The 68,117-nt window shown below is 43.9% G+C and overlaps 7 protein-coding genes and 1 long non-coding RNA gene across 9 annotated transcripts; 6 read left to right on the top strand and 2 right to left on the bottom strand.

Annotated features, from left to right (window-relative positions):
- Positions 1-18,711: 18,711 nt before the first annotated feature.
- LOC104583257 (histidine-containing phosphotransfer protein 2) lies at positions 18,712-22,458 on the top strand. The gene is made up of 6 exons (XM_010235086.3): positions 18,712-18,849; positions 20,129-20,262; positions 20,363-20,431; positions 21,442-21,513; positions 21,644-21,716; positions 22,354-22,458. The coding sequence occupies exons 1-6, from the start codon at positions 18,796-18,798 to the stop codon at positions 22,390-22,392; spliced, it is 441 nt and encodes a 146-aa protein (XP_010233388.1). The 5' UTR covers positions 18,712-18,795; the 3' UTR covers positions 22,393-22,458.
- Positions 22,459-25,550: 3,092 nt separating this feature from the next.
- On the top strand, positions 25,551-27,070 carry LOC100833566 (histidine-containing phosphotransfer protein 1). Its single transcript, XM_003566634.1, has 5 exons — positions 25,551-25,601; positions 25,705-25,835; positions 25,943-26,011; positions 26,769-26,840; positions 26,977-27,070. The coding sequence occupies exons 1-5, from the start codon at positions 25,551-25,553 to the stop codon at positions 27,068-27,070; spliced, it is 417 nt and encodes a 138-aa protein (XP_003566682.1).
- Positions 27,071-33,521: 6,451 nt separating this feature from the next.
- Positions 33,522-37,187, top strand: LOC100843968 (shaggy-related protein kinase alpha). The gene is made up of 13 exons (XM_003569030.4): positions 33,522-33,677; positions 34,437-34,619; positions 34,706-34,798; positions 34,888-34,947; positions 35,065-35,337; positions 35,432-35,506; positions 35,612-35,668; positions 35,743-35,883; positions 35,967-36,017; positions 36,093-36,188; positions 36,261-36,344; positions 36,509-36,611; positions 36,707-37,187. Exons 2-13 carry the CDS (start codon positions 34,500-34,502, stop codon positions 36,787-36,789), a joined length of 1,236 nt encoding a protein of 411 aa, XP_003569078.1. The 5' UTR covers positions 33,522-33,677; positions 34,437-34,499; the 3' UTR covers positions 36,790-37,187.
- Positions 37,188-37,817: 630 nt separating this feature from the next.
- Positions 37,818-51,947, bottom strand: LOC100843659 (probable inactive DNA (cytosine-5)-methyltransferase DRM3). Of its 2 annotated transcripts, none has more exons than XM_003569029.3 (11): positions 51,814-51,947; positions 50,214-50,249; positions 50,012-50,128; positions 47,906-47,996; positions 47,726-47,772; positions 46,721-46,837; positions 46,540-46,633; positions 46,211-46,308; positions 40,554-40,653; positions 39,755-39,831; positions 37,818-39,228 (listed from the first exon to the last, which is right to left on the bottom strand). In XM_003569029.3, the coding sequence occupies exons 2-11, from the start codon at positions 50,214-50,216 to the stop codon at positions 37,990-37,992; spliced, it is 1,983 nt and encodes a 660-aa protein (XP_003569077.1). In that variant the 5' UTR covers positions 50,217-50,249; positions 51,814-51,947; the 3' UTR covers positions 37,818-37,989. The 2 variants fall into 2 exon arrangements, with proteins under 2 accessions (XP_003569077.1, XP_010231829.1); XM_010233527.2 differs by having other exon boundaries at positions 40,572-40,653; positions 51,814-51,942.
- On the bottom strand, positions 49,109-50,005 carry LOC112270678. Its single transcript, XR_002963078.1, has 2 exons — positions 49,648-50,005; positions 49,109-49,365 (listed from the first exon to the last, which is right to left on the bottom strand). It is a non-coding gene; the product is annotated as an uncharacterized LOC112270678 (long non-coding RNA).
- A 3,319-nt stretch (positions 51,948-55,266) lies between the features above and the next one.
- On the top strand, positions 55,267-56,778 carry LOC100833257 (GDSL esterase/lipase At1g09390). Its single transcript, XM_003566633.3, has one exon. The coding sequence runs from the start codon at positions 55,559-55,561 to the stop codon at positions 56,681-56,683; it is 1,125 nt and encodes a 374-aa protein (XP_003566681.1). The 5' UTR covers positions 55,267-55,558; the 3' UTR covers positions 56,684-56,778.
- Positions 56,779-56,845: 67 nt separating this feature from the next.
- On the top strand, positions 56,846-59,914 carry LOC100832945 (nitrogen regulatory protein P-II homolog). The gene is made up of 7 exons (XM_003566632.4): positions 56,846-57,131; positions 57,241-57,286; positions 57,377-57,404; positions 57,485-57,572; positions 58,848-58,915; positions 59,123-59,192; positions 59,580-59,914. The coding sequence occupies exons 1-7, from the start codon at positions 56,936-56,938 to the stop codon at positions 59,690-59,692; spliced, it is 609 nt and encodes a 202-aa protein (XP_003566680.1). The 5' UTR covers positions 56,846-56,935; the 3' UTR covers positions 59,693-59,914.
- A 5,162-nt stretch (positions 59,915-65,076) lies between these two features.
- On the top strand, positions 65,077-66,911 carry LOC100843053 (transcription factor JAMYB). The gene is made up of 2 exons (XM_003569027.4): positions 65,077-65,835; positions 66,073-66,911. Exons 1-2 carry the CDS (start codon positions 65,619-65,621, stop codon positions 66,834-66,836), a joined length of 981 nt encoding a protein of 326 aa, XP_003569075.1. The 5' UTR covers positions 65,077-65,618; the 3' UTR covers positions 66,837-66,911.
- Positions 66,912-68,117: the final 1,206 nt, after the last annotated feature.

The following is a 68,117-nucleotide window of genomic DNA, read 5'->3' as shown; positions in this document are numbered from 1 at the left end:
TGTTTGGGCCCGAACGATACAACGGGGTGCTGAAGCGATATGTTCGTAACAAAAGGCGTCCCAAAGAAAGCATCATGGAAGGCTATCATGCAGAAGAGTGCATTGAGTTCTGCACTGATTGGTTGGCGGACCGCAAACCCATAGGGGTCCCCGAATCACGACATAATGGGAAGCTAGAAGGTGAAGGTGGGCTTGGCCGGAAGGAGCTTGATGTGCATGCCCGCCAAAGAATGGACGACTTTATAAGAGCACACACAATGGTGCTGCAACTCACGCCAGAGGTCGAGCCGTTCATCGACATGCACATCGAAGAACTTCAAAACCTCAACCCTAACAGGAATGATGATTGGATCCAGCGAAAACACAATTCTACATTCGCCATGTGGTTGAAGGATCTTTGGTATCCGAGGACTGCGGCGAATGAAGATGAGAAGATTTTCCAGAAGTTGTCACGGCTTTCCGACCGCAACGTCGTGACATACCAGTCGTACGCAATGAATGGGTATACGTACTACACCAAGGCTCAAGACCGTAAGAGTACGTACCAAAACAGCGGTATAGTGCTCGTAGCTGAGACGGGGACCAACAGCGAAGGCCAGACTGAAGCGTACTACGGCGTGGTCAAAGAGATCTGGGAGCTTGACTACACCTTCACCACCATCGCCATGTTTCGCATCAGATGGGCACGCGATGTCGGGCATGAAGATCATAGGTTCACAATAATGATTCTGCCAAAAGAGATTCCCCGTCATCAGGTGAACGTCAAAAGAATCTCGGCACTGCATGAACCATGGCAGTTTGCTTCCAAATGCAAACAAGTCTTCTTCGTAGAAGACCCGATAGCGAAAAACCGCGTAGTCGTGAGGAGAGGTAAAAGGAGCATTGTTGGGGTCGACGGAGTAACTTCACAACAAGACTATGAAGGTTTCCCCGATCCCACGACCAGGCAAGAAGAAGAGGTGGCATCACAGACGATCTAGACAAGAAAGAAGTCAAAATTACCCACACAAGACGGGGCCTACGCCAGAAGCAGCCACGATGAGGTCCAAACGTATAAGAGGAAAGAGAAGACAACAAAGAAGAAAGACAAGATTGTCTAATAGTTCACTATTTGTGTAATTTTCAATGTAATTTGAATTCTAACGAGGTTCGAATCTTAACTTGTTAAAATTTGAAAACAAATGCCGTAAATTTGTTCGCTATTCTCGTTGATGATTTTCAATGTAATTTGAATTCTAACGAGGTTCGAATCTTAACTTGTTCAAATTTGAAAACAAATTTAAAAAAAGTTTTGAAGCTCGCCCGGGTCAACTAGGGTGTTCGGGTTCGGGCCCAGCCAGGCTAACCCGGGAGCAGCCTACTACCTATTAGGCCAGAGCGGACACGGGCCCACGGGGCAGTTATCCGAGCCCACAAGGAACAGTACAGGCACCGGGCCCACGGGCCAGGCGAGGAGCATAGGAGACAGGCGAGACGATTAATAGGAAGCTGATGGGAGAAGGGAGGAAAGCCTTATATGGTGGTCGAACCGCATGTAAACTAGCGAGGTGGGACTAAACTCCCACCTCGCCTCGCGCGGAGCCCACAGAAAGACACCAGTGGCGGTTATTACAAGGAAAACCGCCACTAGAAGGAACATCAGTGGCGGTGATTTCCGTGAAACCCACCACTGTTGCGTGCTACCAGAAAAGGAGGCAAAAAAGTTTTTTAGCCCGCCCGGTCAACTACGCTGTTTCTGGTTCGGGCCCAACCAGGTGAACCCGGGAGCTGCCTACTACCTACTAGGCCAGAAGAGCACGGGCCCACAGGCTATAATCCGAGCCCACCAGTGCACACAGAGGGTACCGGGCCCACAGGCCAGGCGAACGGGAGTAGAGGAGAGAGCGGCATTTGTTTTTATTCGGAATCTGCAAAGGTAAGGGGAGGAAGCTATTTATGCTAGTCGCACCGCTCGTAAACTAGCGAGGTGGGACTAAACTCCCACCTCGCCTCGCGCGGCAGCCCGCAGAAGGGGAACTAGTGGCGGTGATTACAGGCAAACCCGCCACCGGAAGCATCCACCAGTGGCGGTGATTTTGCTGAAAACCGCCACTTGTGTGTTATAGGCCTTGGGATTTCCAAAAGCTTCTCAACCTCACCAGTGGCGGTGATTTTCCTAAAACCCGCCACTGATAATTATTTCAGAATGCACTATTAGAAGGTATCAGAGATATCTAACTAGATGATCCCAATATGTTATTCTTATGGGCTTCATTTGGAATTTTGACACCAAACTTCATATACAGGCATATTGTTGTGTGAGCAGCCTCCATGCCAAATATCAGATCATTCTGAGCAATTTTGTAATTTATAACAATTTTTAACCATAGTACACACTACAAAAGCATAAATATTTGAATTTCAGCAATGTATTTAGCATTGAAATATTTGGTGAGACAAGAAATAATTATTATACACTTGAAAGTACAAGTGGCATAATTTTCAGAGATACACAGAATATGATAAGAATATAATACTAGAGCTAAAATAATAACCAGTGGCGGGTATATGCAACACAACCGCCACTAGTGCATCGAACAGGGATGTGGTTCAACTCACTCCTGTTCCAATTACCAATGGCGGGGTTTTCACACACCCGCCACTGGTGTGTCTCCAATGGCGGGTTTCCAGAAATACCCGCCACTGGAGCTCTCCTGCACCTGTAACCCTAGGAAGGGTCTCCAGTGGCGGGTATCCGCGAAATACCCGCCACTCGAAACCCTCCCCATATATATTACAGGGGGAGACTTCGCCAAAATTTCATATTCCAGACGCGCGTCTTTCCCAGACTAGCAGCGCTCACGGCCGGAACCCTAGGCGAAGCCCTGCCGGATTCGAGCGCCGCCGCCGCCGCCGCAGCCCTCCCTCGACGAAACCCTAGCCGCCGCCACCACCATGTCGGAGTCGCAGAAGGGCACGAGCGGGGAGTCGCAACGGATGACAAAGAGCGGGAAGCCCCTCGCAACGCAGGCCCCCCTGCCGGCCGCCGGATCCGGCAGACCTGCCTTGCCGCCGCCCGGCCCGCATCGCCGGGGGCGCAGCCGGGCCGCCTCGACGCCGCCGCCTCCACCGGCCGCCTCCGCGGAAGCCGCCGACCTCGCACCCGCCGCGGCCCCGGCCGTCTCCGCCGCCGATCCCGTAGCCGCTGCCCCCGCCACCGCCATGGCCGCCTCCACCCCGGCCGCCTCCGCCACGGCCGCCCCAACCCCGTCCGCGACCCCGACCGTCTCCGTCGCCGCGACCTCTGCTCCCGCCGACCCCACGGCCGCCGACCCCGCCACGACCGACGCCGCCACCACCATGCCCGCTGCCCCGACTCCTCCGCCGGCTGACGAAGCCCCTGTCCCGGTGAGTCAAATTAGTTCTATAGTTAATTAGGGTTGAATCTTGCTGTTTTCTTAATTAGGGTTGAATCCTATTGTTTATGTTTAGTTAGGATTTAAATATTGTTATTTATGTTTAGTTCTATAGTTAGTTAGGGTTGAATCTTGCTGTTTTTTTTAATTAGGGTTGCTGTTTATGTTTAGTAGCCGTTTAAATATTGTTGTTTATGGTTAAGTATTGATGTTATTGCTGTTTATGGTTAATGATACGTGCATGTGATCCCGACCATCGTGTCGCTTGATATGAGGAATGTGGGCCCGGCCATCGTGCCGGGTCGTTGAGAAGGGTCCGGCCATCGTGTTGAGGGGGTATATGTGGGTGGGAGTTTTTTTTTATGCAGGTATAACATTTGGGTAGACTCATTTGTTGTTTTACAGCAATGGTCATGCCGAAATTTTCTTGTTTTACAGCATAGGTCATGCCGAATTTTTCCGTTTTTTTAAATTACTTTTGTAAGTGTTGGATAGGAAACTCAGGCTCGCGTTGAAGCGGGGGCATCTTCCTCGGGTTCGAAAATTGCCATGAGCGAGGAGCAGCTGTTCCTTGAAGGAGCCGAGGAGCAGCTGCTCCTTGAAGGAGCAGCTAACAAGGAAGAAGCCCAGGGTGCGACGTCTTAGGCTACGGAGGCGACTACTCAGTCGAAGTCCAAGCAGGGGGCGAACAAGGTGCCGAGGGAGTCGTGGGTCGTCACCAAGCTGAGCAAAGAAAACTACCCGGAGGAACCGGTGGAGGCCGCAGAAAAATTCTCCAACACATGCAATGCCATCGTACAAGGAGGAGTACTGGGAGAGGTTCAAGGAGTGGGTCGGCTCAGATGAATTCAAGGCCTGCCAAAAATGGTACAAGGAGCTTCGTGAGAAAAGGCTCTTCGACCACCGCCTCGGCAGTCGTGGACGCCCCAAAAAGGAGAAGGTGTGGGCGAAGGAGGACGCCGCATTGGACCAAGCCGGTATACAGCCGAGGGTCCCAAATTTGCTTCGCGGTGAGCGCTCCAGCAAATGGATGCAGTCGCCCATGACCGCAAATCAGTGGGCGGGCCTGGAGCCTGTGTCAGAGAAGCAAGAGGCTGCACTCGTAAGGCCTCGTTCTGACATCTTCTTTTATCGGTTGGGCTTCTTATACTCACATATAGCATTAACACCGAGCATGTTGTTTTTTGTATAGGGTGCAATGGCAGAGTGGGAGTCGGATGGCTCACACTCGTCTATCAACCAACAGTGGGATGATGCCATCAGCTACGCTCTGCAACGAAATGAGCACGGGGGCCATATGCGAGGTGTCGGTTCCGGGCCCTTTCGCAGCCAGATGGCGAAAGAGCAAGGTTCCCGCAAACGCAGAAGGGCGTCCAGCAAAGAACAGAGCTCAAAGGACCTAGATGAGAAGATCCGGGTGTTGGTGAGGGAGGAGCTCAGGAAGCTGATGCGGCTTGCAAGGGACCAGCGTGACGTCGACAACTTCATCGATCACGGTGTTTTCCCGGAGGTCATCCAACCAACCCCACCCGCATCGGATCCGTCCCCGCGAGGGAATAAGAGCACCTCATGCTCCGGCACCGAGTGCCAGCTTGACCCGCTTGGGCCACCCGACGAGAACCTCACAGTAAGCGTCTTCGCCTGCTACGAAAAATTGAGAAATACCACTATCATGCTCCAATCCATTAATGATGTAGCCATGTTTGTCATGCCTCGGAAGGGTGTTAAATGCCGGCTACACATGCCGACGGTGGGGAACCCTTTGGGCGCGCGTGGGTTGCTGATGCCGCGTACGGCCATGGTGCACCACGTGACCCTGCGAGACGACATGGTCAGGGTGCAGGTGGACTTCGTGCTCAGGGGCTTCGAGGGCGAACCGGTCCCTTATCCTCCGCACGAAGAGGTGACGACCCTAAGGGATTGCGTCAACTCCTACCTCATCTGTCCTAGGAGGTTGGTGGTCCTCGCTACGGAGCCGTCTCCATCTCCGTCCCCCCGCCTCGGTCCGTCTCCACCCGCCCGGCGCATGACGTCTCCGTCACCGCTTGGCGCCTCACCCGGTCCTTTTGACTACGAGCCCACGGAACGAGACTTCTCACCTGCGGCGGAGTGCAGCGACGACAATGCAGGCGAAAATCCTCCGTCGCCGCCCAAACCCGAAGTCCCGAAGCCATTTGCACCAAGACCCGTCCCTTGAAGAGCCGCAGCACAATCGGCCCTGTTGGAGAGCCGTCCAAGTGCCCCTGCTGGGATGCAGGTCCCCCAGAAACCGAACAGTTCCGATTTCCTGAGACGCAAGAAAAACAAAACGGGGACAGGCGGCAAGGCAAGCAAGGGCTCCTCCAAGGAGGCGAAAGAGTCGTCTTCTACGGGAAGACAACCAAAGACCGCGCCGCAGATAGAAGAGATTTGGGAAGAGCGTCCAGACATTCTGAAGATGCCCACCCACCCCCGTGTTGGAGATAGATTGCCTGATGGGTCTTATTTCGTGGACAGGCGATTCTCCCAATTTTTGTTGTTCCACCCTGGACAACCGATGGTGACTCAGGATGACCTGTATCGCCTGCCACGGGAGATGCAAGAGCTCCATGATAAATACATGAATGTGGCATCATCAGGCGCAGACCTCCAGAATCTGGAAATCAGAGTTCGAGTGCCAAAACATTATGGCTTCTTCGACTCCAATATGGGGGAAATCCAGAAGGAAAACGACGTTACCTTCGGCATTGACTTCCTCGACTTGTTTCACCTCTTCAACCGCAAGTGCCTCGACAACGCCATATTAAGACTGTGGTGTGTACACTACACGAGGGAGGCCTATAGGGTGAAGTAATATGAGATGGCCGTCGCCGACCCCCTACTCTTCAACGCCACTTTGCTTGGTCCAGACCCATTGTTGGCCGAAAGTAGAAGGTTGGCGATTGAATACCTCACTCAATTCATTTTGAAGCACAGAGACCGCCATTTCGTATTGATATTGTACCATCTACAGTAAATTGTTTTCAATTCGCGTGAATACATAAATCTTTTTCCATCGGAAGACTTGCTTGTTATATTATTTGGCTAATACAATGTGCGTCTTTTTGTGAAACAGCGGCCATTGGGTGACAATCACCATCTGCCTCAATATGGGAGGGGTCACATATTTTGATCCACTAAGACGCAAGGGGAATGAACCACAACGCGACTTTGGGCCCATCAAATATGTCATCGACTCAGTCTATCGCGACGCGGTGAAATGGTACGGGATGACTAGCTTCAGCCGCAATCCTGACGCTCCCCTCAGGCACAATTTCAACTTCCCCTGCGAGCAATAGCCTGAAGGATCCGTCTACTGCAGTTACTACTGCGTGCACACTATTTAGCAGATGATCAACGACTTCAAGCCGAAGGGGAAGAAGACCTTCGAAGAAGTGACGAATTGGTTTCTGGCCAACGCCGAGTTAGTGCACAACTCTGAAATTCTCGTGTACGAGATCCAGAAGGACATCGGCGAAATCCTCAATAAGGAGGTCCTCAAATCGAGCGGGGATTACTACGGCGGCGGGATTGTCAACAAAAGTGGCTAAATTGTGTGGAATACTTTTATTTGTGGCTCATTCTTTCAAACACTTTGTATGACTTGAATGTTTAACTCGTGTGGAACTTTGTAATATATTTGCTGCTATTTCTATTTCTTTGGTGTTGTATATTGTGCTGCTGTTATTATCTGTGCTGTGCTGTATTCCTGCTATTTCTGTGCTACAGGAATATTTATTTTTATAAATAACTCATTTATTTTTTTCGGGAAAAACAGTACCAGTGGCGGTTAAGAACCACCGCCACTGAACACATAGCAGTGGCGATTAGGCAGGACCGCCACTGGACAAAGTTCGAGTGGCGGTGTCCATAGACCGCCACTGGAAAATGTCCAGTGGCGGATACTTCGCCCGCCACTGATGTACTCCACGCACTTTTCGGGTGGTGCCGGAGGGATTTACAGTGGCTGTTTGTGGGTATTCGGTGGCGGGTATTTTACCCACCATTGTTGATCTCGGAGCAGCAGTGGCGGGTATTTTACCCACCACCGGTGCCAAAATCTCTAGTGACGCAGAGTTGGTGGCGGGCCTGATCACCGCCACCAACCCCATTTTTTGACCGCCACTGGAGGGGTTTTCTGGAGTAGTGTCACTACCACCCTCCGAAGAGAAGGTGCACCTACTCTTTATCAACTTTCTCTACCACATTCTTAGCAAGTTTGTACCCACTAACTTTTGTTATTTAGCACCATTATTTGACTCCAATTGATGGGGAAACTGGATGTGTCTTTTTTGTGTTTGTTTTGGTGTTATAGGGTTCGCTGGACAATGAGTTCAACAGGCTGAAGCAGCTCCAGGACTCCAGCAGAAACCCTGGCATGGTCAGTGAGCTAGTCAAGAACTTTTGCGTGGACAGGGAGCGGACCATTGGCGAGCTCGCCTACCTGCTGTAAGTGCCACGCTGTTCTGTTCCCCCATGTCATGTGATTGCAATCGTTTGTATAGGGTGCTTGGTTTGACCTTGGAGGATTCTGTTGCTATGTGTGCAGAAATGAGCAAGTCGTGGACTATCACCGGGTGACCACTTATGCGTATAACATCAAGGGACGCAGTTCAAGGTGGTGCTCTATTAAATTTTATTTTGCATGCTTCAATTTTTTTTCATGTTCTCGTGAATATATGTTTATGCCATATTGTAGGAGCAATAGTTGTTTCGTCGTCTTAGCATGCAAAGTATAGGGTATTAGACCCATGAAATTAGATGCTAGATCAAGATGGATAGTGTCATGTTTTAGGGTTTTAAGGTGGGTCATATTTTAGGGTAATTTTAAGGTGTAGATCCTACAGAAGGGATCTATTTCCCGCATTGACGGGAAGCTTGTTGCTCAAATAGGGTGTTAGATTCCCATTCATGGATAATCTAGATGCATGGAGTCAGATCATGTTGAGGAAAAATTATCGCATGTTTGGTCATTGTAGAGTTTTGTGGCATAGATCTGCAGAGTTAACGTGATTCATTTCCCGATTTGATTGGACTTCTTAAAGGAGCCTAGTTCCATTTTGGGTGGCGCTTCTGCTCAATATGGGGAGGATTCACTTCCTTTTGTCATCGTCGACATATTAGTAGATCCCGCAAAGGTCCGTTTATGTTGTAGACCCAAAAATGTTCACAAAAGATACAAAAGAAGGGTAAAATAAGCGAGGACAAATCACGGAATCTGGAGAGCAAATCACCAATGCCCTTGCCGTCGATCAGGTGCCACAGCGCCACCTCATTCTTGATCACCAACATAACCCCCGTGGGAAGCTCAAATAATATTGTTCCATTGAATTTGTTCCTTTTTTTTCGATCTTCGAATAAATTTTGCATAGGTTGTGTCGCAACTTCATATAGATACACATGTATCTAGACTTGTCTTAGTGTGTAAATACACGCGTATTTATTATTTAGACCAACTTGCGGCACTTAATATGAGACAGGGAGTATAATATTATCTGATTCATAAGGTGGGACATCCTAACTGTACAATTTTTTTTTTATTTTACAGCATTGGTGCTAAGAGAGTGGCGAATGCTAGCATTCAGTTATGTGAGTTCTGTAAGGAAAAGAACAAACAGGGGTTAGTATATTTACCGTTATGTCATAGAATTGCCATTCTCTACCAGTCATATTTAGATCTTCATACTCAATGTGAAGGCTAGTGTGCTCCATTGTGGCCTCACATGTTACTGGATTAATTTTCTTTTTCCTTTGTCAGATGCCTGACGGCAGTAGTCTATCTGGAATGAATTTTGTGATCTGCGTAACAAATTCAACACCATGCTTCAGGTATCAACTCATTTGCTAAAAATCATCTCAATCTCTGTCGCATCTCAGTAAACTGTACTAACCATATTTACTTGAAGTACTTTTATAATAAAGTTTGCTTTATGTGTGAGAAAATGAAGGCAATATTTAAAATACTTAATTCTAAAAAATGGAATATGTCGATGCATGGAGTTTATACAAATGCTTCGGTTCATATGAAACAAAATGAACAAGCATGTAAATGAAATGAGCAGCTTGTTTAGATGCGAGAAAAAAATAAGTAGTTATAATTGCTGAAGAAGCATGGAGATTCTATCTTCATTTCTATAATTTGTATCTTTTTTTTCCGAAAAGGAGGGAATACCCCCGGCATCTGCATCAATCGATGCACACAGCCAATATAATTTGTATCTTGACAGCAGGATTTTAGGACTATTGGAAGTCTGAGTTGAAAACCTGTTTAGGTTATATCTGATAATTAATAGTAAGGATCATGTCTGCATCCTAGCTTTATCTAGGATACATTTTCATGATAGACCCAAAAATGCACTCATAAACCTGATGTTTGGCTTCTCTGGCCTCTATTTTGATGTTAAACTGATGGCCATAATCATTCCTACGTAGTAATTACCTTGTTTTTAAGTCTTCTGGACATCATAGTACTATATATGCTATATCAATAAATGTAATGGTGTTATGATGTAAGAAGTTCATAGTCTCATAGGGTCCTAACATGTTTTTCTGTTTTTGAATGTAGCTGGAGAAGCGGGTCGAGGCCTACTTCCCGAGGAAGTAAAACTGGAGCAAAAAATTTAGCTGACACAGCACTGCACTCCACTGCAAATTTGAAGTCGTTAGAACAGACTTGTTTAGCTTAGCTTGTAGCTTTATCCTGGAGTCGTTTGCTTGCTTCAGCAGTTATCTATATTTAGCGTCGCGCGTCAGTTAGCGTCTCTGTTTCGTTTAGAACTTATGCTGCCTGTGTTGTTTTGTTTTCCTGTTTGAACTATAGTAGCTGTTGAACTCTGTTAATTACTGTATGGTTTGCTTCTCATTCAAATAACGGAACCGTAGGGCACTTGAGGCTCCCTTGTGATGCAAAAACCAATCATCTGCTGTTGTACTCTTGCGAATTGTCAATGCTCAATCTGGTGACTTGGTGCCATCATCATATAACGAGCAAGACAGTTCAAGGCCATGCGCCCTTGAGGTTATCTCATCCACCTCAGCATCTCTCGACCCGTATCGTCTCTGCTTTCCCCATTGTCAGGATCTTAAGTTGGACGAGATCGAGGCCAGGAAGGGGGCAAGCGGTGCAACAAGGATGGGGATTGAGTGTTCGGTCGATCAGTGAAGATTTCGAGCATGTGCCCGAACAGACCAAATAGTGCGCACTGTAGGAACGAACCCTAGGCTGGGGTTGCCCTCGGTTTTTCTGCCGCGGCAGGAATCTGCAGCTCAGGTCTTCTTTTTCCTCTAGCGATCTGCTTCTCTGGTTCGAGCTGCTGCTCTCTCTCTAACTCGCTAACGGTAGCAACAAACAAGGCAACATAATACACGATTTGGGCCTCGAGCTCTACTACAGAAAGTGATATAGGTGACGCATTATAAGTGGCGGCGGGCCTCCCCAGCCTGCCACTGATAACCCTTCATCAGTGGCGGGCCTCCCATGCCCTCTACTGAAAATGTTGTTGACGTAGCAGCCGGAAAGACGCCAGTGGGAGCCAAAAGACTCTGTCAATGGTGATCTAAGAAACAAACCACTGCACCGTCCTGGAAAAGAAAGCGATGAAGAGGGTTGCATAATCATCCCAGATCCGGCCGCATGGATCCGAGAAGACCTGGCCTCACTAACTTCACGATGAGGTCGAGGCTCGCCGATCAGAAAAGCAACCAAAAATCGAGGACAAATGGCCACCTTCCTCCTCCGGCGAGGTGCGCCGCCGTGCCCTCCGCCATCCAGGCAACCTTCATGTGCCCGTAGAGGAGGCTGTCGGGGCGGGGTGGAGGAGGCCCCAGGCGCTGGAGGTGGCGGCGGCGGGGAGGAGATCCCGCAGCGGGCAGCGGCATCGTTAGAGGAGATTCGGCGGCGGGTGGCGGCGGGGCGAGGAGATCCCGCTGCGGGTGGCGGTGGCGGGGGAGGAGATCCCGCGGCGGGACGGATGGAGTACATACCCACAGGCCACTCGAGTTCTTCCACGGCATGGCGGACTGGCGCTGGGCGGTGGCTTCGGGGGAAGGGAAGGAGAGACCGCGGTGGGCGGCAATGAGAATCCCATGGGAAAAAAGCCGAGGGGTCCAAGAAAAAAAAAAGAAGCCGATGGGTTCAAAGAAAAAAACATCGGACCTTACATGTGGACCCGACCTGTCTGTTTCGCTGTCAAACTGGCTAATTCGGTAGATTTGGGTTTTCTGAAAGTAATTAGCCCTAAAGTTGTGGTTTTCTGTTACAAACCCCTAGAGTCGTGTCCGAATGAAACCCTAGCCCAAAAAGGTGAGTTTTGTGAAATTTACTCAAAATTCTCAGACCTTAAGAGATGATCGATGACTTGGTGTTCTCCAATGGGGTGCAGCATGCATTAACCCAAATGATCGCGCATTGTACCGAGCTAAATTTCATCCTATTATATTAACCCCGTTCCACCTGAATGCAAAGTTTGTCGCTTCAGATATTGAAACGGGGTTTTCAGAATTCCCATAATACATGCCTTTTAGCATTACTTTTCCTACCTATATATATGAAAATTAAATGATGTGAAAAACCTAAGAATGTTATTTCTATGTGATAAAAGTCTTAAAACTTCGTGTATATCACTGGCCAATGTTTTTACAGAGAACACTAGCGTGGGTTTGGACGGTCGGTCTGAAAGAGTCCTACCCGGCCCATTCGTCCACACGGGCCAGCCCAAGATACATTCTGAAATGACCGATCAGGCGATCACGTTGGTAATCTGGGTCCAAGAACAGGTCGGATAATGGCATAAGCTGTGCCATCACTAACTCCCTCACTCTGTCTCTCGTATCTCTAGAGTTCCCGGCTCTTCATTCTCCAATGCTGGGACGGACGGGCCTCTAGGCGTTAGCCAGCGGCCAGTTCCCTACAGGCGCTACTCGCAAAAAAACAACGGAGGAAGTAACTTCCTACCACTGTGTCAAGACAAGAGGACAGCTGCTCGTTCACTTCGAATTGCATGCCTCCACAGACTTGGTTAAATGAGCTGAATGAATCATCCAAATTCCTAGCTGGATTTGATTAAATGAGCTAGTCAACAGAGCAATAAAAGACTCGAGAACAAGAGAGCAATCAAGTAGATGAGCTGTTCACGTTTTTTTCATGAGAGTGCAACGCGGACTGATCAGGGGTCGAATTCCCCTACATATATCCAAGACCTTTCGAAGCTCATAATTAAGTCATATCACACAACACAGCCCAACCAGTCCTCTCCTGTACTCCCCTCCTCTCCGAGTCCCTATGCCATGGCAGGCCAAGCGATGAACGATCTCAACAATCTCCTGACCGGCATGTTCACTGCAGTAAGGCTAGCTCCCCTCTCCGCCCAGTTGTTGTTATTCTCGTCACTATTACCATGTGTTGTGCAGTGCTTAAAATTTTTAGATTAGTTTTTTGCCCCAACCGACTGTACTCATCTTCCCCGTTGCCCCCTCGTCGATTTTACTGTCCTAGGCTGAGAGATCAGGGAATTAGCAGGGTAGTATTGACGGAAATTGTGACTCGGTCAGTCGTGGCCGTGGTCACAGCGAGCGTTGGTCCGGTTTCGGCGCTCGGTTTTATCAGAAGGACCGTGCACCATTAGCCCATAGCAATTAATATGTACTATATACTGGGAGATGGTTCATCCCTATTCTTCAAATTTTGTCAGCCGTCTTTTTTGTTGCCCCAAATGCAACCGACTGTGCTCATCAGCCCTCGTCGATTCCTGGCCCATATGCGCGTGGTTTGGTATCGTCAGGGGTTCATGCGGACGCTGCAAGCGGCCACCCCGTCGTCGGCCGTCGGCCGCGCTCAACCTTGTCGATCGTGGTCGTAGCCGTAGGGTGATTAAGGTTTGATAGGTTTGAGGGTATCTTATTGGGGTATTATACCGTCTCTAAGATCAACGGTGGAAAGCGGGGTACCTCCCAAAGCACCGTACCCTTGGGGTAGACTCGATCATTTTTAGTTCATCTCCAATATATAGTTGGGGGGAATTTCAGACCTTTTTTGTGCGTTTGTTTTGGTGGGTTAGGGTTTGCTGGACGAACGGTTCCAGGATCTGCTCAATTTCGAGGACTCCAGCACTCCTGACATCGTCAGAGAGGTCGTCACATACTACTCCGAGGACGCAGAGCAGATGATTGGTCAGCTCACAAATCTGATGTAAGTGTTAATTACTTTGTTATGTCCGCACATTTCCCATGTCATGTGATTCACTCTCTCGTTTGTATAGGGTGATTGGTTGAGCTATGTTAGAGGATCTATATATTTTGCTATGTGTGCAGGGACAAGCCAAGCGTCGACTATGTCAGGATTTACGAAACTGCACATACGTTGAAGGAGTGCAGTTCAAGGTGGCGCTCTATCATATTTTATGTTTTTAAGCTTCAACATTTTTCATGAACTCTCGAATATATGTTTGTGCAATAATAGGAGCAATGGTTTTAAGGTGGTTAACCAACAAAGTGTCTTTGTTATCTCAGTGTGTAAGTAGGGTATAATTATGATGCTACAAAATTGGTATGTTTTTAAGGTGTAGAACCGACAAATTAAGTTATCTGTTTCCTGCATTTATCGGGCATTTTGGTGTGCGACTAGGGTATTAGATCCCTGTGGATGGGTAGATCTAGATGCATGGAGCCCTATCGTCTTGGGTCAAAATTATCGTCTGTTTTGGTCATTACATATATAGAGTTTTATGGCATATATATATCAGACGAACAACATACATACATTTCCCAATCGATTTAAAGGCTCAAAGATCGTTTTTCACGTTGGGTGGCGCTTGCGATCAATATGGGAGGGTTTGCGCGCATCCCATTGCCGTTGTAGGTCTATGATGTAGTAGATACGATACAACATACAAGATTCGCGCTCAACATTATGTATACTATACTTATGGAGAGAATTCTTTTATATTGGAAACTAATATTTCTATGCACAATTAAGTCATTCCCTTTTGCTAGATGTAGGTAGGTCCATGGTATACATGTAATAAGTTTGATGTCATCTAAGTTTGTAAATAATGTTGTATATTTTTTGTATTTTGAAGCAATTTGGCGCCTGGGCTGTCCTTATTGTTTACTTTCGTATGTTCCAGTTTTGGTGCGCACAGAGTAGAGAAGATTTGCATCCAGATGTGTGAGTTTTGTAAGGAGAAAAACAATCATGGGTCAGTATATTATATCAACAATTCGTAGTATTGCTGTTTCCTACCTGTCTCATTATATTTAGATCTTCACTCTATGTACTGGCTAGTCTGCTCTATTGTGGCTTCACTGAACTTTTTTCCTTTGTGGATCAGATGTATGGAGAAACTAGATACTGTTAAAACCGAGTTCTGTGATCTGCAAAACAAGTTGCAGACCATACTTCAGGTGTGATCTTCTTTGCTAATACTCATCTCAATATCTGTCGCATCACAGTAAACTGTCCTACCGTTCTCAAGTACTTATATACACTAAAGTTAGCTTTTTTCGAGAAGGAAAATGCACCCTAGTCCTATGCATCAACTGATGCACAAAGTCTTTAAAAATAGCAAATGGTAATATTTAAAGTACTTAAAATATGGAATGTGAATGGAGTTAATTAATACAATCCCTTTGATGCATATCGACAAATGAACGTTAATGAAGTGAGCAGCTAGTTTACATGCGTGATATAAATTAGTAATGATAATTGCACCAGGTGAACAAGCACAGAGCTGCTGTCTTCAATTTTCTAACTTGGTATCTATAGTACAAACTAGTATTTAGGACTAGTGGAAATCTGAGTTCAGAACCAGTTTATGTTATCCTGTATCTGAATAGTAATGATTATATCCACATCCGAGCTTCATGTAGGGGATGCATATAAATGATAGCTCCGAAACCATGCATAGACTTGATGTCTTATTTTTGTGTCAAAATGTTGGGTAAAATCATTTCTAATTAGTACTTATACCTTTAGTTTAACTCTTTGGGCCAATATATTAGTAATAATTTCATCTTGTTATATGATGTAAGCTTTTCTTATAGTCGCTTGCAGTGCTCACATGTTTTTCTTCTCTCGAATGCAGCTGGAGCAGCAGGTTCGGGTCATCCTACACCCTAAGAAATAAATCGGACCGACAAACTATCTAAGCAGATAGCCGCATGTTTCTGACGATGCAGCACTGCACTGCACCTTTGTAGTCATCAGAACAATCTTGCCCAGCTTAGCTTGTAGATTTGCAAGAGTGGTTTGCTTAATGCTTCAGCAGTTATCGCGCGTCTAGCGTCGGCGCATCAGTTAGCGTCTCTAGTTTCGTTTCGAACAGTCGCCGTCTGTGTTGTTCCTGTTTGAACTCCTTGGTTGTTGAACTTTGCCTGCTGATTTGTTTTTAATTCAGATAATGGAACCGGAGGATCTTGAGGCTCCCCGATGATGTAATAAAAACAATGATCCGCTGATCATCCAGCAGATTGTCAGTGGTTAATCTAGTGACCTACCATCATCGTTGTTACGAGTAAAGTAGGACACTCATTGCTCCCATGTCGCACTTGAGCAGGGCACCATTGCCTCTAGCTTACTTCCTCCGTCCACAAATAAGTGTACGTTTGGGTTTTAAATTTGTCCAGAAAAGAGTGTACTTCTCTCTTTTCAAAGCACTTTAGACTTAGACTAAGAAAAATTGCTTTTCTCTCATTACACGGAAATCAAACCCAATAACATTTCTTCATGCACTTAGCTCATCGGAGGTGGGGGAATTAGAAAGGAGAGGGATGGTGGTTGGCATATTCCCAATGCATTTTTTATCTCAATGCTTAAGTTTCTTGGAAAACCCCAAACGTACGCTCTTTCGCGGACGAAAGGAGTATACACCTCAGCCACAGCGTCTCTCGCCTCCGCTGCCCCAATGCCATGATCTAAGGTTGGACGAGGGCAGCAATGCAGCAGGGAGAAGCTAGAGGAAAAGCGAAGAAACGAGGGTGAGGCAAATTTCTGCGTCAAAATGCATACATGGGCATTGAGAGGTCAGATGATTAGTGAACAACTCGTGTGCGCCTGACCGAACCAAATAGTGTGCGTGCAGTTTTTTTTTCCCCCAAGAAGGAAGATGTGGCACAAATACAACAATATAGGCCTACTTGCTTAATGTTAGATTCAAAATTTTCACGAATGTAGGAGCTGATCGTATGACTGGGATCGCCCTCTGTGATTAGGCCTACCCAAACGGCATTAATACTGGATAGGTATATCCTTGAGGGGTTCGTTCCTTCATGAAACTGAAACCACTCATGAGCTTTTTTTGCAATGAAAGACGTTTAAAATTGATGGGGTCCTCTTTAAAATTGACTTTGAGAAAGCTTATGATATGGTCAATTAAATGGCTTTTTTTGCAACAAGTTCTACAGATGAAAGATTTTGCTCACAAGTGGTGTCAGTGGACCTCTTATTTGGTTCAAGGGGGCAGTGTTGGAGTAGCGTTAATGGTGACATTGGCCATTGCTTCCAAACTCGAAAAGGACCGAGAGATAGTGCGATCCCTTATCTTCGTTAATTACTTTTTAATGTTGTTGATGATATGTTGGATGTGCTCATTGTACGGCAAAAGACGATGGCCAAGTTGTAGGACTCATCACTCATCTTGTTCAATGATGTTTCTATTCTTCAGTATGCAAATGATACAGTTATCTTTATTGAAGATGAAGCTAATCTTATGTATTCTCGAACAATTGTCAGTCCTTAACATAAATTTTCACAGAGTGAGATCTTTTTTTTTGGTAAATCTAAGGATGTGGAATCTGTATAACCAATTTTTCGGGTGTGAGTCTGGGGCGTTACCTTTTCACTATCTTGGAATTCCTATCGATTCATCACCGCACATTGTGCAATAAAGAATGGAAATCAGTTGAAGACCGTTTTGACAAGAAACTTGGATGTTGGCAGGGTAAGTTGCTCTCATACGGAGATATACTTGTCCTTACCAACTCCGTTCACACGCTCCCTATGTGTATGCTATCTTTCCTCGAAATACCCGGGGAGGGGGGGGGGTATGGAAACGTTTTGATTTTTTTTCATTCTCATTTCTTGTGGCAAATTGATGAACATGCGTTCAAATGTCGGTTAACGGAGTGGAATATTAATTGTTGTCCAAAAGACCAAGGTGCTCTGTGTGTTGAGTCGCTGGATATAAAAATGTGTGTTTCTTCAGCAGATGGTTGTTAAAATACTAAATGAAACGGGTATAAGGCAAGAGTGGCATAATAAATACCTGATCACCGCAGTACTGTATCCCATGCCCATGACAAGTCCAATGATTCCCCATTTTGGAAAGGACTCGTGCGGGTTAAAGATGAAATTTTTCTAGCGAGGATCGTTCATCATAAGGGATGGATAGAGCATTCGCTTTTGGGAGGATGCGTGGCTAGGCGCTACGCCTCTCTCTCAACAATACCCCTCTTTATTTAATATTGTGCAATGAAAGGTGTTTTGGTTGCTAATGTTTTAGCAGCAGTTCCACTGAATATTTCGGACGGAACTTAACTGGTGATAAGTGGACTGATTGGTTGTACTTAGTCCAGCGCTTAATGAGGGTTCAACTATTTGCTGAGCCGGATAGGTTTTCTTGGAATCTCACTTCTCGGGAGCCTTTTCGCGAAATCAATGTATGAGGATTTTATGGAAGGCCACACCATCTTTCTTTGAAAATATTGATGGAAAAATAAAGTACCACTGAAAATAAAGATTTTTATGTGGTTTATTAATATAATTTTTTGCTTACTAAAGATATTTTGGCTAAATGAAACGGGCCAACGTTGTCCCCCATGAAACGGGGTTATAAAGGACGCCGGTCTCCACCGCCTCCAGCTCTTCCTCTCGTGAACCCTTCCATCTGATGATCCAAGCAAGTGATGGAAAATCCTCGAGCGCTTGCTAGTTGAAGTCGGAAAATGCCGGGACGAAATAAATGAGCTGGAACATATAAGAGGTATCCAAAGAAACCGACCTGGATTCAACCAACAAAAACTATAATTAGAAATGAAGCTCAGGACAAAGAAAGCAGTCAACTTTGAATTGCCTACGCAAGAGGTGAAATGAGGTAGATAATGAGCAATAAAGACTGCAAGACAAGGACAGCCGTCCAATTGGAATTACCTAGCTGGACAATGAAGTAAGTGAGCTGTACGTGTAAAAAAAATGAAGTAATTAAGTGAGCTGTCGTTCTTTTTGAGAGAGAGTGATGCAGAACCAGACTTGGGATCGAATTCCATATAAATGCCCCAACACGGAGCTCAGATCACACAAACACACAATCCACCAAGACTTCCGAGTCCCCCGGCCCAACTACTCCATCATCCGCTCTTAATCTCGCTTTGCTAATCCCAGCAGCTAGCCATGAACAGCCCTATGTTCGAGCTGTCGAATCTGATGGGGTTCATGTTCAGTGCGGTAAGACTCTCCTCCGCCAGTCTCTTGTTTTCTTTTGTTGTTTTTTACGCTAAGGTGCTAAGGAAACGAAGAAATCAAGGAACGTCGTCCGTTCCCGACACCAAAACTGTTTGAGGCCCTTGTTGAGACTTGAGATGATAAGGCAAATATCATCCCGATCTAGAAGTGGAGTCTAGCCTCTAGCTGATTCCCCAGTGCCACCACCCCGGTTTACTCAGGCTTCAATGCTTTGTTGTTCATCATCCATCAGCTCGCTGCAGATCTCAACCATGAGCAGTCCAGGGTCGTCGTCTCCTTCCTCTTCGACATACGCCTTTCCTTCAACGAATATTACCCATCCCCAGCTGACGTGTTTGCTTTCCTTTGCCTTCTCAGCAACTCCAGCGCCTTTTTTCTCAAAGAACACCACCGCTTCAGGACAGTGGATAACTTTTTTCTCAAAACAAGTAGCATTTCGTGATCGCCAGATATCCCAAAAAATAGCTCCCAATCCTTCCACAAAAAATTTCTTGGCCCTAGCTAGGGAGCAGTCGACCCACCCAGATAAAGTATGGCCAACAAGATTGAGGAATTGAATCAGTTCGGTGACAGCCAATATATACATACCCACGCAACTCTAGCCACTGTAAACTCCAAAAACAAGTGTTCCAATATGTCTCATCTCTATGGCAGAGAAAACATTTGGGACTTTCAGGCCATTGTCTCTTGATCATTTTATCTTTAGTAAGAATAGCATTCAGAAAAATTTGTCGGAAGAAGATTTTAATCTTTAAAGGGAGCTTAGCTTTCCACAAAAAGGAATAGTTAGGGCCCACAACAGTACTGCACAAATGCTTATAGGAAGACTCAACAGAGAAGGTTTAACATTCAACAAGTCCTTCCAGCATGCATGGCCGGAGAATCGTTAATGTTGCCAAAAACAGTAGCAATAGATCAATGTGCAAATAGTTCTTGGAAACAATAGACTGCCATATCCCAGACGTTTGCTCTAGGTGCCACCACACTTGCAAATCAAACTAGAATTAAAGGATTCAATCTTCCTAATGCCCGACCCACCCTTATCTTTAGATCTGCATATTACTTCCCATCTGACCCAAGTAGTATTTTTTTTTCTCACTACCACCCTGCAAAGAGAAGGTGCACCTACTCTTATCAATTTTCTCTACCACATTCTTAGCAAGTTTGTACCCACTAACTTTTGTTACTTAGCACCATTATTTGATTTCCAGTTGATGGGGAAATTGGATGTGTCTTTTTTGTGTTTGTTTTGGTGGTATAGGGTTTGCTGGACAATGCGTTCAACAGGCTGCAGCAGCTCCAGGAATCCAGCAGCAACCCTGGAATGGTCAGTGAGCTAGTCAAGAAATTTTGCGAGGACGGGGAGCAGACCATTCGCGAGCTCGCCAACCTGCTGTAAGTGCTACGTTGTTCTGTTCCCCCATGTCATGTGATTGCAATCGTTTGTATAGGGTGATTGGTTTGACCTTGGAGGATTCTGTTGCTACGTGTGCAGAAATGAGCAAGTCGTGGACTATCACCAGGTTACCATTTCTGCGTATAACATCAAGGGGCGCAGTTCAAGGTGGTGCTCTGTTAAATTTTATTTTGCATGCTTCAATATTTTTCATGTTCTCGTGAAAATATTTTTATGCAATTGTAGGAGCAATAGTTGTTTCGTCGTCTTAGCGTGCAAAATATAGGGTATTAGACCCATAGAAATGGTAGATCAAGATGGATTGTGTCATATTTTAGGGTTTTAAGGTGGGTCATGTTTTAGGGTTTTAGGTGGGTCATATTTTACGGTTTTAAGGTGTAGATCCGACAGAAGGGATCTATTTCCCGCATTGACTGGGAAGCTTGTTGCTCAAATAGGGTATTCCCATTCATGGATAATCTAGATGCATGGAGTCAGATCATGTTGGGGAAAAATTATTGAATGTTTGGTCATGGTAGAGTGTTGTGGCGTAGATCTGCCAAATTATTGTGATTCATTTTTCGATTTGATTGGACATCTTAAAGGAGCCTTGTTCCATGTTGGGTGGCGCTTCTGCTCAATATGGGGAGGATTCACTTCCTTTTGTCGTTGTCGACATATTAGTAGATCCGACAAAGGCCCGTTTATGTTGTAGACCCAACAAAAGGGATCCATCCTTTATGAGACAGCTCACTGTTTTACAGTGTGTATGGATGAGGTCTTGCTTGATTGGACAGCTCAAAGAATATATATTTGTTGACAAAAAAACACAGTGCTCTTTATATATCAAAGGAGGTCGACGCGAGATCGACCAAGCGGAGAAATACAACGTTCACAAAAGATACAAAAGATGGTTAAAATAAGCGAGGACAAACCACGGAACGTCATCCGATCTGGAGAGCAAGCCCTTGCCGTCGATCAGGCCCCACAGCGACGCCTCATTCTTGATCACCAACATAACCCCGCGGGAAGCTCAAAGAATATTGTTCCATTGAATTTGTTCCTTTTTTCTTTCAATCTTCCAATTAATTTTGCATAGGTTGACGTACATTTGTCCATTAAATATTATCTGATTCATAAGGTGGGACATCCTCACAGTGCAATTTTGTATTTTACAGCTTTGGTGCTCGGAGAGTGGCGAACGCTAGCATTGAGTTATGTGAGTTCTGTAAGGAAAAGAACAAACTTGGGTTAGTATATTTACTGTTATGTCATAGAACTGCCATTCTCTACCAGTCATATTTAGATCTTCATACTCAATGTGATGGCTAGTGTGCTCCGTTGTGGCCTCACAAGTTACTGGATTTTTTCCTTTGTCAGATGCCTTATGACACTAGAGTCTATTAAAAATGAGTTCTACGATCTGCGCGACAAGTTGCACACCATGGTTCAGGTATGACCTCATTTGCTAAAAATCATCTCAATCTCTGTCGCATCTCAGTAAACTGTACTAACCATATTTACTTGAAGTGCCTCTATAATAAAGTTAGCTTTATATGTGAGAAAATGCAGGAAGTATTAAAAATACTTAATTCTACGACTACAAAATAGAAGATGTCTATGTAGTTGATATATACAAATGGTTCGATTCATATGAAAAACCATGTAAATAAAATGAGCAGCTAGTTTAGATGCAAGGAAATAATATTAATTGCGCTGGGTGAACAAGCATGGAGATGCTATCTTCATTTCTATAATTTGTATCTTGAGAGCAGTATTTAGGAGTATTTAAGGTCTGAGTAGAAATTAGAAAACCTGTTTAGGTTATCTGAGATATATTGACTAGCTTTATCTAGGATACATTTTCATGATAGCCCCAAAAATGCATTCATAGATCCTGATGTTTGGCTTCCCTCTATTTTGATGTTAAACTGATGGCCATAATCATTCCTACATAGTAATTGTACCTTGTTTTTAAGTCTCTGGGACATCATAGTACTATGCTAGTAGCAATAAATTTAATGGTCTTATGATGTAAGAACTTCGTAGTCTCATAGGGTGCTAACATGTTTTTCTGTTTTTGAATGCAGCTGGAGAAGCGGGTCGAGGCCTACTTCCCGAGGAAGTAAAATTGGAGCAAAAAAAATTAGTTGAGCCGCATGTTTCTGACGACAGACGACACAGCACTGCACTCCATTGCAAATTTGAAGTCGTTAGCTAGAACAGACTTGCTTAGCTTAGCTTGTAGCTTTATATATCCTGGAGTCGTTTGCTTGCTTCAGCTGTTATCTATATTTAGTGTCGACGCGCGCGTCAGTTAGCGTCTCTAGTTTCGCTTAGAATTTATGCTGCCTGTGTTGTTTTGTTTTCCTGTGTGAAGTTTGAACTATGGTAGGTGTTGAACTCTGTTAATTACTGTATCGTTTGCTTCTCATTCAAATAACAGAACCTTAGGGCCCTTGAGGCTCCCTGGCGATGTAAAAACCAATCATCTGCCGTTGTACTCTTGCGGATTGTCAATGCTCAATCTTGTGACTTGCTGCCATCATCATAATATAAGTTGGTCGAGAGCAGCGATCGAGGCCAGGAAGGGGACAAGCGGTGCAACAAGGAAGGAGAATCAATGGCGGTGTCAGGCTGAGGGATCGATGGTAGGGTAGAGGGGGAGGCGATTTACGCATCCAGGAACACATGGGGATTGAGAGTTTGGTTGATCAGTGAAGAGTTCGAGCATGTGCCCGAACAGACCAAATAGTCTGCACTGTAGGAACGAACCCTAGGCTGGGGTTGCCCTCGGTTTTTCTGCCGCGGCAGGAATCTGCAGCTCAGGTCTTCTTTTTCTTCTTCCTCTAGCTATCTGCTCCTCTGGTTCCATCTGCTGCTGCTCTCTCTCTCTCTCTAACTTGCTAAAGGTAGCAACAAACAACGCAACAGAATACACGATATGGGCCTCGAGGCTGCCTCTCACAGCTCAAGATTTTCTCCTTCGTATTTCTCCCGTTTCTGTTACCAGAACAACCGAGATTACAATGACTTATATAACCATGCACACGATTAGGAAACAAACTAATATAATCCTACCGGCCGGCCACGTCTACCGCTGGAACCTCTCCATATCTTCCTTTTATTTTGCCCACGACGCATGCAGCTAACAGTTCCATCGCATGGGCACCTCCTTGCATATATGACCGAATCTCTCGATCCAAATTAAATGGATCAGGCCCTCGCGCTCCACCTCTTCATGCATTCGTCCGCTTCACACCGCTATGCTGCTTCGCACAGCACCAGCATCACACCTTGCTTCTGCCTCGCACAGAGCTTGGCATCTCACCTCCCCGAGCGCTCAAACGGAGCTTCACCGGGCTATAGATCCTAGAACACCTAAACTACATGCATGCTGGAAATTTTGGTGGTCTACCACATTGCTCTACGCTTTTCCGTGGTGCCGCTCACAATACCGCAATCTGAAGCTAAAGGGTAAGAACCTTCTTATAATGCATCCATAGATAAGAGTCCTAATTTTAAATCCTCAGATTTAAACTAGTTTTCAGATAGAGTTCAGATTAAACTACCAATCATGATAGCTAGGGACCATTGCTTGTGGATTCTTCAGTATCTATTATATACTAAAACTATATGCATAATGGATCGATTCCGAAAAAGATAGGATGCTATAAAGTCTAAAAGAACAAAATTTCTAGCCTTTGATCTGACGTGGAGTAAATCAGAGCAGTCTAATCCCGTTACTCGCTGTTCTGATTAGACGGCTCTGACAAAGCGGGAAATGTCGAGTTCGGCAGCAACCGGAAACGCACTGTGAGTCTGTGACTTGACTGACTCGGTCAAGCCACTGTGGTCTGTGGGGCAAAAATTAACCAGCTGCCACCCTAATATTCAACCTACAGAAGCTAAAACGCAGATCATCCAGACATGGCAAAGTTTGAAAACAACGCCTTAGGAACCCAACACAACAGGGGCCAAAAGAGGGAGGCAAAACCAACAGGCGAGTAGTGCTACTGCCAATCCCATGCCCAACGAAGATCACCCATCCCAGGTAACGAGTTTGCTCTCCTTTGCCTTCTCAAATACTCTAGCGTCTTGTGCATCGTCCATTCGCCCCATCCTTCATGTCCTTGCATGCATCGGCTGCTTTTGGCCGGAGGCCAGCCCTGTACTGCAGAAACGAACACAACAAGAACACGACCGCTTCAGGACGGTGGATGAACTTTTCTCAAAACAATATAGCATTTCCAGATCGCCAGATAGCCCAACAAAACAGCTCACAACCCTTACATGTACAAAGAATCTCTTGGTCCTAGGGAACAGTCAACCAACCCAGATAAAGTATTGCCAACAAGATTGAGGAATTGAATCAGTTGCTAGGAAGTGGCCAATACATCCACACACAACTCTGGCCATTGTGCACTAAAAAAACAAGTGTTGCCATGTCTCATCTTTAAGTAAGACTAAAATGTTTCCCACAAAAACCACACTTTTTGCGTTTACTAACTCCCACCCGTCAAATCAGACATATAGAGTAAATTTCAGAAAACCACACGTTTTGCGTTAATTTTCTCATAGAACCACCATTATGACTAATTGTTTCAAGGAACCACAATTTTGGGGAAGACCTTCTCAGAAAATCCTGATTTAAGAACATTTAAAATAGTTTACAATTTAAACATTCTAAAATGAGAAAACTTACAGATGGGTGTATATGAATTTTATCCCTACATCCACCAATCATATTGAAAATTAGGCTTATGAAAATGGAAACAATGTAAAACATGACATTCTCAATTGTGAGCGGGCAATAAAGGTTATCCAATGAAAATAAATAATCCCTAAACCAATTAGGAATACTAATAAAGACCACGATTTGAATCGATACAGGAACTATATATATATATATATATATATATATATATATATATATATATATATATATATATATATATATATGAGAAAAATAATAAAAATGTGTAAATGAAATAAATACATAGCACAAGGACAGCTATCGACTTGGTACTGCCTAGGTGGACTTTGTTAGTGAGCAATAAAGACTCGGGACGAGAAAAGGCCAATTACGGAAATAAATAAATTAATAAGTGGACCACAATTTCCGAGAGAGAGTGCAGAGGGGCAATAGGGGGATCCAATCTATATATACCCCACACATCCTAAGCGCAGATCACACAACATAACCTATTGCAAGTTCCATTCACAAACCCCCTGAGCCCTCCTGTCCTCCACTCTCCTCCTCCCTTCAACCTCCGGCCGGTGAGCCATGGATGCCACGCAACAGCTCAATGCCCTCATGGAAAATATGTTCAGCACAGTGAGGCTCTCCACCCACCTACTCTAATTTAGAACCATTAGTTGCTCATCTCTAATTGATGGGGAAATTGACATTTTTTGTGTGTGTTTCCTTTGTGGTATAGGGTTTGCTGGACAATGAGTTCAACAATCTCAAGCTGCTCCAGGACTCCAACAACCCTAACGCTGTCAGTGAGGTTATCATGATCTTCTGCGATGACGGGGAGCAGACCATTGCTGAGCTCGCAAAGCTTCTGTAAATTCTAATTTGCCCTGATCTCCCATGTCATGTGATCGATTTCAATCGTTTGTACATGGTGATTGGTTGATCTCTGTTGAATGATTATGTTGCTATGTTTGCAGGAACCAGCCATCTGTGGACTATGAGAGAGTGAGCACTTTTGCGCATAAGATCATGGGGGCCAGTGCAAGGTTGTGTCCTTTGTTGTTGTTGTTGTTGTTGTTGTTGTTGTTGTTGTTGTTGTTGTTGTTGTTCTTATCATGCTTCTATATTTTCCATGTTCTCGTGAATATATGTTTGTGCAATTGTACGACCCATAGTTTGTTTTCTTATCTTAATTAGTGTGCAAAATATAGGGTATTAGATCCCATAGTGGGTAGATCTAGATGCATGGAATGTCATCTTGGGGGAGAACTATCGTCCATTTGGTCATCTTATGGTTGTAAGGTGTATATTTGAAAAAGAGATCTATTTCCTGCATTGGTATCGGGCACTTGGTGCACAGATAAGGTATATAATTTCCAATGCATGCATAGATAGATCTAGATTCATGGAGTCAGATCGTCTTGGGACTGAATTATCTCCTTTTTGGTTATTGACATATTGTAGACTTTGGTGGCATATATCGGACTACCATGATCTATATTTCCTAATTCGATCAAGAGCATTGTTCGTGAAAGCGATTTTGCTTGATTGGACAGTCAAAAGAGCATTGTTCCATTGAATGTGTTCCACCTTTTGTTTGGATCTGCCAATTAGTTTCGCAGAGATTGAAGTCCGTTAGTCCATTATAGTTCTGATTCAGATCCGACCAATACGAATTTAGATGTATCCATGTAATTTTTTTGGCATTGATGACAAAATCTTTTAAGACAATATTGGTTGTAAATTTTTGCATTTAATAGAAGTTTGGCGGGATGTCCTCATTGTGCATTTTTGTATGTTCAGCGTCGGCGCTAAGAGAGTGAGGAACACTTGCACTCTGTTATGTGATTTCTGTAAGGACAAGAACAATCATGGGTTAGTATATTTAGCACTGTGTCAAAGAATTGCTATTTTACCAGTTTCATTTATATGTTCATACTCAATTTGATCACTAGTGTGCTCCATTGTGGCTTCAGCTTCACAAGTTACTGATTTTTTTTTCCTTTGTCAGATGCTTGAATACACTGGATTCTGTGTGGATTGAATTCGATAATCTGCGCAACAAATTCCACACGATGATTCAGATTGATCACCTTATTTGCTAAAACTCATCTCAATCTCTGTCGCATCTCAGTAGATTGTACTAACCATATTTACAGGAACTACTTATAATAAATTTCGCTTTATATGCGGGAAAAAGAAGAACATATTTAAGAAACTTAATTCTGTGAAAATACGATATGTTGATGCATGGAGTTGATACACAAATGCTTTGATGCATATGAAAAAAAATGAACAAAGCTTGAGCAGCTAGTTAATTAATTTGGATGCGTGACAATAAATTAGTCGTGACAATTGCTCTGCGTGGACTAGCATGGAGATGCTATCTTCATTTCTATACTTGCTATCTAAAGAGTAGTATTTAGGACTAGTGGAAATCTGGGTTAGAAACTGGCCTGTTTAGGTTATATATCTCTTATATTTATCTCCATCATAGATTCATCTAGGCTACAGTTTTATGATATAGCTTTAAAAGATTACTCAAAATGATATAGCTCCAAAAAAAACATTCATAGACCGGATGTTTTTGCTTACCTCTATTTTGGTGTCAGAATGTTGGCCATAATCATTCCTAGTCATATATATTGGTAATAAATAATGTGTTGTTAGGATGTAAGTTTTTCCTAGTCTCTGACGGTCCACACATGTTTTTCTGTTCTGAATGCAGCTGCAGAATCAGATCGGGGCCTATTACCCGAACAAGTAAAACCGGAACAACAAATCAAGCAGGGCCACAAGTTTCTCACGACACAGCACTGCACTCCACTCCACCTTTGAAGTCGTCAGAAGAAACTTGCCTAGCTTAATTAGCCTTGTAACTTTCCTGGAGTCATTTGCTTGCTTATTCAGCGGTTATCAATCATCTAGTGTCGACGCACCAGTTATCTTGTATCGCCTATGTTATCTTGTTTCCTGTTTGAACTCCGTAGTTGTTGAACTTTGTAAATTACTGTCTGGTTTGGTTTTCATTCAACCGTTGAGAGGCTTCCTGGTGATGTAAAAATTAATCATCCGCGCAGTCATCTTGCGGATTGTCAGTGTTCAATCTGGTGCCGTCGTCATCATTATGAGTACTAGATGATACCCCGCGCGTTGTTGCGGATATCTATATAGATATACGTCACTGAAAATATGTACATAGTGCAAAATAATAAACTTGCAAATGGCAGCTAGCACATGCTCAAGTTCAATCGAAATTACAATAGAGAATATATCTTCATATAAATTCTAGATGTGTCTTGAAAAATTAAAAGAGATGCCTCAAACATGTCTCAATGGGACATGGTACGATAGAATTTTATAAACATAAATGTTAGATGTGGGTGTCAAAATTAGTTTGTTAATAGTTGTTAGGTCTTTGTTTCAAGAACAAAACAAAATGAAACATTTTGTCGCCGAACTGAAATTTGGACTTGCACCAATACACACATCTTCGTTATCATGAAACCAAATGGATCCTTGAGGAATTTGAAAATTTATGTTCCTCGTGAGATACAGTACATAAACCTTCAATTATATACCTTATTCTCAGCCATTAATATCTCTTGATAGGCTGGCCTCATAGAAAGAAAGAAAAATGAAATGATGAATCTGAATGCTAGTCATACATACGCTGCTTGCTATCTGTAAAGTTGCCGATGTCTCAAGAACAGACTTCTTTATGGTCTTTCCTTGTGAAAAACTGATCAGATATATGAGTCTTGTCTTGTCTTTTTCTGATATAGTACACAATACTCATAATATGTCGGAAAAATAAAACATAAGAATAGGAAAAAAATTCGAAAACGAGGAATGCCCCCGGCCTCTGCATCGATCGATGCACACAGCCATATATTATTAAAATTATCCATCATCCAAAGTACAAGTAGCCGGTTACCAAAGGAAAATTACATAGAGTGAAAGGAAAACATCAAAATCCTTCCAGCCTAAGACCTGTGCGCCAGCCAAACCGGCTAATTAACTCCCGTGCGACCGTCTCCAAACGGTTGCACCCAGAATCCATACATTCCTGAGTCTCCGTCCGATGTAGTAGGGACCACATACGGAGCAAATGGGACACCCGAAGAACGACCTGCAAGAAGTTAGCCACTCTCTTGTTATGAAAAACCAAATCATTTCTACAATTCCATATAGACCAACATATCGCACACGTCCCTACAAGGATGAGCGACGCAAAAAATTTCTCAACACCCCTAAGCCACCGCCCAAACATATTAGTAACACAAGATGGCGGTGGTAAATTAAATGTCACAAAGACGGTTCGCCACACCAAATGCGTCATCGGACACTAAAAAAAAAAGATGTTGAATGGTCTCATCTTGATCACAGAAAACACACTTCTTGCTACCACCCCAATTCCTTTTGACCAAATTATCCTTAGTAAGCACCACCCCCTGACATAAGTACCAAGCAAAAAAAATTAGTTTAAGAGGAACATTAAGTTTCCAAATAACCTTATGTCGAAATTGGCAATCATTATCAATAAACGAGTTGTACAGCGACTTCACCGAATATGACTCAGAAGAATTCAGTTTCCAGGTAAAGAAATCCACTTGATCCACAAGATTTACAGACTTGAGTTTATGACACAACTCCAACCAAGCCACCAGACGATCCTCAACAATTACTCTACGAAATGCAATATTAGGAGGACCCGCCCCCAACACTTCAGCGACCGAAGCCTTATTGACACGGATAGATCAAAGGTTTTTAATGACACGGATCCCAGTACTTCTCGTCTTGCCCTGCTCCTTCATGCGTAGTTATTCATCATCGGTGCATCAGACCAGCAGGAAGAGGACCTCGATTAATTCATGGAAGTTTCAGTTACAGAATTAATGGAAGATGAATAGAGTGAGGAACCGGCGCTTAAGTTTCGATAGGGTAAAAAAGTGGATGGGCTGGGACGATGGAAATCGAAGGCCAAGTAGCGCAGGCCCCAGGATCGGCAGGGCATCTGTTATTTTTTCTGCTCTAGGTGGGCTGCCAACTTGGCCCATGAGTACTAACGAAGCCCATATTGCGGGAAGGCATAGCTGCTGCGTCCGTCCAAAGACACCCTGGGCAGCCATAAAGTCGGAGCGTTACACGGGCCGGGTAGGCCCATTACTGCCTTGCATGCATTATTCCACCCTTATAATAATAAGCAGGTAGCACAATGTACAAGCCCATTGTTCTCATTTTTTTTATGATTTTCTCACCACAAAAAAAGCTTGCGAGTTTCCAAATGAGAAGTACTCCGTATGGAGATAACTAATTAAGAGCGCACATTTTTTTTTCAGAGAATCAAAAAAGAAACGCTACTCACTCAAACCTGTGTGACAATGCTACGTAAAATAGCAACTGTCGTTTCCGGTGGATCAACAAATTAATTACAGTACAAAAAAAATGGAAGCCTGGCAGCTGATTGCCGTCTGGGTCGGTTGGGTCAGTTGAGCCAGCCGGCCTGCCGGCGAATGGACGATTGCCAATCATGTCGGCCCGGTCGAGCTAGCCTTCTTCTTTCTTTTCTCTGCGTTAATTCATGATTATTAGTTTGTCTCTGTGTTGTTAGCATTATTAGAGCTAGCTGCAGATCGCGGTGTCTGATCAGTTCCTGAATGAAGTAGTATTGTTTTTCTGAACAGATGTCTCAGATCCTGACTTGTACTACTAGTACATTATTATATTGTCTATACATTTCTGTTAATGATTAGATCAGGCCGTCACTTGCAGACGGATACTCCGGTACTCGTACGTAACAGTTCAGTAAACTGGAGTAAATCTCAGCGTACGTTGTATATCTCTGTTTATTTATCTAGATTTGATAATACCAAGTACATATAGTAGGTATCATAATATTATACGTACGTACGTAGACGGTACGGTCACCATCGTATTAGTGCATCGTTAGTCTATCTGAAAATTCTTTTTTGACGAAAAAGCACGGCGTGCCCTTCACTATCTGAAAATTCTAGATTTTGATTAAAGAGCACCGTAGGTAGTTTGTACGTACGTTCAAGAGCATCATCCATGCCCCACTTTGCGCAATCTAGCTAGCTAGTTCCATAATAAACTGGGCAGAGGATTTTTATATGTGACTTCTTTTTTTGTTGAATATTTTGTCAATGGTTACAAATCACAATCTAACTAATTACCGGGACAAGCTTACACAAGTTGTGCGATCTAAATTGCAGTTCTCTGTAATAATTCGTTTTGAGTTTATGATGCACTGTACTCAACTAGAGTACTCACTCAAGTATCTACAGCTAGCTATTGCTTCGTTTACCAGCTAATTCATGTGTTCCAAGGCCTTTTACTTTGGAAAAGTTTAGAACTAGGCACAAAATCAAAAGCTGCCATGGAAAGTCTACAAACTACTCCGTATGTCATTCAGCGGTGCTAATTAATAATCCCCCAAATTTCTTTGTTTTGGGGACAGTCATGATCGCCAAAGCATTGATTGTCAAGTTGGTAGGTGTCTTCTAATTATCTGTCCCTGCCAACTTTACAAAAAGAAACAAAAAATTATATGAATGAAAAAAAAATACAAGAGGGGGAGGTCCATACTATAATAATAAAAATATGAGAAAGCCCAAAGACTGTCTTAAGAAAATAAAATAGGGGAGCCCACAGTTGTTCCAAGATTTTGAAGAGTACTCCAGCATTTGCCAATTAACAATGTCAGGCCTTTAGTTTACAAGAAATATAAAAAATACTTCATGCTTTGTAAGTACTCTATCAAATACTACTAGGAATATTTAATTTTGCTTTCCTTTTGTTGTGAGCAGCTGGGCAGAGTGGGTTCCATGCTCCGACCAAGACAGCCTGTATTGCGGACCTCCAACCATATTATTTTCTTGATTAAACAACAGAGAGAATATCCAATCAAGTGCTTTTTTTTCAACCCTTGATGTGTCGTGTCCCCATGATTTGTTTGTCAAAAGGAGATTGAATTATGCTTCACATCGGCATTTTCTAATTATTATCAGAATCGATCGCTTTGCTTGCAAAAATGGGCACACATCAGAGTCGATAGTACGTTACGAAGGATAGCAATTCTAAATTGAGAGAACAATCTTATTTCTATTTAGTTTCCAGGACGAGTTTAACTCACATGGGACCTATAATAACGAGTGTTTCTGTCAATCTTAGGAGCCTTAGATCTCCATTAAAATTTAGGATCCAAAGCGGATGACAAAGCAAAAATCAGAAAATAAAAGATGCATGCTGAGTTTGGAATCCCATTCTAAGGAGTGACCTTTGAATATTTGAAACTGACTGGAAGTAAATTAATGTAAAATCAAGGAAATTTGCATTCTAGCTATTCTATTAATGTAAAATCAAGAAAATTTAGTGCAACTTCATACTAAATCCGCGACAAGTAATATTGGTTGGAGGGGGTAGTTTCAAAATGGCAATGGATAGTTCAAAAGTGGATATCCAGCTCATGGATCGCGGGTATGGAACGGCATTTTGCTCCATGGATATCCAGCCATAGATACCCGTCAAGTCGTGGAGCGGGCACGGATAGCTCATTCGATCCATGGATACCCGGTATTTAAAATAATAAATGAATTACTCACATGTAGGTCCATTTTTCAACCATATACTCATATAAATAGTTTCCTTCCCCCACAACCATAACCTTAATTTGACTCTCAATCTCCCCCCCCCCCCCGCCCCCCTTCCCCTCAATCTTCCTTAGATCTCAGCCGCCCTCATTTATGTTGTATATTGCATGGATATGAATAATCCACGGATACCCGGATACCCATGAATATGAATGTGGATATTGTTTTGCATCGATGGATATTTTTGTGGATGGATAGTTGGCTCGGGGATGGATATGGATATGGATATGGATGTGGTCGACCCGTCCAAACCCACCCCGTTGCCATCCTGAGAGTAGTTTCCTTCTAATGTGTAACGTCCCACGTATTTGACCTCCCACGATGTTGTACAACAATTAGTCTTTATCCTTCACGTCAGGCCTCTTTGATTCGTAGAGTTTTGAACAATAAAAACTATCAGAATGCAAAACAAAGAAGTAAAAAAAAGGAAGTTTTGTAGAATTTGATTTTTGATTCGTAGTAATATAAATGAAAAACACAGGAATCCTAACAAACAAGGTCGAATCATAGTAAAACCAAAACTAAAGTTGCCATGTTATTATGCCGCTAAATATGACTTGTTCTACGAAGTTTTACTAGATCAAGAGACCAAGAATAAAGCAAAGTTTTACGAAGAAGGAAAAAGAAAAAAAGAATGTAGATCGAGAAGGAAGCAGCGTTACGGGGCCCACAGGCAGAGCACATGACACGAGGAGGGCGCAGACGGACCGGGAGGAACCTTTCAACGGTCAAACGGACAGCTTCTCTTAATTAACACGATTAAATTAAATAAATAAGCCAAACGCTAATTTGATTAATTAATTAATTAATCAACCAACCAAAAACTCTCTTTTTTTTTTCTCTCCTCTGTATTAGTATGACCTCTTCTTCCCCATTCCCATTTGCTCTGCTCGCTCGCCTCGCCCGCCCGCCGCCCCCCCAATCCTCCCCCCACGTCGCGCGCCGGAGCTGGGGAGGGAGGGGGACAATTCCTCGCCGCTCGGAATCCGCATCCGTTCTCCCCCCTAAACGCGTCGGGGGAAGCCTTCTGATCGGGCAGGTGAGGCAATCGATCGATCGATCAATCCTAGCTCGTTTTTTTTTGCCGTCCCCTGTTTCTGGATCCGGCGATTCCGGCGGGTTGTCTTGCGCGAGGGGGAGGGAGCTGTGGTTCTCGTCGCCGCCGTGTCCCGGACGCCGCGATCGGTCCTACGGCGCTGCGCTTTCGGCGGTGGATTCCGGGGATACGTGCTTGCTTTTCTTTTGATTTTCTCATGTAGTTTGAGAAATTTTGGGGGCCGTGAGTTCGGCTGTTTTCTCTGCGCACCTGAATGTGTCCTAGGGCGGCGAGATGGTGAGGGTGGGTGCCGACTTGGATGCAAATTCGGTGATCTGGATCGAGAATGTGTCATTTCATTCCTATGCCTGCCGTCGTACCAAGCAAGCAGAGACGAATCGGTCGACAAGGTTTCCGAAGCTGAATACGAGGATCGGCTTTGCTGAATCCTATCTTGTGTGGTTCTGATCAGAGTCGAATTGCTGACGGGAAAGGGTGCTGTGATATCAGATATGTACAAGCAGTAGCCTTCTTATTATCCTCGACTGTTCTCATGTTTCCAGAATTAAGTTGGGCTATGGAGAAGAAACTCTCCAATCCCTGTACCATCTTGACATCTTCAAGCCTATCGAGCAATAAGAATTGTCTGCGACTGGAAATGGATGTGCTTCCAAGTTCCAACACTTGGCCCGACCACGTCTTTCTTTAGATGATCAGCTTAGTTACACCTTTGTGGCTTACGTTTAATGCTGGCCTTTGCAGGTTAATTGAGTACGGCATCTTGAACGGTGCCTATATCTCATATTTAGGTAATTCTATCACGGTATGGCCTCGGTGGGTGCGGTGCGTCCTTCGTCCATGGGCTTTCAGAATGACACAAGTACCAGTGGTGATGCCGACAGGCTTCCGAATGAGATGGGCAATATGAGCATTAGGGATGATAAGGTAATCTCCACAGAGTGGTTTGCCACTTCATCATTCTTTCCTTTTTGTGGTTGATCAGTCCCTAAGTTGGTTTCTAAACATTGCAGGACATTGAAGATATAGTAGTCAACGGCAATGGGACAGAACCAGGCCATATCATAGTCACAAGCATTGAGGGAAGAAATGGGCAGGCAAAACAGGTACTTACAAACATACATAAATAGCGTCATGCCAATCCTCCTTGTAACTCAATAAGTTCTGTCTACTGAGTTATGTATCTGCACTGCAGACCATTAGCTACATGGCTGAGCGCGTGGTTGGCCATGGGTCATTTGGAACTGTTTTCCAGGTTTGTTGCTGGATAAATCAAGTATTATTTAGTTGTTCTGTGTGCTAATTTGTGTACCCGTACATTTATTTAGTAATCGCTGATGGCCCCAACTACTTTTTCAATGATCCTACATAGGCCAAGTGTCTGGAAACTGGGGAGACTGTAGCTATAAAGAAGGTTCTTCAAGACAAGAGATACAAGAACCGTGAGCTACAGACGATGCGAGTTCTTGACCACCCAAATGTTGTGTCTTTGAAGCATTGTTTTTTCTCAAAGACCGAGAAGGAGGAGCTTTATCTCAACTTGGTTCTTGAGTATGTGCCGGAGACAGCTCATCGTGTCATTAAACATTACTACAAGATGAACCAACGCATGCCTTTGATATATGCAAAATTATACATGTATCAGGTAAAGTTTATGTTTTCTGACAGCAAGATCTGTTAGTCTATTCAAGCACTACTATGCAATGACCATAACTTATAAAATGGATTATAATTCACAGATATGTAGATCTTTGGCATACATTCATAACTGCATTGGAGTGTGTCACAGGGACATCAAGCCTCAAAATCTTCTGGTACGTATATAGTTATAAACTGACCAAATACTTGCTGACGTATATGTGCAGTCGAGTACTAAATTTTGTTTAGTCAGTTGGTTTGATAAATATTACTTTTGCCAGGTGAATCCACATACGCATCAGTTGAAATTGTGCGACTTTGGCAGCGCGAAAGTGTTGGTATGATCACACGTTACCTGACGTCCGCATGACATTGACATTTCATGCCTTCTTATTATCTTGTGTTCCTGTAGGTAAAAGGAGAACCAAACATTTCCTATATCTGTTCAAGGTACTACAGAGCCCCAGAGCTCATATTTGGTGCTACTGAATACACAACGGCAATTGATGTTTGGTCTGCTGGTTGTGTCCTTGCTGAACTCCTTCTAGGACAGGTAAGCAACCACACGTATTTAAAGTTATTCTACCAACCAGCTTATTTAATCTGTCTGCCTAAGACTCGCTCTCTTTTAAACAGCCTATATTCCCCGGCGACAGTGGTGTTGATCAGCTTGTTGAAATCATCAAGGTAAACTTACATTCTTTCTCCCAAGGAAATTAGTGCTTGTTAGTTTTGCTTCAATTGACGTCATTTTTCTGTCAGGTTCTAGGTACCCCTACAAGAGAAGAAATTAAGTGCATGAATCCAAATTATACCGAGTTTAAATTCCCGCAAATCAAAGCTCACCCATGGCACAAGGTAGGAACCTTGTGTTAGACTGTTTTGTTGCATTTAAGGCTGCAGTATAATATTGCTGTTTTTCCCCGCCAGATCTTCCATAAAAGAATGCCTGCTGAAGCAGTAGATCTTGTTTCTAGACTTTTGCAATATTCACCAAGCCTCCGGTCAACTGCTGTGAGTATTGCTGCATTGTTTGAGCAAATATTGATGTTTTATTTCTTGACATTACTGTCATGTTAAAAAGAATTGCATCACTCTATCTTATGAACAAACACACTTCTGTGCAAGCTGTAGTTGCTGACTTGCTGTCACTTACATTGCTACTTCCCCTGTTACAGTTGGAAGCATTAATACATCCATTCTTCGATGAACTCCGGGATCCAAACACCCGCTTACCAAATGGGCGTTTCCTTCCTCCCCTCTTCAACTTCAAGGCCCATGGTAAGTCAGCAATATCAACTCACTTGCACTAATTAAAAGTTCAAAACCCCATGTCCAGTACTTATCTTTAACACGGGTGTGGTGGATTCTAACAGAGCTGAAGGGCGTGCCAATGGACATCTTGGTGAAGCTCGTTCCTGAACATGCTCGGAAGCAATGTACCTTTGTAGGATGGTGATCTGAGAGGACAGCTTGAAGATTAGTTCAGAATCAATCCAATTGTCGTCTGCTAGAAACCCGAGGAGTTTGAGATTGCCAGCAGTCACACGGGATATAAGCGATGACGCATGTGATTATTATTCTTTTCTTTTTCCGCTTGAGACCGCAATGTCATGTATTCTTTCCCCCTACTTGCGCTGCAGAGGTAACAGATTACCCACGATTATGTAAAGTAGATGACAAGTGTTCAATTGTTCTCCCTTGAGCCCATGTATCAGTTTGCAACTGAATTCAGTTTGTCAAGTTTGTAGAACCATGAAAGGAAGGATGCACCCTATGTATGGGCGTACGGCCAATGTTTGCCCATGGATCGAGGCTATGAATTCATTCATTTGTACTCTGCATATTCTTTTCTCAGATACTGTCCAGTTTTCAAGTTCTTCTATCCGGTGACAAAAGCATCTGAATAAGTTGACTAGTCTTCTGGAGAATCAGCAATTTCTTGACCTTTCATATATCTCTACTTGTCTCGTGTCGGCATTATCAGCATGGACACACACGGAAGTTACACGCTGATCAGTTCACATGCACTTGTCGCAAGAAAATAAACGCTGTGAAGATATGATTTTACGAAAATGCAGATACAAATAAACACAAAACATTGTTTAAGCAACTCAACTTGCATGTACTGCCATACTGGCGTCTGTACCTCAGAACAGCAAAGGCAAACCTTTGATCATTGCTAAGGAGAAACTCTTGCCAGCGTGCAGACAAGCAGATACAAGACACACCATCCACCCTGCTAATTCACATGTCATTTTTCAGATTAACACTAAACCAAGCATTTCTGCAGTAAGAAATAAATGTTATAGAACTAGCGGTCATCAGCGAAATGAGAAGCCACTGCTCCGCCCCAGTTTATTAAACGATCAAACATTTCTGTGGTAAAACAAGCCAACAACTCTAGAGACAACACAGAAAAAAATATAACCAGACTAGAACTTGAGCAAACAAACAAGACGCAAAGGATAACTATGAACCGAGACGAAGAGAACAGTGCAGACAATAGAATAGTGCAAAGTTAACTCATCATATAAGCATACAGACAGTGCAAAGTTATCTGGCTGCCAAAAACATACATCTCCATTCTGCCATTTACAAGTCTACACCACCACATGATGCTACATCAAATCTGGAAGGCTAGGAAAGAATGGTATCATCAACTATTGTGCAAGGCTCTCACTATCTTGACAACACGAGCATATTCATAGAATTTATTGGAGTCCATGCCCATAGTTGCATTTATTGTCCTCCCACCTCTGCAAGAACTGTAGTTTCCACCAATAATTAGGTCAAATCCACCAAACTCTTTTACTAGATCTTCAAGTACAATTGTTTTTAGCTTCCAAATGCCAACAAATTGTCTCAGCTCTCCGGCCTGATTAGTTCTACGCCACCATTTTCTCAGGATCTTCCTATTCACATCAGACTCCTCGACTGATACTATACATTTTATTGGAATACCGAGACGATCCAAAGCCACTTCTGCACCTCCTAGTCCACTGTAAATGGATAACAATCTCAAACCATTTGGATACTTAGACTTCAACACGGACAATAGATATGCCAAGACATCTGTTTGAAAAGTATATTTCATAGCAGCAAGTCTATCAGGAGTATTTAATTCAAACTGCTCAGTATGATTACGCGGATAGCCTAGTATGTGTTCTAACTGATGCGGCTCCAAAGGACTTAATCTATCCTTGCCAATCCAAATAAGATTTGACATCTTACATTGCTGCATGATATGAGCCTGCTTCTCATGTGAAAGTACTCCTCGGGAATCTGTCATTATTTTCCCCAACTTCTCACACATCTGCTCAATCTCTGCCACATCCAAAGTAACAACACCAATGTGTTTTCTTGTGTCCCATGAGGGCCACCACTGTCTTGTGAATGGCAATGCATCTTCAATTGTCATTGGTGACTTCGGAACCACAATATGCCTTGTCTCCATCGGAAGGTTATGAAGGTAACCCTCTCTTCGCATCACGGCCGAGAAATACTGACTATTCAGAAACTCAGGCTCCACATTGAATAAGAAATCTGACAATTGATGCCACGTGCCTTTGGGGATGTCGACAACATTTCCATACAGAAAGTATGGGGGCTTCGCAATTTCAGGACGGACATCAGGTCGAGGGCCAGATGCCATTGCATCAAATTCTTCCTTCACATACCCATTACTAACTGACCCAGTACAGCCACTCAACCATGGGGTTAGGCTTGGCTGGTTGCCAGGACGACTACTGGAAGCCCCACTGCTGTTGTCTGTGAAAATAGATTTAGCCCTTTTAACCCCTATCTTGTCATCCTCGTCGTCATAGTAACGTAACCTCTGATGGCATGTTGAATGCTGATTTTCTGTGCCACCCAGGAAATCAGATTCAATTTTTACCTATACAGTACAGGGGAACATAAGAGGCCAAATTAGAAATGAGAGCAGTTGTTAATTAGATTATACAAATATGTTCTGCAGCCATTAGGACCACTGTCAAAGAAAAGAGCTTTGCATATGAACATGGGAAGTCAGTGGTTGCAGGATAACATATTTTACTAAATCATGCAACAGGATGTGAAAATCCGAATTAGAAATGAGAGCAGTTGTTAATTGGATTACGCAAATATGACCTGCATCCATAAGAACCACTGTTAAACAAAAATACAGCTTTGCATATGAGCATGGGAAGTCAATGGTGCCAGAGTAACACAGTTTACTAAATCATTCAACAGGACATAGGAAAACATCATATACTCCATCATTCGTGTAAAAAGTTGATCTAACCTCTAGTATGCTGTACATTGTACACAAACTTATCACATACAAGATGATTTAGGACAAACAAGGCTCTCAAACAGCATATGAGTATTAAATTCAAGGCACTGAGTGTTGTAGCAGCGCATATTGAATATCATTGAGTTACCTCAGTCTGCTTAATACTGTTGTCGATTCGTCTTGCAAAAATTGAGTCGGCCAGCTCCTGAACTGTTGCTTCCTGACCTGAAAAGGGTAGGAAATGTAGCATTTTAAAATTTGTAGGAACTAGTCACACCAGTCTTTCAGTAATAAACCTACAAGGTAAAACTGGAAAATTTAGTGCTCATGATGAGGACATGAAGGGCTAGAGGGAAGGGGAGACAGGGTCCAACAGTCATGCATGGGCTGCTCAAGCTTGCTACAAGTAGCCCTACCTCCCGCTCCTCACTTTAGCCCTTACTGTCCTAATCAGCTTACTAACAACAAACTGACACGTTACTTTAGCAAGACATAGCTCCTCCAAGCGTGTTGAAATTTGAAAAAAAAAACAGCCTTAATAATGTGCAGTAAAGTTATCAATGAAGTGTGCAAATATGAGATCCCTTTCTCCTACCACCATGTTGCATAGAAGGTTTTGACCATGTGTCTGCACATGCCATATATATACCAGATTAGGTTCTCTAAATCAGATGGAATGTAATGTCCGAATCAACTCTAACAATGTCTGTGCAGCCACATTACATCCAAAGCAGGCATGCACCTTTAATATTACATATGAAACTAAAAGGTTCATGTTTGACAAAAACCATGCACAACAACACACAGATAGAACTTGTTGAATGGATGACAGAATGTAGTTAACATAAATACTATTAGCATCAATCACATGCCAATGTACCGACAATACTGAAAGTGGAAATGGGAACTAACCCACTGAATACAATTTTAAAGCATTTTCGACCTACCAGAACTATCAATAGCACCTGATACTTCTTCCTCAGTAAAACCCATCTGCAGCAAATGGAGTGTCTTCTCCATGACCCCGAACAACGATTCAGCCTTTCCCTAAAAATAGTAATTTTAAAATTTAAATCCCAAAGTTCTGAGGTTGCTTATGTCTGTAGGTCATTCCAAATCCAATCAAAAAAGGTTTTGAAGTAAGCAGAACAAACTGTAAATATAAGTGGCAAACTAGAGACATGTTTTCAATCCTATATGAAATTTGTACTGACTATAATATTGAAAACATGTGATGCATGCAGTGCACACTGCTACAGTTATGGTTAGACACATTTCTAGAGTATATTTCATGGTTTGAGTGGTTGATCTGAAATTGCCTTTAGAATTACCTTGATAGAGTACATACAGGACGCAAATTTTCATAGTCAGATAGAATGTGATGTTCTACTCTAAAACCAGTACCAACAGTAGATAGCATAATGAATCTTGACTCTTGCTTACATCGACATATTATAAAACCCATTGCTTGCAAGTGTAATACATATTGTAGAGCTCATATCCCGATGGGATAATTAGCTCTAAGTGTTGGACTTAAGAGGTATTGGAGTGAAGAGGTATCCTGGACAGTTACTGGTATGGCCCATTAGGCCCACCTAACTAGATATATATATGTGGGTGTGTTCTGTCCCAGGGCTCTAACCCTAGCCGCCACTGTGAACCTGAGAGGTGAGCTCCTGCCCCTGTGACTTCATGGTATCAGAGCCAAGTTCACAGCTAGGGTAGGCAGGCTGAGAGGGAGAGAATCCCTTTCCTAGATCTGCTTAGGATAGGAGAAGCCCCTGTGACTTCATGGTATCAGAGCCAAGTTCACAGCTAGGGTAGGCAGGCTGAGAGGGAGAGAATCCCTTTCCTAGATCTGCTTAGGATATGAGAAGCAGGGGTGAAGGAGAGAGCAGCTGGAGCAGCAAGCAACAGGAGGTGCATCTCAGGCGGAAGAGATGGGAGATGTCACCAAGGTGTTGGAGCAGCTGGTTGAGCTTCTCACTGCCAAGGCAGATGGTGCCTCATCCTCAGGTATTTCTATTCCACAGCCTGAAGTAGTTCAAAAGGTGGAGTTGATGCCAAATGACATCAAGCTAGAGGGAGTCTCAAACTATTTGAGTTGGTCTAGAAGGGGGCTGCTGATATTGGGGACAAAAGGGCTGATAGGCTACGTGAAGGGTGAAGTGAGAGAGCCAGTGGATAAGTTGGGGAAAGAATGGAAGAAGTGGAGTATTGTTGATTCGCTGGTGCGGGCATGGATGCTGAACTCTTTAACTCCAACCATTGCTGCTTCTTGTGGAGTCATTATCCAGTGCAGTATGCAATATAGATGTGGATGACCCTGGAAACAATGTATTCAGGCAAAGGAAATGTGATGGTGATAGCCCACGTGGAGGATATGGTGCATGATATGAAGCAAGGAGAGAGATCGGTGCTGGAATATGTGGCAGAATTGCAGCATCATTGGACTGATTTAGATCACTACGATCCATTGGAGTTGTCACATGCTGAATGTGTGTCGGCTGCTCAGAAATGGATTGAGCGCAGGCGGGTAATGAAATTTCTCAAGGGGCTGAACCCGGAATTTGAAGGGAGGCGTGCGGGACTGTTTCATCAACCCACTCTTCCTTCACTCAAGGAGGCCATAGCAGCAATGGCTCAGGAGGAGGTGAGACTAAAGATGACGAAGAGTGAAGGGACTGTTCAGGGACGTTAGGCATTTGTTGCAACTGAAAGAAAAGAGACAAGGGACTGTTTTAATTGTGGGATAACAGCCATCTGAGTTATGAATGCACAGCTCCAAGGCTTGGAAGAGGAAGAGGCTATAACAAGGAAAGTTACCGAGGTGGAAGAGGTAGAGGTGGCCACAACAACTCTGGACTTTCAAGGGCACATGTGGCAGCTGCAGAACAGGAAACTGCAAGTGCATCGCAAGGGGAGTTGAAGAACAAAGGTCAAGTGGACAACAACTTCGGAAACTTTGCTCATGCTGTCTACACAAAAGAAGGTAACTCTGCAAATGCGTCTATATTTCCCCATAAATCCTTCTCAGATTGGATACTCAATTCTGGAGCTTCAAAACATGTTGCGGGAACTCTCAATGAATTTGATTCATATATCCAGTATCCACCCGAACATAACGAAACAATTCAAACTGCTGATGGCACCTCACAACCAATAAAGGGAGTCGGAACAGTTCAGTGTACACCATGCATAAAATTGTCTTCAGTACTACATGTTCCAGCTTTTCCTGTTAATTTGGTGTCATTAAGCTCATTAATTGACCAGCTGGACTGCAGGATAACACTTGACAAATACATGTGTTTGATTCAGGGGAGGCAGACTGGCAGGAAGCTTGGGACAAGATCCAGGCATAATGGGCTGTGGTATATGAACTGAGGGGCATCCAGAAGCACGGTGCTTGCAGCCATGCTGGGAGAAAGGGAGACGATGGCAATTATCCATCACTGTCGAATGGGTCACGTGTCTTTTGAGAAAATGAGTAGAGTGTTTCCTGATGTAATGAGTGGGGTTGATAAGAACAAACTTAAGTGTGATGCATGTGAATATGCAAAACACACAAGAACCACTTATGTTAGCAGGGGTCTTAGAAGTATCTCTCCATTTATGTTAATCCATTCTGATGTATGGACATGTCCGGTTGTTTCTGTCAGTGGGATGAAATATTTTGTGACATTTATTGACTGCAATACTCGTATGACATGGATATATCTCATGCGACATAAAGATGAGGTATTCCAATGCTTCCAGGATTTCTACTCCTATGTGAACACTCAATTTCATGTGCAGGTGCAAGCGATCTGGACTGATAATGGGACAGAATATGTGAACAAGAAATTTGGTACATTCTTGTCAATGAAAGGTATACTGCATCAGACTTCTTGCCCAGATACCCCACCACAGAATGGAGTTGCAGAGAGAAAGAATCGCCAAATTCTGGAAGTTGCTCGCTCCTTAATGTTTACAATGAATGTTCCAAAGTTTTTGTGGAGTGAAGCTGTAATGACAGCAACTTCTTTAATCAATCGTACTCCCTCAAGAGTTATTGGCATGAAGTCACCTTGTGAGATGCTACTAAGGAGAACAATTTTTTGGTTCCACCTAAGTTATTTGGCTGCACATGCTTTGTTCGAGATCACAGACCTACAGTGGGTAAGCTGGATCCGAAAGCAGTAAAGTGTATCTTTGTTGGCTATTCTGCAGGACAACGAGGTTATAAATGTTGGGAGTCCTATAGAACGAAGAACATTTGTTAGTATGGATGTTACCTTTTGGGAATCTGAACCTTACTATGGGGAGAAGACAGATCTGAGTGCTTTGTTTGAAGAGCTTGACCATCAGCCATTGTCTACAGATGTTCAAGGGGGGGAGAATGGACACTCGCAACAAAGACTACCTCGGCAAATAGTTGGGGGCCCTATTCCCGTGGCTGTAGCTGAGGAAAATGAGCAGAGGTGGCCACGGGTCAATGAGGAAACTAATCTACAAGTGTATACGAGGAGGCGTCAAGGTGAAAACACTCAGCTAGGTCAAGTAATTCACAGGCAGGGGGAGCAAGGGGAAGATAATCCGGTAAAGGGGGAGCAATTTGATGATGGTCAAAATATTGACAGCTCGTCTGAAGAGAGTACGCCTGAAGGGGATTCTCTAGATCTGCCCATTGCCTTGAGGAAAGGAACAAGGGAAGCAGCAAGTAGGCCAATCAACCGGTATGGTTTTGAGCATGACATAGGCAATTATGTCTCCTATGCTGCCTTGTCTCCGTCGTTCAAGACTTTTGTGGCGTCCCTACAAATAGTGATTGTTCCTTAGGATTGGAGAGCTGCAAAGCAGGACCCAAAATGGTTTGGGGCCATGATAGATGAATTGGAGGCCTTGAGAAAGAATAAAACCTGGGAGCTAACTTATCTTCCCAAAGGGAAAAAAACTGTTGGATGCAAATGGGTGTTTACTGTAAAGCAAAACCCTGAAGGGAAGATTGAAAGATATAAAGCAAAGCTAGTAGCTAAAGGATACAGCCAGACGTATGGTATTGATTACGATGCGACCTTTGCACCAGTTGCAAAAATGAACACCGTAAGAATTTTAATATCATGTGCTGCTAATTTTGGTTGGCCACTGCACCAACTCGATGTTAAAAATGCTTTCTTACATGGTGACCTACAAGAAGAGGTGTACATGGAGATTCCACCTTGTTTCTCTACACCTGAAATGGTTGGGAAGGTATGTAGATTGAAGAAGTCTCTTTATGGCCTAAAACAGTCTCCAAGGGCATGGTTTGACAGATTTAGGCAAGCAGTGTGTTCTATGGGTTACGGGCAGTGTAATGGAGATCACACCGTTTTTTACAAGCATTCCAAGCAACAGATCACTATACTCGCAGTTTATGTAGATGACATCATAATTCCAGGAGATGACAAAGAGGAAATAGCAAGACTGAAGAAGTGCTTAAGTGAGACGTTCAAGGTTAAGGATCTTGGTCAGCTTAAATATTTTCTTGGTATAGAAGTGGCCAGATCTCCTACAGGAATAGCTTTATCTCAGAGAAAATATACCTTAGATCTCTTGAGTGATGTGGGCATGTTGGGTTGTCGGGCAGCTTCAACTCCGATTGAACAGAACCCCAAATTGGCAGCCCAAAGTGGTGAACCCGTAGACAGAGAGAAGTATCAGAAATTAGTTGGACAGCTCCTATACCTATGTCACACAAGACCAGACATTGCATATGCAGTAAGCGTAGTAAGCAGATACATGCATGACCCAAGAAGTGGACATCTTGATGCAGTGCATCGCATTCTTAGATATTTGAAAGGTTGTCCTGGCAAGGGATTGATGTTTAAGGGTAATGGCCATCTGAATATAGATGGATACAGTAATGCAGATTGGGCGAGTTGCTTGGATGACAGGAGGTCAACCTCGAGATACTGCGTTTTTGTTGGTGGGAATCTGGTGTCTTGGAGAAGCAAGAAACAATCTGTGGTCTCTAAGTCAACTGCTGAAGCTGAGTTCAGAGCACTATCTCAAGGACTTAGTGAGATGTTGTGAGTGAGAAGCCTTCTGCTTGAACTGAAGGTATTTAGAGGTGGACCTCTAAATGTTTGGTGTGACAACAAGTCTGCTATCAGCATTGCCAACAATCCCGTTCAGCATGATAGGACTAAACATGTTGAGATTGATCGGTTCTTCATTAAAGAAAAGCTAGATGAAAGAATTATCAAGATAACTCATGTGAGCTCAGCGAACCAAGTGGCAGTGTTTGACAAAAGGCTTGGGAACCAGAGAATGTAATCATGCTTGTGACAAGATGGGAATGATCGATATAAATCACCCATCTTGAGGGGGAGTGTTGGACTTAAGAGGTATTGGACTGAAGAGGTATCCTGGACAGTTACTGGTATGGCCCATTAGGCCCACCTAACTAGATATATATATGTGGGTGTGTTCTGTCCCAGGGCTCTAACCCTAGCCGCCACTGTGAACCTGAGAGGTGAGCTCCTGCCCCTGTGACTTCACTAAGTTTACTTCAGGTCTTCCGAGATTGAGATTGAGAAGAAATAGCATCTACAAGAGAAAAACAAAAGGCACCAAAAAAAAAAACCTCAGTTGTCGCGTCAACATTTTCATTGCCTCCAGTGAATCCTGCTACTTGAGCAGTGACAATGGTATCCACAAGCTGATCTAGTGGTGCTTCTTCACCTGCAATTAAGCATGTTTTAGAATACTATTCTAGTGAATAATACGAAGAATAGACTGATGGATCATCAGACACCAAAGATGCCCAGGGTACATAGTTTTAATTGATGGTGTTTTAATAAGAGTGTGGTACAGCTGCTGTTTAAAAGGCTGGGCTAAACAGAGCAACAGCACACAACCCAAGCAATGATGAAAATAAATATTACTTCTAGAAATGAATGCAGCATCACATACCTAGTTGGTTGAATGCCCAATCAACTTCTTGTTGGGAGAAATTCATTGCGCTTAGTAAATACGACCTCCTTTCTGAGAAGGAGTCAGGCTCCGGCTGAACATAGAATTCTCAAAAGATCAGTTTAAAGAGTTTGACAAGCATTACCACGATAAGTCAATAACAGCTTGAGCTAGCAATCACCTTGATTTCTTCATGAGGTTCTTTCATGGACCCTAAACGAGAAATGTTTTCTTCACTATCAGAGTCAAAGAGACTCCCCAAAGAACTTGACGATTCAGAACCAGACTTCGTAAGGGACTATATAACACCAAAATAAATTTGAGATTTTTTGAGTCCATAACTTATTTATCCTTCTCGGTGTGTGAGATATGTATGCACTACTGTGGCAGTGCGAAAGAAATCAAATGGAAACTGAAAAATCAGGTGCCAGATTGGACAGCACAGGAAATCCCTCTAACTACAAGGCATCCTTTTAATTGCTTCGAGATGTCCCTTCAAGTAAAATTACACAAAATGAAGATGCATAAAAAATCCCCTCCGTCTGTTCCTAAATATAACATGTTCTAGTTTTGTCCTAAGAGTCAAACTTCTTAAAATTTGACCAAGTTAAAAAAGTACCAACATCTACAACTCTAAATTAGTTTTATTAAATTCGTCATGATACATATATTCATAGTATACCTATTTGATACTGCAGATGTTAGTAATTTTTTCTATAAACGGAGGTAGTAGGTGAAACATCAACGGCAAGTATTTCAAGCTCTTGGTGTCATACTCATAAGTAGTAAGTATAAACCCATACAAATATTGTTTAGGGACTAAGGACAAGGATACTGCTGGATGAGAAAAGATAACTAACACCAAACGAAATAAGTTTACTTTCAGTATCAGTATTGAAAGCCTACTAGCATCATATGCACTTTTAATGCTAAATATTTATAATACTTGTAAAAAGTAGCAACACAAAGGCCATGGTCGAAGCCTTAAAAGCAAACTATTCAAGCAAGGACCGAAGAAACAGAAGACAAAAAAGAGAAGAAAATACAAAGAGGTAACCACGTAATTAGGACAGAAAATATTTAGTACAAATCAAGAACACAATATTAGTGTTAGACACTAAGAAATACCGTCTTCAGTCTTAATGTATCAACCAAAGAATGCAATTGGTGAATCATAATTACTTACAGAATGGAACAAAAGAGATTCCAAGATAGCATTAAAATCTTTGTCGCCTGCATGGAAGATACATATGTGATTAGTATGGAGATCAGTAGGCATTTGGATTTCATTTAACTGTGTTGACCACTCGGGATGTTTGATATCACTTCATGCATTAGAAAAGGAATTCCATAGAGAATAGCATACCATGTTTCTGAAGCATTTTGTCAACTAACGTTGGTGGAAATCCCATACCAATAAATTTTGAATAACTGGAAGAAGAGCTTGGCTGACCATCCTACAATAAGAGTGAAGAACATCTTATCACAGTTTTCTTCGACGGAAATCAATGTTATTCCAACACTCTGGTAGCCATGCGCATTGACAAAAAAAACTGGCTTCTTCTCCCAAATATCTGTGTTGCTACTTGTGTAGTCTCTTGTATGGCGTAGCAACTGGCAACACCAAGCATTGTTATGTGCAGGGGCAAAGCCAAGAGGGGCCGCGAACAGGGGCTTCCCTCCTAACAGTTCAGTTCTAATAATGATGAAACTGCTGGTATTTGTGCCCACTTCACCCTCTCCAATCTCAAATGCTATTTGTGCCTGGTTATACGTGAGAAGTTCCTATTGGGAACTCCTTTTTTAATTTTTACTTTTGCTCTCACTCCTACTGCCATCTCGTGTGCGAGTTTCTTTTTCTTCTCCTCTACAGTTCCTCTTCTCTCTCAGTCTCTGTTCTTCCATGGGCTAGGCGACCAAACCAAATAGCCAAGAACCCTGCTCGGAACATCTCTTATTTTTCGCTCTCAAATTCAGTTAAATGTGGAAATAGATGTTTTTTAACTCATGTGGGAAAAAGAGTTGTAAGTCGTCTCATAGTCATGTTGTTAATCTTTATCGACGGAAAGGAGATTGCAATAGAATCCCCAACAGATGTGCTTATCGATGAATTCAGTGCGACATGATGCCATGTTCAAATTGACTAAGAATGTTAAATATCCATATTATTTTTCGTGCTACCTTCCATTGTAAATCTCTGTGTTATCCTGCTACAGTCACTGAATCTTCATACTGTATGCACACTTTTTGTTTTGCATTTTAGAGTTGTGCTATACATTCGTTGTGCATATTTTCTGGCTCCGTCACTGTGCGCATGGTGATTCTCTTGTCCTATTTGCAATATATATCATAAGATTTCAGGTAGCGTTCTAGTTACTCTCAGATACTCAACACCGTAAATCAACTGCATCAGCTTCATTAGTGTCGATAGCAATTCACATTCTTAAACTGCAGGTTACCAAAAAATAATGTCAAAATTGAAATAATTAGATTTGTTTAGGTGGTTTTGTTTCAGTGCCATGCCTATTCAAGTTACTGCAAAACAGGACAGATCACTAATTCGCAGAAATAAAAAAGAAGACTTTGACATCATTTATTCAGTTAGAAGCAGCTCATTAAGGTATTGTTTTAAGAAGAGGTAGCTTATTAAATAAAATTCTACAACTATACTCCCTGCATCCCATTAGTGGGCGAATAACTTTTCCTCAAAATTCCTAAGCGCTCCCACTTTAGACAAAATTCTCCCAAAAATGCCCCTGTGAGCAGCAGCCCTCCTCTGCTAATCACGCGATGGCGTCTCAATTGCCTTGCGACCGAACATGTTGCCTGCATTTCGATTTCTTCATATTAATTGCTGGATGCTTGATGACTAGCCGTGCTATGCAAGTGGAAGCAGATGAGGCGTGGCCACAGATTTGCGAACGAGGAGACAGGGATGCAGCAAGTGAGAATTAACTACAGAAACAGCTACTCCCTCCGATCCATAATAAGTGTCTCAGATTTTGTACTAATTTAGTACAAAGTTGTACTAGATCTGAAACACTTATTATGGATCGGAGGGAGTATTAATTAGGGGTAACATTGGAAGGAAACCATGCACTGGCCCACCTTGATCTTTGCAAAATAGTCAGGCGCCCTCTAAAACAGAATGGAGGGAGTATTGAATTGGGGCAAGATGCCTGAACATCCTGTTGGTTTAGTTGGTCTTCTAGAAACAGCCAGTCAGCATAATACAAGCAACTCAAGCACATATAGGTAGGAAATGACACCCATTACGCAATTGTACATTCTTACTTCCACCTCAAGCATTTCTTTCTGCAATGCCCCTATAAAGAAATCAAGCCTGATAATATATGCATTATATACCAAGCACTAAACTCGTCTCTGTCCTTTCCCTAATGGTTTATTGTGACATGCAAACAGTACACCACCAAACAATGCTCCTACCCTACAAGGTTCCAAGGCAAATTACCTCCTCCGCCTTAACACCAGCATGTGCCGTATCAGGCTGCGGGTCCACAGTACCATCCCTAAGAGCACCGACGGAAGCGCTAACACCCTCGTCCTCATCCTGATCTTCAGTTTTGACCTATTTAACAAGAAAAGTAATAGAGTGAGTGCAGCAGCAAATGAGGAACACAAGTGAATACACGAATAACCAAGGTCCCGACTACCATCTTGATCAAATCCGCCTCCAAAGCCGCATACTCCTGCAAAAGACAAGGTAATGACAACATGAATATAGCTCTAGAGTAAAATATTTATTTACCTTCAGACACACACATTCCTAAAATATTTATTTACTTTCAGGCCCAAAAAAAAAGAAACTGAAGGATCATCCCCCCCGGCCTATGCATAATGCTATGCACATAACCTAATATTATTCAAAATAACAAATAAAGAATGTAAGCATCCAGGGACGGACCCACATATGGCCAGCCGACGTGTATAGTGTGTACATGTGTGTGACACTACTAATTTTACTAGGTGGACAACCCCGCAAAAATGCAAATTGATTAAATGGACACCAGACACACCAGGCAGCTCAACCAGCAGTACGGCGATGTCGTCCGGCCCAGCTAGCAACTGTGAGCTCCCACGGCCCATGTGGCTAGCAGCATGGGCCCAGGCAGCCTGTCTATACTAAACCACGATCAATCTATCTTATCACTATGTGCTCTCCATTTAGGCTGCAGACTCATTCTCAGCTCGTTGTCATCTGCACAGATCATCAATCAAGTCGCCGGAGAACACAGATTGAAGGCGCGTGCAGTCTCCCTAAACTGCCCAGGTATGCCATGCCTTTGCTTTGTACGATTATATCCCCAACTCTTCTCAAACTGTAGGGGTTACTCACAAAACTAGAGGCAAAATTGCAATTTCCTTGAGTTGTCATGTTTTCTTTCAAACGCCCTTGAGTTGACATGTTTCTTTTCTACCATTACTGGCTAACAAACAATGTCAATTGATTTAAACTCTATCCAATTGTGCAATTCAACATGTACTATAACTAAAGTCAGGTGCTGCCATGGTTGTATTTCTCTCTATGTAAATATACCTTGTCTTATATGTAGTGGTCGAATTCTCGTGGCCGGTCGTCTTTTTTATGCTTTTGAGTCTTTGATTCTTTAGTGTTTAATTCCACACGATCAACTAATATTTCAACAAGAACCCTTTATTTGGTAAGCATTTTTGCCGCTGCGCCTTATCTTATGTATGGTATTGCTTCATGTCACATATCTGCGATATATACATAGGCATGGGGACAATTTTGTCCTGGGTCCTCCCCTGTCAACATCTTCAGGAAGCGAGTGACACTTGTACTCCGGCCTGCACTAGAGCGCTTTACCGCGACAGAAAATGCTCTCTTTTTTGCGGGTAAACGCGGCAGAAAATGCTAACGGAATGTTTCCCTAAAATCCTGAAAACGAAAGTTCGGTTTTTAGACCGGTTTTGGTTTCCGGATCAAAACAAATAAACCGACAAAACACCGAACGATTCATGTATCCCCAAACGAAAACACCGATCAAATCGGCATAGATCAAACAAGATAACCAACAAAACAAAACGAGCACCATTTGGTTCAATCGATCAACAGAACAAGCACATACTAATAAAAAGAAAAAAGAACATAAAACAACTGCCAATCTGTGGCCAGGATGAACGAGACGGCCGGTGGTGCGAGGTGGTGGTCAGACGGAGCCGTGGAGGAGGCCCACCCCTCCGGTGATGCGCGGCCAAGATGGATAGATAGGCGAGGAGGGCGGCGCTCACCTCGCCGGATGTGGCGGAGCAGAAAGGCGGCGGCCCTGTGCGTCGGCTCGCTGGGGACTAGCACCGCTGGGCAGGTCTCCAGAAGTGTCGAGCCCAGACTGTGGTGTGGACTGAAAGAATAGGGTTTTTTTTTCTTTTGAGGGCAAGGTTGTGCCTGGAGACTTGTGGGCTGGGCCGCTTCCTGGGCTTAGAGCACCCTTGAAATCTTTCTCAATTGTCTAATTAGGGTTTCATGACGAACATAAGAGCATCTCTAAAAAAAAAACATTTGTGATCAGAGAGGATGTGGAGCCCCTCTCTTGTGGCATTGATAGGGAGGACAGTAGGTTGAGATCCAGGTGGATAGCTTCTCACTATGAGAATTAGTTTCGGGTAGATCCTAATTGGAATCATGTAGCTTTCATGAAAGTTGTCAAGAGGGACATTAACTTTGAAACAACCAAGAGAATGACATATGGAGCTAAACTCCATGCCCAAAAAAAAGTGCTAGGTGATTAGGACAACGGTACCTTAGAATTAGGGACTGCTTGAAAACATTGTTGATCAAGAATCCATGCAACAAAGCAATTGTTTGAATAGAGTCTATGCTAGAGCCTCACCTAAATCTCAGATTCTATGGTCCGTTTGTGAGTTTCCATCCACAAATTCAAAGTTTTTGTCAGGTTGTAGACCATTATTTGGGTTAGATGGCTGTTTTGTGGAGCTAACAAATGGTGCTCAAGTGTTAGCAGCTTATGCCAAAAATAGAAACAACATGTTTCCTCTTACGACTTTGGAGCGGAACAAGAAACATACTGAGGACTGGACATGGCTCCTACAAACACTTGAGTCAACAATTGGACAGGGTGAAAAGCACGGTGGATGGACCATTATGTCAGATTGGCCGTAGGTAATATTATTTACAATACTCTATTATTTTACTTATGTTGTGCGTTACCTATGGTATGTACTAAATAATCTATTTTGGCTAATAAAATATCCCACCATGTGCTCTTATTAGCTCAGTTTTTTTCAAGAATGTGAGCAAGTGTATTGCAAAAGGCATGTGCTTGCTAATTTTCAAGTGTTAGCTTCAGTGGTGGTGTCTACATGGAATATTTTGACAAGATTGTCTATGCTTACATTTTGGGTGAGAACATTGTTGTCATGGAACAATTGAAAGCATTTGATGAAGCATGACAGTGAGTAAGTGCAAATTCCTAAAGAGCATGTCACTAGGCATGCTTTTAATTCAAGGTCCAAGATAGATCTTGTGCTCAACAACCTTATTGGTGAGGTTTTCAACAAGTACTCCCTCTGATCCATATTAATTGTCGAAATATTACATGTATCTAGACGTTTTTTAGGCATACATACATCCATATTTGAGAAAGAGGGATCAGAGGGAGTACATCCTTAACTAGAGACAAACCAATAGTTACCATGTTGGAACTCATTAGAACAAGGGGCATGACAAGGTTTTGTCTCAAGAGGAATGGGCTGAGTCTCTTAGATCGATGGATTATCACACAAGTTATGAGTGAGAAATTGGAACGGGTCAAGAGCAAATCAAGAAATTGGAACGGACCCGAGCACTGGAAAGGGAAAGGAAAGGAGGCCCGAAGAACATACCATGAACCTCGATGAAGATCCGCAGTGCCTCGAATTGACTGGCAGCTTCAAATTCGCCGCCCCCTTGGGTTTCCGTTTCGCCGGTCTCTTCGTCCGCGCCATCTGAGCGCGAGCCTCTTGCTCCCCAACGAGAAACCACTGAGTTGAATCCGCTTTGGCACCGGTAGTCCTCCGAAGCTAGGTCGTCATCGCCGCTACCTAACCATAACCAGAGAGAGAGAGAGATGAACGAGACTGGTGTGATGTGGTCCAGACAAAGACCAAACAGGAAAGTGAGTAACATGCTTGAGAGTTAGGACAGGAGTTTGCTCCGTAAGCCACGCCGAACACGCCCACGGAGAAGGCGTCACCCCTGTGACATGCCAATTGAGTCTGACAAGTGGATCCTACCTATCAGAATTCATGGGAAATGAGTGGGAAGAAAAATACAATATAGGATAATTAGTGTCACAAGTTTGCTTAGATGTGATAAATTTTAAAAAAATCCTTAAATGATGTAGAATGTGTCATAAAAATGCAAATACGGAATAAAAATGGAATTCACTCGTTTGTCTGTGTGTATGTTGCTGACTAACAAGGCAAAAGAAAAGGGCATCGCAGATATAAATTTCCAACCTCGTTTATGAGGCAAGGACGGCGTGATCTGTAAGTATTGCATAAGAATGGACATCTCTGTACCGTCCGTGCCTCTCTGTACACAGAAATCAAACCATCGATCTGCCGACATGCTTTTGAGCCGGAAGAAATCTCGTAGCCAAGACCCTTTCTCTGAAAATGTGTTTTTTCTGAACCAAAGAGAGTCCGGAGAAATGTATAGCTTACGAATAATCTTTGTAAGCAGACAATCATGCATTCTGGATCTCAAGATTTTTTACAAAACTCCGTAAGCAGCCCAATATTCCATCTCCTCGTTATGTTTAATTAAGATCAATATATAATCACTAATCCCGCAAAAAAAATTACCTTTAAAGGAGTTTAAGGGCTTCTGATCAGATCGCTGGAACAAGCAGTTGAGATCTGAGAGTTCTGCTGGGCAGAGTTGGTTGTCACATCATACACATCTAACATGCCATAAAATTTTAAACTCGAATTCGATCCATGACTTGATGAACAAAAGAACAAAACAGGCTACAAATAGTATCAGATTCAAATACAAAGTACGGTTCCATTTCCCTTAAAAAAAAAGTACGGTTCCATTTGTAAATGAATGCTTGAGCGAGCTCCATGCAGCTTGAGAGCACAATATGATTAACGACGCTCTGAAGAAAATATGTGTTTCCGATATGCATTTACTGGAGAGAAAACACAAAACTCGCAAGGTTAATGGCAATATTTGAAGCTCCGTCATCCCCTACTTGTTTTGTCAGGGATTTTTCTGGAAGTTTTCATTCTCAATCATCTGGTATTCTCGTTGATGGCTAATTGCATTTACAGGATGGCAATATTTGAAGCACCATGCAAGCATCTTCTTGCATTCTAAATTTCCAACTGATGACTAGGTCCTAGCCAGTCAAGAAAAACAGTTGCAATCGTTGTGGCCAAGGTCACATGCTGGCATTGCTCAATCACGTTCTCCATCAGGACAAACTACATGTCAATTGTCAACTCCCCGACACTAAGCTTCTCTTTTTTCAGCGAACGTCGGGAGGGGATGCCTCTGCCTAACTTTGTTACTGCAAAAGCAGGAACAGTAGATGCAACTATTACATCTGAAAGCGCAAACAGATACTCCCTCCGATCCGAAAAGCTTGACGCGACGGCCGGAGGAAGGGAGAGGGATTTTGTGAAGTGGCTGCGTCAACAAATTCGGACCATAAGAATTATAACGTAGATGAAATCTCAGCGCCAAGATCCCTCCTCCGAAAATGAGCTTCATTTTACCGGAGTAGACCAAGTGGATAGAGTGCGGAGAAATGTGCAACTAGCTTCTGAATAAACTACTCATACGGAGTACAGTCTACAGACAGCCATTCCGGATCTCAAGATTTTGTAATGTTTACTTAAGACTTAACCACCAATCCCCCAGTTTACTACTGTAATCGCCTCCAGAAGATCGAGCTTAAGAGCTCCGGATCAAATCGCTAGAACAAGCTCGCAAGCAGACGAGATCTGCGATAGCAAAGTACAGAAGAACATGGTGAGAGTTCATGGAGGTCTGGTGATAATAATCCTCATCCTGCTCCTGCAGTGGTGTGAGCTCCCTCGGAGGGCGCATGGCAGGTGCGTGGTGTTCAACTTCGGCGACTCCAACTCCGACACGGGCGCCTTCACGGCCGCCTACGGCCTCTACCTCGGCCCGCCCGCCGGCCGCCGCTTCTTCCACCGCACCACCGGCCGCTGGTCCGACGGCCGCCTCTACATCGACCTCCTAGCCGAGAAGCTGGGGATCGCCTACCTCAGCCCGTACCTCGAGTCCTCCGGCGCCGACTTCACCGGCGGCGTCAACTTCGCCGTGGCCGGCGCCGCCGCCGCCAGCCACCCGCAGAGCCCCGGCGCCATCCCCTTCACCATCGCCACACAGGCAAACCAGTTCCTGCACTTCAAGAACCGGACGACGGAACTCCGGCCGTCCGGGCGGGGCTCCATGCTCCGGGAGGAGGACTTCCGGTCCGCCGTCTACTCCATGGACATCGGCCAGAACGACATCACGGTCGCCTTCCTCGCCAACCTCACGCTGCCGGAGATCGTCGACCCCGACGGCGGCGGCCCGCTCGCCGCCGCCGTCGCCGAGATCGAGCGCGCCGTGCGGACGCTCCACGGCGCCGGCGGCGCGCGCAAGTTCTGGGTGTACAACACGGGACCCCTGGGCTGCCTGCCGCAGACGCTGGCGCTGCGGCAGAGGCCCGGCGACGAGCTCGACCCCGCCGGCTGCCTTGCCCGCTACAACGCCGCCGCCGCGGCGCTCAACGCCGGCCTCGCCGCCGCGTGCCGCCGGCTGCGCGACGAGCTGCCGGAGGCCACCGTGGTGTGCACCGACATGTACGCCATCAAGTATGACCTCTTCGCCGCGGGGAGCGGCAAGTACGGCTTCGAGCGGCCGCTGATGGCGTGCTGCGGCCATGGCGGCCCGCCGTACAACTACGCGAACCTCAAGACGTGCGGGCAGCCGACGGCCACGGCGTGCCCGGAGGGGGAGAGGCACATCAGCTGGGATGGCGTGCACTACACAGAGGACGCCAACGCCATCGTCGCCGACAAGATACTCTCCGGCGACTTCTCCACGCCGCGCACCAAGCTCGAGGCACTGTGCGAGTGCTAGTTAATTAGCAATTTAGCACACAAAAAGACTTGTAATTGAACATCATTTTTTTAAACAAATAATAATGATACTAGAAGAGCCAGTTCGCTTCCGTATTCTTGTTTCCCGTCTTCGGATGGCGCTTACGTATTTCTAGTTAACAGCCTTCGAGGCTGAGCATCCGAGTAGTCAGTAGACGACAGTTCGCCACCGAATCATCGGCTTCCCCAAGTCTCTCCCCGGCCGCCGCGACCGCCGACGACTGCGTTCCTCATGCCGACGGCGACCTCCGCCGCCGCCGCCCCCATTCTCGGCGGCCTCCGCCGCAGCTACGCATCTCACCCGCGGCCCTTCCCCACCGCCCGCCTCCTCCCCTCGCGCGGGCCGAGGCCGCTCGTCCATGTCGGCTCCGCCGCTCCTCGTCGCCGCCTTACCACCGCCGCGCGCGCCGAGAGCGCTCCCGCACCAGGTCAGGACTCAGGAGAACCCTTCTCCCCCATCTCGCCGATACGCGATATTTGCGCCTCGGTTGGGTTCCTTTGATCGAGGATTCCCTTCCATTGGTTTTTCCCATCCAGGGTTCCTGCCGGACTCGGAGTTCTACAAGGTCGAGGCCATCCTGAGGTCAGTCAGTAGTGTCAGTACACCGTTGAGCTCCCGAAGCTTTCGCAGTTTGTTGGCTGATGTATGTTGAATTGTGCCGGCTTGGTGCAGGCCATGGAGGGTCTCGCATGTGTCGTCGGTGAGTGCGGCATGCCGATGGTCGGAGTTCTTGCACGTAGATGGAATGCTCGGTCAAACAGGTTCACGGGATTTCTGCAGGGTTTGCTGGAAATGGGGATCAGAGGCGTGACCGTGTCCGATGTGCGGGGTTATGGGGCGCAGGGCGGATCCACGGAGCGGTACGAAGGTATTGCCTTGAACTCCATCATTGTGCGACTACGTTGCTAAGCGCCAATTCACTGTGTGTAGTTTCTGCGCCTTTAATTGTGATCCTTGTGTTGTAGTTCCATAGGGTTGCATTGAATTGTGATAGGAACAATTAGACAGCTACAAATTAAGAAAATCATTGCCAGCCCGTGTTCTCTTTTGGTTGCTGTGACCTGTGATGCAGAACTCCCCCAATTTGGAAATAATGTTGTAATCAGGATTGCCTGACTTCATGGCTGTTAGCCGTTCTGTGCCCCGATAGGCTCTTACAAGTCACAACAATTAATAAAATTGCTCGCGTGGTTTCTATGTTCTGAATTCGAAACAAGTTGTGCAGATAGGGCTGAACTTTCAGGAATTGAAAGCAACCCATGTTTGATAGATTTGTTGCTGTTAAGATCACAAGCTAATTTATTGTGTTGTAATGATTTCAAGTTTTCAACTGGTCCAAAAAGAAGAAGGAAATCATTTCAACTCAGCTGCAACTCCATAATGTCACAACATTGTTTCATTTCCTTTTTTATTAAGGTTTCCAGCAATCTGGATGGTTGGTTTATGAGTGCAAGCAAAATGAACTAGGGAAACATTGATGCATGCATAAGTTGATATCAGAAGTAGAAAGATGTCAAATGATTTAGAAGTTACTTTTCAATTTCGGTTGTTAGCACCTTGCTCATTCCTTGGGACCTCAATACAGCCAACTAACAAGGATGTGCAGAAGTTTTCTTGCAGTTTCGTTTACTCAAGTTGTTCATTCTCATTGAAATTCTTATAGCCTTAAAGCTATTAATATGAGCAACTTATGAAATGTTAGCTCTGTCTTTGTATATGCAGTTTTGAGTTGGGGTGAATATTTGTTCAAGTTGTTAGCATATCACGAAATATGGATTGGATTGCCAATCAACTTCTGTTTTTCATGTGTATTCATGAAAGAGGCTGTGATTGTAGTATTGTGCTATGAGTAGCAATCTTCATGAGAAAATTATGAAAAAAAAGGCCATGGACAAGAAGCATGAAAACACTGGAATGCTACATGAGGAAAAAGCTATAAAAAGGAAAATCATCGAGATAATGGAGAATGATTCGTGATGTTTTAGCATACATATCAGTAGTGATAAATTGATATTTTACAGCTTGGATTATCTTAATTTTTACCTAATTGATCGAGTATGTTTACTCTGCCTATGTGGAAACTAGTTTAATTCATGCAGATCTAAGTCCTCACTGCTGACGCTAGCTCGTTGTTGGTCTGCAGGGTCAGAATTTGCAGAAGATACATTTATAGCCAAAGTGAAAATGGAAATAGTGGTGTGCAAGGAGCAGGTGATTGCTTCTTTACCTTTTTTAGTAATCCTCAAAAGTGCACTTGGGTTTCCTACCTGCATAGCTACGCTTGTTGATCAAAATGTTGAAATTAAGTAATTAACTTTGCAATTGTTTCCCTCTTTTTCTATGACATATTTTGCTTCTGTTCATTTCTATGATACTGTGATAATATTGAAATTTGGTAATAAACTGTGCATTCTTCAGGTTGAGCCAGTAATTGACAAGATAATTGAAAAGGCAAGAACTGGAGAAATTGGTGATGGGAAAATATTCTGTAAGTGCATTGTTTTGGTGACCCCTTTTAGCTATGATATATTGCGTTTATCTTACTCATGAACAGTCGTTTGTTGATTTGCCTAATATCTAGTGGATCTGTCTGGGCTTCAGTGCTTTGAGCACTGTGCTGTCACAAAGGGAGTTTTGTTACTCCCATTATATTCTTCCTCTGTATCTTTATCCACGACATACTATACATAGCTAGAAAGTGTGACTAGTTAATGTACTAGCTTGGCGTTCTGAAATGAATCTGCAAGTTCAGTTTCTTGGAGGAACTACTCTGGTATAACCAGTCTCTGGGGCAACATGCCTTGCAGAAGATACTGAAGCATTGCCGCATGCATAATTACTGATGCTTTCGCACTGCCTGTGTCTCTTTTCACAGTGATACCCGTCGCGGACGTCGTAAGAATTCGCACCGGCGAACGCGGGAAGCATGCAGAGAGGATGATTGGCGGGCTGTCGGACAAGTTGGCCCCGGTAATACCAACCGTATAAGCAGTATTTGCTTGCTTTCTGGTTATGGCCTGTAAGCAGAACGCCACAGGTACATTCCTCAGCGTGAGTGACTCTGGTCATAACCTCCGGAAAATAATCTGTAACTTTCTGTCAGAATCCATGTAAATCCAATCTGAATCCTCAAAATGTGCACTTGGGTTTTCTTACCCGTGAATGCTTATCTGCACCAACTTGGGTCTCCTCCCTATAATCTCTTCTGTCTGTGCACCGGAAATGTTTTTTCTTCGGTTTGAGGCTATACTGGGCTGGGCTTTCACAGTGCTTTTCTACAATTGTACGGCCCTATCCGAGCTAGGCCATTGCGATACGTACCCACCTATGACATAACACAGAGCGTACAACTCTGTATCTATTACTATCTATTAAATTGGATTCGCTCAAAAAAAATCTATTAAATTTGAGTTGGTGATTGGCACGGACACGGTAGGTCAACTTTGTTAAAATTACAACAAATATGTCACTTTCCGTTATTTTCTCTTCTTTTTGTCTTATTCACGATTCCTCCTCCTCCACCTTACGACCGACGCCACCGCGTCCGCGCGAGCCCATGCTCGAGCCTTCCCCTCCACCCTCAGCCCGATTTTTCCTCCTCCGTCTTACAACCGATGCTAACCGACGCCACAGCACTCCGAGCAAAGCCGTCACGTCGCCGCCCGCTTCACCTGTTCTCCCACCACCTCCACCGCCGCCAGCCGTCAGACTCGTGGGAGACGGCCGACCTTGACTGCGTCATGAGCTGCTTGCTCCATTCTGCCTGTCGCGTCAACTCCTCACTAGACCTCGCAACCTGGTGCAGCCGCATGACCGCATCCCCCAGCGTCCCAAGCGTCCCGACCTTCTCAGCCTTCGCCAACCACCTGCGCACCCCTTGCAGCTGATTCCAGCCACCGGATTCCGTAGCAACGCACAGGCACACCTGCTAGTTAAGTTAGTACTCCAATATAAAATCTGAGACACTTATGGATCGAAGGATTACTGGAAATATGGGATGGAGGGGTGAGGCAAAAAAAGGACGGGGACATGGAGGGGTGAGGCAAAATAGGATGTGGATATGACCGAATGGCAGGCAGGCAGGGTGAATTTTCAACTTGTACACAAACCGTACCATCTCCGTCTCTCCCATTCGCCTGCCACTGCCAGGTCGCTGTACCACGTGTACATTCCCTGAGTGTGCCAACTTTTTTGGATCAACACATTTGGATGATGCTGACCGGGCAATGCACGAGCAGTTCAGATCAAGAGTTACATGTCAAGCAAGCAATTCAAGCAACCCCGCAGAGAAAAAAAGCACAATAACACGCACGCGTGCAAACTTTCGTGAACGCTCGGATCCCATATTCTTTCCACGAAGTCAAATCGATCCCAGCCGTCCGTGTCCATCTCGATGGGCGTTGCGGCCAAATCTATCCTGACGGGCTCGAGTGTCAACGGCGACGGATAAGGCAGGCCAGATCTTGTACGCGTCGAGCTGAATTAACTAAAACAAGAATTAATTAGACTAATGTGATGGGGCATAGGGTTGGCTCTCTACTAATTGATCAATTCTCTCGATTATTATACCAGCGTCCGTGCTAATGACAAGAACACGGGATGAGTGTAGTTTTTTAGTTAACTTTACTTTTAGCTTTCTATCCGCCACTGTGGATTGACTTTTTTACGGTTGACACCGGAGCAAAGATCATAGCCTAAGATATTTTCTGTTCGAAGTACTCCCTCCGTCAAACAAAATATGTTTCAACTTTTACTAAATTAGAATGCATCTATATATTAAGTCATGTCTACATACATCTAAATTTTGATAAACTTGAGACATCTTTTGTTGGACGGAGAGAATACTAGAACGTGATTAGAAAATTTACATACTGCTGATAATAAGTTACATCCGTGCTATTAATTACAGAATTTTAAAAAGTTTAGATGTCAATGATTGATTTGTCTTTCAAGCCAGCACACGCGTTGAGGAAAAGCAAGGAGAATTGTAACGTGTGTTTCTAATTTAAATCACGTTTAATTTCAGCGCTGTTTAAGGACAAAATGTCAAAGGAAGATATCATAGCTAGCAGCTATAGCAAAAACACACGTTTTAATTCCTTCTTGTTCTTTTCCTGTCGAGTTTTCACTTCAATCGCATATCAGACTACTGTTGTTAGTGGGGTGAAAGAGCTAGAGAGACTGACGTGCCACTCAGCTTCACCTTTTTCAGTTTTTCCTTTCTCTTCCGGTCTCCTCCATCTCTCCCTGCCTTTCTTTTTGCAGCTAATATTAGCCCAAAGTCGTATGCTTGTTCATCTTGCCAACCAGTACAATCCTAATCATTAAGCCGGCTTTGCAACGGCATTACCACCACTAAAGAAGCAATTTTCATATCCTTGGGCTCAGTTCAAAAGTCTCTCAAATTGACCTACTTTTTGAAAGTAGTACTAGTTACCGGCCGTTTTAACGAGAGACTGGTTAATTAATTAGTTTGATTAGTCAGGGTGGTGAGGGATTATTTAATTGATTCGACTATTTTATGCATGAGATATTTATTGTACAGTGACATTCTAGAAACCTGCACAGTGACTAGTAATCCCATTTGTCATCTACAAGTAATAAACTAATTACTAATAAGTATATTTGACCCATGCTGCATGCATGTTCCAGTAGCAGCAGCCATCACTTTAACAGCAAATTAAGTAATCGTTGTTAGCAATGCAAATGTCATCATTTGGCAGCCAGCTGCGGCAGGTTAGAGACTTAGAGTAAACTCATCTGGTTCGTACTACATTTCTCTAAATTATTGTTCAAGTGACGGCTAGTCGTAAAAATATAGAACCCGGCCTCTGTTTTGAAATACATGTCATTTTACCGAAAATCATGGATATTCGCTCGCCCTCAAGCATGAGCAAAGTGTTAATGTGTTCTTGACAAAATCATTTGTCCAAGTATGGCACAATTTTTCATCCATAATGTGTGTCGCCTAACATGTCATTATTTATATACCAGAGAAGTACTACGTGAAACCAAAGTCATACTCTTCTCCTGTAGCTAAGCCCTCGAGTCTTAAGAATCCTAACACCGACACTTGGTCAACCAATTAAGATTAGTGCATCCAATTCCCAAGTCAAACGGCAAGCTGACCTTAAAACGTCAGTAGAATACGCTAATTGGATCCTACCACCCGGTATTAGTAAACGAGTTAGTACTATTAGCCTGCTGGCTTAAAAGTGGTCTAAACTCTAATTAATTAAAGCAGCATCATGCAAGCAGCAGGGCAGAGACTGCAGCTAAGGAGTTGAATCCACTGCACAGAGGCACAGAGCTGGTCAAAATATTGTAACAGAAACTAATGAGACCAGGAAGTGGATGATTAAACAATTAGACAGAGGAGGCGTCTTGGCCAAGTCAAAGAGGCTGCAGCTCACATGCTTAATCGCTTGGAATAGTAGTAGAAGATCCCAATTGAACATGGGAGGACTGAATTAAGAATTTGAGTTTGGGGTAGGATCAATATTTGTCGCCAACATGCATGCATGTGTGGTGTACATGACAAAGTTATTTGCCAACATTTAGTTATTGTTGTTTGGCTGCAGACACTTAGGCCATCTGAATGAATTATTTGGATTTTTTTGCTGTTGGAGGTTTATTTACTGGTGCACCTTTCAATATCATGACAATAGACTAATTAAAATATAATCATTTTAAACTTTTAAATTGGGACATACACACACAAAAATCAGACTTTATTCCCACCATGGATTTTGCCATTACCCTTTTTCCTTAACATATATCTTTTCAAACAAAATAGTACAAGAGATGGATTGACTAGCTTGAAAGGAAATTAACCTGTATGAAGTATGAACTCAAGTTAGTAGTACTTCTGGTCATAAATCAAACCAGCTGGTTAATTTGGTCCAAGTCTCTTTTACTTGCCCTGCCTTCTTAATTTTGACTGAGTAATTTCGTCTAGTCTCCCACTAAACAACACCAATTATGAGAAGACAGCCTCTCACTATCCTAAGCTAAAGAGTAGTGAAGCAAACACATGCCCCCAAGAATGCTAATTTGCCAGCGCCGTTTATTTTATTAAGAGGCGGTTTTTGGACGCCGCCATGGAATGGGCTAGCCACACGTGAGGAGGAGCAGAGTTTTGCTTTGTACGAATGGTTTGTAACAGTACCTTTTTATAAGAAAATAAAAAGGCTTGTGATAATAGCTTTTCATATATTTAGTACGGCTTTTGGTTTTTGCTCAGCAAAATATATTAATTAGATGGATGCACTAGCTTGAAAGATCCTTTTAATTATTTTAGTACCAGGTTAAACCGCCTGTGTAATGAGGAGATAACTTTTTTTTCTTAGTAGTATAAGATGTCCATTCATGTTTTAATTTTGGCAATTTTGTGAGGACACATACCATGTGTAGATAGCAGTATTAGAGCATCTTCAGCAGGACCCCTAAACAGGGTCCTATCTCCCTTTAGGGACCAGAGGAAAAAAAAAAACATCTACAACAGAGCCCCTACGTACATCCCGCCCCTAAAAGAACACCCCAAGCCCCCAATCCCAGGGGTCCGTAGGGGGAGCCCCTATTCTCTTTCCCCCCCGCCATGTCAGCTTTCTTGCTCCCGTGTGCGTGCACTTCACTGGACGGCACCACTCCGCACCGCCGGCCGCCCCTGCGCTTCGCCGCCGGCCCGTTCCCCGCCACCCCTTCCCCCGCACCCCCGCGGCCTTGCCCCGCGCCGCCGGTCCCAGGGCCGCCGCTGCCTGAGATCGAGCCAGCGTCGAGCCTCGCTCTGCGCGCCGCCCGTCCGCCTGGCCTCGTGCCCGCCTTCCCCTACGCCCCCGCTCGGCAACTGCCCACCGCCCTCGAGGCCGCTCAGCGCTGCCGCTCCCGAGGGGAAGCCCCTAAACAATATTTAGGGAGCCCCTGAACAACATTTAGGGAGCTTGTTTTAGGGGCTACTGCTGAGTTGCTCTTAGCCGAGTTGTATCGGGTTCTTAATTTATGTCCTTAAGAACCGAGCAAATGCTCACAAAAGAAACTTACCAAAATGCATGCAGGAGAAAGTAACAGTTATATATATATTTATATATATATATATACACTTCCAGTATATTCTGACTTGAGAATATAATCCAAAGTTCCTTTTGCCGTTCAAAGATGCCCCGGCCCTCCAATCTCCAACGAACTCCGGAAGTATTCCGGATCAATTCAGCCTTTGCAAGTTCATCTCGATCGCTTAATTCCCTTTCGGTAGTGCTAGTATATACATATATGGAGTATTATTGGTCAGTCAAATTAAACTAAAACACTAGCACTCTGGAAAGTGCTCCTCCTTTTGCAAGAGGAATATATTTAGATGTATAAGATATATTCTCTTATTATTCCGCTGGACCCAGAAGTGGTTTCGTAGTATCTTGATCGAGAAGACAAGACACGCCTATGATGAGATGTTCCAAGCAATGTATAGGCAATAGGGCTCTAGAGGAGAAGGAAGAATTGAGAAAAAAAAATGTAGCTAGCTAGCTTTGGCCGTACGTGGGCGGGTCAACGGTCAAAGGTGGACCGGCGGGAGACGGACACGCTGATTTCTTAACCCGTTTGAGTTTTGTTTACTCTGGCGACACGCGCGCACGCACGCCTTCTTCCTTCACTTTAGGCTTTAATTACCACAGACCACAGTCACTGGCTAGTCGTCTTCTCGCTAATTCCCTTCTCGACATCGATCGTCCATCCCTATATAAACCCAATATATCCGTCTCGATCCCTCCACATCTCCTCAATCAATCAAGCTCTAGCTCATCTACTAGCTAGCTCGATCATCCATACATAGCTCCCAAAATTAACACTCCACAGCTAGCGGCTCTACCACTTAGATACTTCTTGTGGATCGATCGAGCTCGGATTGATCGTGCTGATCATGGACATGGACAAGGAGTACTACATGGGCATGGAGGCGGCGATGAGCCCGGGTGGCTCGTCGGAGCCGGCGAAGGCGGTGGCGGTGGCGGCGACGGCGAGCGAGGACGAAGGTGACCTGAGGAGGGGCCCCTGGACGGCGGAGGAGGACGCGCTGCTCGTGGACTACGTCGCCCAGCACGGCGAAGGCCGCTGGAACTCGCTCGCCCGATGCGCCGGTGAGTACGCTAGCTTAAGTGTAATTCTACACGTTAATATATACTAGAAGTCTAGAGTAATCTTTCTTCTCTGGAGAACATATCCTGGTACATGTCACATCTGCTTTAATTTTGTTCCTCATCACATTTCGCAAGCTAGAGATAAGATGAGGTATACTAGCATTCCCCATTGTTAGCCAACCTAAATTAATTAACAAGCTAGGAGATACATAATTTTGTCTTGACATGTGTGTGCAGGGTTGAGGAGAACGGGGAAGAGCTGCCGGCTGCGGTGGCTGAACTACCTCCGTCCGGACGTCCGGCGGGGCAACATCACGGCAGAGGAGCAGCTGCTGATCCTGGACCTGCACTCGCGCTGGGGCAACCGCTGGTCCAAGATCGCGCAGCGGCTCCCCGGCAGGACGGACAACGAGATCAAGAACTACTGGCGGACCCGGGTGCAGAAGCACGCCAGGCAGCTCCGGTGCGACGTCAACAGCCGACAGTTCCGGGACGTCGTCCGGCTAGTCTGGATGCCCCGCCTCATCGAGCGCATGCACGCCGACGCCAACAACGCCGGTGTGCCGCCGGCGCCGGAGACGATGACGACGACGATGGCGACGCGTGCTGATCATCGTCATGGGATGAGTAGGAGTGAGCCGATGATAGGACGGGCGGCGGATGCGACGGCGGAGATGAGCCCCGACGACACCTCTAGCACGCTCCGGTCTTCGGTATTGACGGCAGAGATGGTGTCGACGATGCACGAGGGGCAATATCGTCTCTCTCCGTGGGGCGCTGCAAGTGCTGTCACCACGAACAACGCGGATGGTACGGCCGTGAATTGCTTCGTGCGAAGGGATGAGGGGGCGATGGGCGGCGATGATCACGCGATCCATGGCGGTGACGATGAGCTTGGCGGGAGCTGGTCGGAGCTCCTCGCTGCCACGGGACTACCAGAATTCGAGTTCGGGGATTTCGACGACAACTTGTGGAGCCTAGAGGACATTTATGCAAATTAAATTCATAGAGTGACTTGACTAGTATATAGTATGCAAATTAAATTCATAGAGTGGTCTTCAATTATTTTTTTCCCATTTCTTGCTGGTTTCCTTTTGAGCGCATCCACAACTGTACATGCAAAAAAATACAGTGCATGATGCACTTCAAGCTTTAGTAATACCCTCCCAAGTGTCTATTTCAAATCTACAGATTTGTGAATTTTGCACAGATCACAAATTAACTATTTCTTTACGAAAATTTGTAGGCACGTAGAATACATCTATGTTTACAATGGAAAATATTTCAGAATTTTTTGAACCTCAGAAATATGAATATTGTTTTAAAATAAAGAGCTCCAAAAGCCATTTTTCGCTAAGCAAGATGCTATTGATGTAGTTCTATCGGGTTAATTAACAGGTTTCTGCTTAAAGCATCTATGATTTAAATGATTTTAAAGGGATTTTGGAGGGTTGCAATCGATCCTAGGGATTTTTTTAGGTGGTTTTTATTTGTATCATCACATTTTATAGGACTTTTTTTTTCTAAAGATACTCTGCACTACATTTCAAGCCTCTTTGATCAAATAATTTTCATAGAAATTTAGAAGAACTGAAACTTACGGAAAAAAAATCTTATGTTTTTTCCTTATATTTGTAGGGTTTGTAACTCGTAGGATTTTTCTATTAACGACTCCCATATTATATATGAAATATATCTAATAGGAAAAAATTGAGTGACTCAAGCCCCCAGGAAAGATTCCTCTGTTTTTTCTGTGCATGTAACCAAATTATCGTTCATGCAAACTCAATCATGTGAGATTCAAGTAAGCATCATAATGTATCTTTGCGGTTTTTTAAATCTTGTGAATAAAAAAAAACCCTTCCAAGAGGATCTTTCGTTCATTTTGACCCTTGGAGAGATATTCAGTGCATGTTTTCCTATGGTGTAACTGAATAGTCCTCAACGAAAACTCTTTAGTACAATTAACAGTCCTTGGTGGATAGGGGGAGTGATAATCTAAAAAGACCATAGATTATAGTCAACCCCATCCATGAGAATCATGATTCCTCATCGTTCATCACTACTACTGAATAACGAATGAACATATGGAAAGAGAGCTTATATACGCATGTCCTTCCTAACACAGAAGAGATTGCACAAATTATATGTTTAGTTTGTCATGATTTGAACCTGCGTGGGGGATACACATCCATCATCGATACACTTGAGTTTTTTTAGGACACTAAATATATATGAGAACCAACTATTGGTTTTTGATGGTTAAGACAGTGGTTAATTGT

Source organism: Brachypodium distachyon, chromosome 2, assembly GCF_000005505.3.
Source record: "Brachypodium distachyon strain Bd21 chromosome 2, Brachypodium_distachyon_v3.0, whole genome shotgun sequence".
NCBI classification, from domain to species: domain Eukaryota; kingdom Viridiplantae; phylum Streptophyta; class Magnoliopsida; order Poales; family Poaceae; genus Brachypodium; species Brachypodium distachyon.
The sequence above is the reverse complement of the archived record's forward strand: the minus strand, read 5'-3'. Positions and strand labels throughout refer to the sequence as shown.

Bases quoted from the DNA above. Each gene is read 5' to 3' on its own strand.
- LOC100832945 (XM_003566632.4), top strand. From the start codon at position 56,936: ATGCCGACGGCGACCTCCGCCGCCGCCGCCCCCATTCTCGGCGGCCTC. The intron at 57,287-57,376 runs GTCAGTCAGTAG...GGCTTGGTGCAG, and splicing joins AAGGTCGAGGCCATCCTGAG to GCCATGGAGGGTCTCGCATG. The intron at 57,405-57,484 runs GTGAGTGCGGCA...GGATTTCTGCAG, and splicing joins GGGTCTCGCATGTGTCGTCG to GGTTTGCTGGAAATGGGGAT.
- LOC100843659 (XM_003569029.3), bottom strand. The intron at 47,773-47,905 runs GTATGCTATTCT...TCTTCCATGCAG, and splicing joins CAAAATGCTTCAGAAACATG to GCGACAAAGATTTTAATGCT. The intron at 46,838-47,725 runs GTAAGTAATTAT...GGTGTTATATAG, and splicing joins AATCTCTTTTGTTCCATTCT to TCCCTTACGAAGTCTGGTTC.
- LOC104583257 (XM_010235086.3), top strand. From the start codon at position 18,796: ATGAACAGCCCTATGTTCGAGCTGTCGAATCTGATGGGGTTCATGTTC. The intron at 20,263-20,362 runs GTAAGTGCTACG...CTACGTGTGCAG, and splicing joins CGCGAGCTCGCCAACCTGCT to AAATGAGCAAGTCGTGGACT. The intron at 21,514-21,643 runs GTTAGTATATTT...TTCCTTTGTCAG, and splicing joins AAGGAAAAGAACAAACTTGG to ATGCCTTATGACACTAGAGT.
- LOC100833257 (XM_003566633.3), top strand. From the start codon at position 55,559: ATGGTGAGAGTTCATGGAGGTCTGGTGATAATAATCCTCATCCTGCTC.
- LOC100843053 (XM_003569027.4), top strand. From the start codon at position 65,619: ATGGACATGGACAAGGAGTACTACATGGGCATGGAGGCGGCGATGAGC. The intron at 65,836-66,072 runs GTGAGTACGCTA...ATGTGTGTGCAG, and splicing joins CTCGCTCGCCCGATGCGCCG to GGTTGAGGAGAACGGGGAAG.
- LOC100843968 (XM_003569030.4), top strand. From the start codon at position 34,500: ATGGCCTCGGTGGGTGCGGTGCGTCCTTCGTCCATGGGCTTTCAGAAT. The intron at 35,338-35,431 runs GTAAAGTTTATG...TATAATTCACAG, and splicing joins CAAAATTATACATGTATCAG to ATATGTAGATCTTTGGCATA. The intron at 36,189-36,260 runs GTAGGAACCTTG...TTTCCCCGCCAG, and splicing joins AAGCTCACCCATGGCACAAG to ATCTTCCATAAAAGAATGCC.
- LOC100833566 (XM_003566634.1), top strand. From the start codon at position 25,551: ATGGATGCCACGCAACAGCTCAATGCCCTCATGGAAAATATGTTCAGC. The intron at 26,012-26,768 runs GTTGTGTCCTTT...TTGTATGTTCAG, and splicing joins ATCATGGGGGCCAGTGCAAG to CGTCGGCGCTAAGAGAGTGA. The intron at 26,841-26,976 runs GTTAGTATATTT...TTCCTTTGTCAG, and splicing joins AAGGACAAGAACAATCATGG to ATGCTTGAATACACTGGATT.